The 72,089-nt window shown below is 35.1% G+C and overlaps 1 protein-coding gene across 1 annotated transcript; it reads right to left on the reverse strand.

Moving 5' to 3' along the window:
* Positions 1-14,889: 14,889 nt before the first annotated feature.
* Positions 14,890-49,346, reverse strand: LOC149784100 (uncharacterized). The gene is made up of 15 exons (XM_089932947.1): positions 48,922-49,346; positions 44,920-44,978; positions 42,459-42,569; positions 38,717-38,867; positions 34,662-34,785; positions 34,022-34,178; positions 31,927-32,151; positions 30,714-30,795; positions 30,061-30,188; positions 27,943-28,071; positions 26,043-26,222; positions 17,128-17,307; positions 16,404-16,592; positions 15,881-15,995; positions 14,890-15,178 (listed from the first exon to the last, which is right to left on the reverse strand). Exons 1-15 carry the CDS (start codon positions 49,344-49,346, stop codon positions 14,890-14,892), a joined length of 2,544 nt encoding a protein of 847 aa, XP_089789073.1.
* Between the last annotated feature and the right edge of the window lie 22,743 nt (positions 49,347-72,089).

Below are 72,089 nucleotides of genomic sequence, written 5' to 3' on the forward strand. Positions count from 1 at the left end.
TAACTATTTTCTTCTTCCGATTTTCGTTTTGTATCCTCGGGCAATACATTATTTGTAACATTTTACAAAGTTTGTTGGTTGTCATTCCTTTATGTTACTTATTGTAAGATGATAGACTGTTAATAATATCCCCAAAACATTCCTAAAGGCTAGTAAATTAACAAAAATGTGATCTGCTTGTTATTTTCTAATGCCAAAATGTTTCCAAATGTTGGATTTAGCACGAAATATTATTTTTAATATTTCATTTGCCTACAGCCTAGGCATTCCTTAAACGTATCCAACACGTGGTTAAAGATCATTCTTATAATTATCTTTAAATTATCTGCCATTGCTATGTGACATATGCAAAATATTTCTTTAATAAAGATTACATAGTGAACTTTTTTGTAAAGTAATGAATATACTCTAATTTATGTATTAAAAATCGTGACAAGATTCCTCAGAAAATTTCGTCCATTCCTTATTGACAGAAACTACCAACGTTCTGGTACAGAGGAAATATAATGAAGTACTCCCACCGGAATAATTTCCGCGGTAATGCGGCAAGCCCGTTACTACAAACAGCTCTACTGCACAAAATACAATTCAATGATTTATGCGTGCATACCATCTGCAATGTAGTTTATAAATTTTTAACAGTCATTGCACGTTTATTTTATTATTTGTATAATTTCTATTCCCACCTGTTTTCTAATGAACTGCTAATCCAAAATCCAAGACTGGAAGTAAAAATATCGCAGAATTATGACGAAAAATACGTTTCATTTAGCAAACTCTTTGCGGTTGTTTGGATAGGAAAATATTAGAACATTACTGGAGAAAGTGCGTTATCTGTTAAGGTATTCTTAGGCTTACGGGACAGTCTCGCAAGTCGTTGGCTATAATGTCAAATGATGACAAATCATTTAGATAACGAAACATTTATTACAAAGAAATATACAAGTTTTAGGAAGAATATAGCCATATAAGCGATTATATGATGTCAAACGATTTGACGAAAAAAAACTATGCCTCGGATTTATCTGTTTTACAGTTATTTTAATAACTCAAATATATTAAATAATCATTACCAATGATGACACATTTAAACCTCCTAACCCCATTGCATGACCTATGAGTGTGAGAAACGAACTGAGATTAGGAACATATTTTTTGTTCAGGCTCTTATAACTTATATTATAAGAAACAGAGTTACGTAGCCTAATTTGCCTCTGTGCAAATAACGTAATGATTACATCGTATATTGGACAAATACGGAATTATTTTTAGCACATTAGAGTTTTACGTGACTCTTGTAATTATATTACTCAGGTAGCCAATCACATTAACAAGGAATGCGCTTCATTCTATAGTTGGTTTTTTGCTTGTTTAATGTTTGGTTTTGCTATCTTATCAATTTTGATAGGTACGAACGAGCCTTAACTATTCTGGATAATGTTTCTAACGATAAAAGAATGCGTAAATGGTGACTTTCTCTTAATTTTGTAATCGAACTTTCAGAATATCGGAGATTAGTCTATTTTTAAAAGTTTAATTTACCTGGGGAGAAATTAGTCGCACTTATACCTGCTAAAAATATAATTCGTACTCGTTGGTTGACCATCTGGTTCGATGAAGTCAATCCTGTTCTGCTCTTCGTTGATGGGTCATCATGTGGCTGATGAGTTCTATACGAGATGCGCATATCCTTGAGCAGTGTGTACACTTGAGGCGTGGATTGGTTCTTGACGTTGAGGCCTTTCTACGTTCCCTGGCGTTGGCGTCTTTCGTTCGGAGGGCATCCTTGAAGGTTTTGCACGCATTATTAACAAATGTACGCCAGTCAGGTTTACCCGTAGAATCTCAGGCTGTCCTTGATGGAGACTTTGAATCTTTTCTTCGGACGACCAATGTTTCTTTGTCCACTAGATAGTGCTCCAAACAAAATCTGACGCGGCATTTGAGACTCCTCGATACGGATGACATGACCCGTCTACCGGAGTTGGGCTGTCATGACCATCGCTTCGATACTGGTTAAGCCTACTATATCAAGCACTTATAGGTTCGTCACTCTGTCTTGCCATCTGGCGCCCATAATCCAACGCAGGCCTCTCGTGAAAAAGCGCTTAAGTTGCTTGATGTGCTTCTTGTATGTTATCCAGGTCTCACAGCCATATAGGTGATTTGTTAGCACAACTGCTTTATAGAACTTTAACTTGGTGGACAGATTGATATTTCTCGGATTCAATACGCAAGACCAGAGAAGTTATAATGCTTGTCTGGCACATCTGATGGATGCCGTTATCTGATTTATGGGAATATATGATGCTTCCAATGTATTTAAAATGGGGCGAGAATGTAACCCTGCTTCACGCCGTGAGAAACGTAAAAAGGCTTGGAGACATCCTCATTATAGAGAACGAAACCCGTCATGCCGTCGTGGAAAAAGTAGAATCAACTTATTAAACTTCCTAGAGCAAACACGTCGTTATATGATGACCCCTAGTGTATCTCTGTTGACCGTATCGCAGGCTTTGTGAGGTCTATGAAGACACGGTAGAAATTCATATTTTGCTCAATGCACTTTTCCTGTATTTGTCTCACTGTGAAGATCATGTCGATCGTTCACCGATCTGGTATGAAGCCACACTGAACCTCCAGCAATATCGCTTCCGACACATTACCGACCAGACGGTAAATGAGGACGCGCGCTATAACTTACCTGCAATCAACAGGATTGATATGCCTCGATAGTTGCCTCAGTCAGCTTTGTTCCCTTTGGTTTTGTATAAGGTGACAATCATTTCGTCTTTGAACTCCTGTGTCATGGACTTCTACTCCTAAAAGCTGATCAGGATGCAATGTAGGCCTCAGGTACCTTAGGGCCAGCTGTTTTGAAGTGTTCAACTGGAATTCCATTGGCTCCTGGTGCCTTGTCAGACATGATCATGTTGATTGCTCTCTCAATTTCTTCCTTGGTAGGGGCTAAACCCACGTTCGAGATATTTGGCTCGGGAAAAGTGCGTCGAACGCTGCAGAGACCACAAGGGAAGGCAGGTTCAACATGTTGGATAAGTGTTACTTCAACGTCTCGATGATACCCTTTTCGTGAGCAGAGTGGTGCATTCAGAAGAGATTAGCGGGGTGCTGAATGCTTTCGACGTTCGGTCCATTTACATCTTTCAGGGACCTGAAAATCTATTTCGAGTTGTTAGTGTCTGCGTAATGTTAGACGTCATCTGCTTTGCGGCCCCGCTAGCTCCTTTGCATTATGCTTAGTTCTAACTGAGCTCTGCTCTACAGGTGCTTGAAGCGATCATGTTTTGAGACTGTGTCAACCTCATTATGCCATCATGTAAAGACCTCTAGCTTTTGTTGAAGGAGTATGCTTATCACTTCGTTATTTTCGTCAAACCAGTCACGATGGACTATTATTTTGGGTCCTATGATGACCTTCGCAGACACACCCAACATGTTCTTGAGCTAGTTCCACTTTGAGGTTGGTTCACCAGCCAGAGGTTCGTGCTCATTCAGTAGGTGTTCAATGCGAGCTTGATATTGCTCACTCACCTGAGGGTGGTTCAGCCTTGCAGTGTTGAACTTGATTCGTGTAAGCTTCGTCTTTTTGCGCTGTCGCGGGACAATGATAGCCCTGACTAATCGGTGAACAGTCAAGCACTCTGTTCCCCCAAGGCTCTTGTTATCCGTACATCGCAGACCTATCTCTATGGACGATGATATAGTCGATCAGATGTCATTGTTTGGATATGAGATGCATCCAAATCGCTTTATATTTGCTCTTCTTACGGAATAGTGTGTTCGAGAGAGTCAGATTATTCTTTGCATACATCTACAGTAAAAGCAATCCATTCGTGTTCATTTTTCCGATTCCATGCTGTTGCAATCCCCTATTTCAGTTTTCGTAGTCGTGGCCCACTCGGGCGTTAAAATCTCCTAGTACAAGTTTGTCGCAAGCTTGGATAACATTTACGAGGGTATCGATACTTTCATAGAGGGCTTCCTTGTCGTCGCTGCTGGTCGACCTGGGGGAATACGAACTGATGATGGTGATTTCCCGTGACTTTCATTAAGCGTTAGTCCACATGCGTAGGAACAACTGGGAATTGACGCAAACGTGCAGTACGAATGGCAAAAACCGACTCCGTGGATTCTTCGTTCATCTTCTGTTTTCCCCTGCCAGAAGATGTATCCATCCTCGGGTTCGCAGACTGATCCTACATCGGCTAGACGTGTCTCGCTAAGAGCGGCAATGTTAATTTTGTATCGGCCCACTTTTCTGGCTATGACGGCTGTTCTTCTCTGAGGCCTGAGTGTATCTTATTTGCCGAAGTGTGTTCGTACATTCCATGTACCGAGAATGAGTCTGGTTTGCTTATGCTTATGGTGTCGACCGCATTAAGGGTTAACTGCCAACCACGGATAGCCGGCCAGTTAGTTTGTAGGAAAAAAAATGTTTAGGACTCTTTTGCTAGTCCCTTACCTTACTAATGTGAGCAGTACTGGCCTAAACATGGCTGCTTAGTCGCCTGGGATGCTGCCGAACTTCATTGCTCTCATGGTTTAAAAAAAAAGACGAGCACTTCTCCACAGGTTTAGAACTACGACTGCAAGTTTAACATTTACCTGTCGCTTCGTCCCTCCCCAATCGCCGTTGGACTTTGAAGATACAAAGAGTATAAAGAAAGAGGACGCATGGGTTTGAGTGAGGAGAGTTACACAAGAAAATACCTAAGCGTGAAGGAGATTATGGTAAAGCAGCTCTTGCGCAGGATCAACCTCACGCTGTTGGGCGCAGAAGTCAGATTCCAGTAACACGATGTCACGTTAAGGCTGGCAACTTGGTATTGTCCATGAATAGTATTGTACAAGGTATATTACTTACAAAGTTGCCGCCTTCATATAATGTTGGACAAGCGGTTTGTTGTTGTTTTGTAGGAAATGTAGTTAATACACTGACCATATGTTCTGCATTTGACAGTAGTTTTTCTTCTCTTAAAGGATATGAATTTGTTTCTAAACAGCCACTAAGATAATAACAAAGAACTTTCAAGGTAGTCCTATCGAATACAAAATATATTTTTTCTAAACTCTAATAGTTATAGAATACTATCTTTGTAAAGACCTGCTATATAATATTGAGTTTAATGCGTCCAGTGAATTATTTGTGAAACCGATGCATATGCATATTATTATAGGTGACTGCCATTTTCCATTGTTATCTATGGTTACCCTCCGTTTTGTATGACAATGTGTGAAACGTGGTATAAATATCTTCCTTACATTTCAGTCTGTTCATAATAGTGCAAATGGATTTCAGCTTGCGGATATTACACTCTTATTTTAAGCATTCAATTTACCGGTATTTGAAGCGTGACTTCTCCATATATTGCATATCTAATGAGCAAAATGATTAGCCTTTACGGATTAGGATTCCTAATACAAAGCGGGGATTGCCTTTGACAGTATCTCTTAGTTCGGGGTGATTTTAAAACAATCAACCACGAATTTTATACACGGTACTAACGCAATGATGCACACAACATGTTTGACCTTTGTTGTTGTCTACACCATACATCTACATTCACATCATGTAATACTGATGTCACATATTCGAAATAGGGTGATTGAAATATTGGTCGAAATGTAGGAATCAGTTTATTCACGGTAATTCCTAAATTACATTTTTTTTCATGGCAAAGGTTTGATTCTGCTGTTACATTATTCACATTTTTCCCCAAAGAAAATTTACTCATTTAGAGGCAACATATTCGACGTTGCTGTCCTGCACCGCCGAACGTTTAATCAGCTACGCTCTTTGTGTTTACAATTATTAACATCGAAATAAAAATTAAAAGCCAATAAGTTGGCAACCTTTCTCACCGTTGTTCTTGCAATTATAAAAGGCTTTCTAATTAATTTGGAAGTCTTAGTAGTTGTAATCGTCCTAGTTAGTGAGTAATCATTATACTTTTTTCGAATGAGGATAGAGGTGATACAGCGTGTATGTTTCAACCTGGAATACATGTATATTGTTATTATATATTGGCCTTTTTTGGCTTCATAGTTCAGCATGTGTTTCCTAAGGGTAATTCTTATAAGAATGACATTTTACAATGGCCTCGAAATGGCGACGATTATACTAATGATAATGAAAATATAGCAGCAACAACAACAACAATTCCACGTCAAACAGTTGACAGTTATACGCTGATGGATGATGCCTTTGTCCGAGCAAACGTACCGTTATAATCTTATTGGCATGAAATACTGAAAGAAGGCGGTTTACTACATAATAAATTCGATCACCGGGGGCATTAATATTTAAGTTATGTTTTCTTTGGATTTTCTAGGGCTATTCCTTCACTAGTTATACTGACCACCATGCGTTGATGAAAAATGGTGTTTAACCCACCACCACCATATTTATATTGCGAATAAACATGTAAAGGCACAATTTGTGTAGTTTTCTCCACTGTTTGCTTATCTGACTTGACATAATTAAAAATTATATTGTGGTCAAAACAATGGTATTGTCCTTCCTTGTTATCGTCACATGATGTGTGGTGAATCAAAGGTACGATCCCTGTTTTGATCTAAAAGTGTTAACATATCAGTTTCATTGTCCTTCATTTTTTCTATGGATTTCACAAACCTAACGTATCTTTTCCACTTCTGGAAAATCATGGAATGATATAATAATTTCAATTTGAAATATATCAGTATCATTACATGTACAAAATCAATGTACCTATAAATCCAAATTGCAATTTGAGCGTTTGTCAGTTTGTAGAAAGTTTTATTTTAACCAATGATGAAAATAGTTTAAATTGGACTGAAAATATGAAATAGAATGTTATCAAATCTAACTTTATTTTCGGTTTGCTGACAACTATTTTCTTTACATGGGATTTCATCTCACCAGACAAGACAACAACATCTTCATCAAACTTACATTTTCATTCACTACATTTGTTTATTATACCTCATTTCAATCATAACATTGTTACCAATATATCTCTTTCCTACATATTTTCCTCTTGCGTGTTCGTGTTCTTGATTGTTGCAATCTGTGTTGTTCCGTAAATTTTTAATTTCACGATTTTTTGTCGTCTATTATTTCCTTAATAACGTTTACTTGGACTCACCTTTGGGATTAAATACGTTCTAATTAAGGGCATTGTTGTATCCTACTGTGAAGAAATCTCGCTGTAGATCACGTTAGCGTATCATCATTGATATAAAACTAACATAGTTTTTTCATTGAGTTGACCAGCACAAGTGATATTCTATCAATAGGCTCATGAACTGTATATATCGATCGTTGTTGAGAATTATTTTTATATCCACATCCGTTCTGTGCTATTTATATCCACCGAAATTATACAAATACCGATGTTTCCTTACCAGCGGAAGATCTTGAGCAAAGCTCACAACTTAGTGTAACATTAATGGCTTTCAATTGCTTATAATATTCAATTCCAGGTAGTCACTGCTTTTACATTTTATAATGATGTTGTAGAATTTATGTTATGACTATTAACTTCGTTCTTTCCTACTTTACGTTTCACTGTTATGTCAAATAACGTGTTTCCATAATACAGATTTTTTGTTTGTGTAATACAGTGTTCGAGTGATTATCAATGACATAACTGAAGAAAAAAACAGTATGCTAAAGTAAAATAATAATTCAGACGTAGGTCCGTAATAGAAAGATGTGAGTAGGAGTTACTTTTTATATAATTCTACTCATTACTGTCAACACGTAAGTAACAAAATTGCTGTATCTGCCCGGTGAAAAGAACTCAATGTTTGAAAACTTAAGGTGCATATTGCGGTCCCCACTAGAAAAGTCTAAACTAATTTAATTATTGATCGAACTCAATATATCATCAAGCAGGCATACACATCGAGTAAAGTGCTTTTAAAATGTAAAATACTTGCTTTTGTAACAATAATAAACAAACCAAGCCGAATAGAAAACGGCATGTAAAAATTAATTAATCTTTAAGAGATAGGTCCAGTCACTAATACAAATGAAATACGTAAATCTGGCCATTTATAAAATTTTACTCCGTACTGTCAACATGTACACAAAAAAAGTTTCGTACTTCCCATTTTATTGAATCGCTGTAGAATAAACGGTTTAACTGATACAATTTTAAATTAGGACATAGTAGGTTACTAAACAGTGCATATCAAAACTATATTTGGGATTTACATTGCGGATCACAGCTGCCAAATACAAATCATTCTGATGCCTCAACTTAGTTGAGACGAAGTGCTCGCTCGTTATCTGTCAAACATCGCTGTTTTGGAAACCAAACTTTCAACAAGACCGTATATTAATGATTCCTTTGCTAGATACATTGTTTGAAAAACTGGATTCGATCGGAATGACGTTGCATCTGAAACGACTAAGCAGTGTTTCGACTGACTTTGTCTTCCAGCTCTAACATTAAACCCTACGAAATGTATGTGTGTGTGTGTGATTTGGATTTTTAACGTAGTTTTAACAATTTTTCATCCATGTCGCTGCGAAGTCTGCAATGTGGCAGTTTATACTGATGCCTAGCTTTGGGGCACCATGTCACAGACATGAAGCATGATGTCCCACCCAGTCACATTATCCAGACACCAGGCCTGCCAGTCCTAACACTAACCTCTTAATGCTGAGCGCAAAGCGAAGAAGCTGTTAGTACCATTGTTGTAAGTCTTTGGCATGATTTGGCCAAGGATCGAACCGACGACCTTCCTTATATCATATTCCTGTGCTTCTCAATTTATTAGTATGCTTCTACCGTATAATTTTCCATAGCTGGTGTCACATTTTGGGAACAATCTGCTGATGCTTCATAGCTCATGTATACACATACTTTCCAATAGTTAATTCGTAGCTATAAACACATAGATAATGTAAATACGTATTATGCATGATTTCGACTACAGGTCCGATTCTTCATAAAGAATCTGCCTGTCTGTTTCGTAACCATAACGCAACGACCAGTTCTCGGTTAAATTCAAAGGGAATTCTACGTCCCAGTAGAAAGGCCTTTGTTTGTTTTACACTCAGTCAGCGATGTCATGACCGGGAAATCGAGAGCGACAGGTAAATGAGAAATTACAATAAGGCAGTTTTCAAAAAGACCTGGTCGCATCTAATCGGAACCGAGATATTCAAATCTAGGGCGGAGTCTGAATAAGCAATGTATTCGGACTATGTCCATTGCTTCGATTAGTTTTCAAGAGTAGATGATAGAGAAGATCGGAGACACTCGACTGCGCTCCGAATGCCGAAATTGTGCGCTCGTTAAAAAGGCGGGAAAATACAAAGGGGAATTCTAGGTTAGGATTGTGAACGAAATCTTCTTGAGGAAGATTTCAGGGTGTGAGTGAAAGGTGACATCCGAAGATCAGAGAGAAGGAAGACACGTTTCGAACACGTAGAAGGTCTATTTTGACGCAAGCAGTTTGTGTGGAGGCGATGTACCGGAAGGAAACGTGTAAGAGAGTTCCGTAAGTGCAAAGAGAGCACGGAGCCGTCGATACCGGAAGTACGAAAGAAGAGAAACTAGAGGCGGACAGATGAGTAACAGAATAAACACCGAAGGGAAACACACTCTCTTTAGACTCTAATTCCATATAAAGATACTAATTACCAAATGTGAGTTGGTCAGTTTTGTATTTGTCACAGAATTACCGACGGCATCGCTGACTAGGGGCTCAGAGCTATTTAAATTTAAATCGTCCGCCCATCTACAGTGTTATATATAATGCCGTAGGAGGCACGTTATGATTATGACAGTATTTTTAGTTTTCACCTCTTAGCATCATATTCTCTGTAATAATTATTAACACTACCCCTTGACCTTTCCTTGTTTATCCGAATATACTATGCTTTTCTTCAAGCCTGTGTGCTTCTTTAAGTTCATTTGGGGAATCTGGTTTTGCGTGATTATTAAATGTAGATCTTTGGGAATTTAGTAAGTCATTTTAAAAGGTGATGATATATTCCTGCAAAACCTTATATTCTCATTATGTGATGGCTCTAGCTCAGACTCTATGCTACTCAATCCCGCCCAGTCTGTATTTTGTCATTACGTCGTGGAGGATTCTTTACGCACTTGTTATCCTACACTTGTATTAAATAGATCATTTTACAAGTTGAAAACTTTCACTTATATCGTTTTAAAATGGAATTTGATAATGAAAACAGACCTGATCAACACATTAATTTTAGTTTTGTGACATATTATAGAGTTTGTTTACAAATTAAATACTTTTAACGTTAGTGGACCTCATGCAAATTGATAAAAACATAATAACTTACGGTTTCAATTGTGAGGGAAAATGGTATTATATATGTAAAGGGATGGGTAGAAGAAGCGGCCATAAATGAAGCGAGAATCGCCTCAATCAAATGGGTACATATATTCTCTTGTTATACTTAAATGAATCACCAATGATCGGAAATCTGTTCTCTCGATTTCTCATAATAAGAAAGAGAGAGAGAGAGAGAGAGAGAGAGAGAATACGATATCATAAGAGCTCGAAATACACACTAAAAAGGCAAGATCATACATTTTTGTGACAATGTCCTGTTTATAGTTACCTCTTTCAATATATTTTGCTTGCAATGTGTTTATGTGCAGAACTGCAAACTCAATAGACCAAGATATGTTGTTACATAATTTTCCGGCAGATCTGGGTCTACAAATTCTGATACGAGCCATTATTTGAAGAAAACACTTATAACTCATCCGACTGCACAAAAGCAACACATAGTTTATATAATCTGCAATTGGACCGTATCCTATACATACATATGTAGATAGATAGATAGATAGATAGCTAGATATATATATATATATATATATATATATATATATATATATATAGAGAGAGAGAGAGAGAGAGAGAGAGAGAGAGAGAGAGAGAGAGAGAGAGAGAGAATGAGATAGATAGATAGACAGATAGACAGACAGATAGGTAGGTATATAGGATGGACGCCGTATTTCCCTCAAATAAGGACGCTTAGAATATTATTACATAGGAATTGTGATCCATTATCACGCCACAGAATGCTGCCCAAATTGTTTGCATTTTGTAAAGGTTATTTGTTTTGAAAATTATTTGTTATTCATTCATGTTACCGTAACTTACACGAATCTGGATAGCCTTTATATTTATGTATGTATTAACGTTATTTCTCAGCTGGCACCTATGACTCAAAGAGGGTATAGCATGCTTATCTTGTTTTGCCACTGAATCCAAATTTTCTTGGACGAGAGAGTAAGGACGACAACGCACAACTCTTCCTTACTTTAACTCAAGACATCATTGAAGCCGCATTTGCATAATGCACATAGGCGGCTCAGGCTATATGGTCGTTCTTCACTGACACAGATCAGCAGTGTAGTTCGGTAGCCACCTGAGAGACTGATCAGTCATTTTTATAATTCGCACTGTCACGTACATTGCACGATGAAAGGGCTAGAACAAGTGCCCTAACAATTGACTAATTGACCTCTCCCATGCCAGCTAACCTCGACTGGCCGAGACCATACTTCAACGGTCGAACCACAACAAAGAAAAGATGAAACTCGTTCCTTTCACCCTTGCGCATTGAACGACTACACACTAAGCCGGAAATGATAATTACATACCTTAGAGGAGAACTGCCCTGATTGGCATAGAGATGGCCAGATACAGCATCGACATTGCAGCTTTGAAGGAAACCGGTCTTGATGGACAAATCGAACTTTGTGCAAGTGGAGCTATCTCTAACTTTTTGTGTGAAAGAAGGTGTGAGGAGCTCCGTGAGTCCAGAGTCGGCTTTGCAGTGAAGTCGATTTTTGTTAGGAAGTTAGCTGGACTCACCAAGGATGTGTATGACAGGCCTATGAACATCAAACTCCACTGCCGAATTGAAGAAAGCATATCGTGATCATCAGTACATACACTCCAACTATGACTAATCCTGCAGAAGTAAGGGACAAAATTAATAAAGAATTCTATCTATCATAATCTCTGTTGTGGAACCTGACAAGCTCTTCATCCTTGGTGACCACACTGGAAGAGTCGGCTCTGACAAGTTCTGTTGGAATCGGGTAATGTAATGAATGGCTTATGCCGCTAAAACAATGGTCTTATCTTGCCTCAGACTTGAGCAGAGCATGAACTGCTCATCACCATCACTGTCTTCCACATCCCAACCACAACAGGTTGAAATGGATGCATCTCCGACCTAGGAACGGGTACCTCATCGACTACGTGATAATCAGGAAGAGAGACAGGCAGTATGCATGGTTTACCATGCCCATGTGTGATGCAGAATGTTGAATACGCTGATCACTGACATAAAGAGGATCCTAGAAAGGTGAACTGAGCACAACAACTGCGTCCTATAACGCCCAACATCCATCAACGATGTAGCATCTGTTCGTCTGCTCGAAGTGTCAATCAACGAATAACCAGATGACCCACCAACCAAGTTGGAAACCCAGAAAAAGGCCGGTCTTTTCCCTAGCTTCAAGGTTTCTGGCTCAGACTCAATCTCATCAGAGCTATACAATGAAAGCAGTCCAGCTCTGATTCAGAAGCTCCATCGGTTGTTTCAGCTCATGTGGAAGAAAGAAATGATCCCAGAGGAAGTTATGAAGTTACTACCACAGAATATACAGAAGGGCACATTGGCCTCTTCGGCCATCTGCACATCCATAGACCTACTGATACCCCTCAAGGATGACTAAAGTGGTCCTCGTCTCCTCGACGGACCAACTCAATCAACATTATCCCCTTAATGGAGATACATATTATGATATATGGGAGTGTGGGTGCGACACATAACAACAATGAATGCGAATAATCATTTATGATAACCACATAAACAAACATACAAAAGTACGCACTTACAGAATTATTTCCAATACGAAAGAACACTTCCAAATTATTTTTTTTTAAAAATTATTAATTAATTCATAAATGTACAAATTCTAAAAATATTCTACAGTAATATAAACAACTTCAGTAATATGAACAGCAATACTTACAGCTATTCTGTTCTACTATTGAACCATTCAGTAGCATTCATAAACTGAATTTCATATTTAAGAAGTGTTCATGAACTCATCAAGCATGAATATCGATTGCACACAGATTCACGTCGGAAGGTAAATAGTGTGCAACCCGTTATCAAGCAGCACGATGTTATAACCCATTAAATTCGCAGTACAATTGGTTTATCTTCAAATAGTTATGATAATCTTAATAAGTCTGAAATAATATATTAACATACTTATATTTCAAGCTTTGTTAACAAAACGGACGATAAGATACACAGGGCGTGGACATAAATGCAAAAGTAGCAAATTTATGATGTAGCGAGATAAACCTTGTAGTTTTCTCTGCCATGTGACGCAATTGTAACCAATATAAATGCTTGTTACAAAGATTATACACAACTTTTAAGCGGAGTTACAATAAAATCCTTACAGGGCATAAAACAGTCTGCTTTATAGAGCTGGCAAGCTCTCAAATTTAAAGAAGATATAAATACGGTGAAAAAGGCAGAAAATATAGAAATGAAAATGAAGACGAAAATGCCGTCTTGAAAAATGTGAAATGTTGTAAATGTACATTTTGTCAACTATTTGCCATCGCCTGAATCCAATCTATATGATCCTTCATTGCGATGCATTCACATCAGAAGATTTAATATTGTACCGATGTAGAAAGTATTACTAGTTACATTAGAAGTATTCCGTATATACTCATTCACAATTCATGTCCAACTGCAACAACATAGAACCTGACCAACGGCCGCAAAATGCTTAGGCAGATCAGGATCTATGTTGCTTGTTTTTTTTTATTGCTACGAACAATCTTTATGCACAATGGCTGTTGGGTATCTCTGTTGTTTTTGCAGGTGAACCGGACTTGTATTCGGCTACGTCCGGTAATTTTATTGCAAATACTACTTTGGCCGACAGTGCCAACTATACAGTTTATATAATGGTGTCATTTTAAAAACAGCATAAAAACTTATAATTTGTAATATACTGATTTATGAAAGATTGTCTCTTTATAACTAATACTATTCATGATATATTAAAAAGCGATAACCATAGGTTTTTGGAATAAATGGTTTTGCATGAAATCGTCAGAATATGCAATATTAGTATAATTTACACATTTTTAAAATAAAACCATTATTTTTACATTAAAATTAATTATATGTAATTACTTTTGGAATGAAAGAGAAGTTACAGCATATCCTAAATTATTTTTTGATATTGTATAGGACTGTCCTCTCTTGACGTACGGTTCCTTCGTTAGGCCGCTTGGGTAAATATGAAAGTATATTATATACACCCATAATGTAATTAGCAACAATATGGCGATGTCTTGCATAGTAAGCCTGCATGCAGAACACAGTATTAGCATGTACATCATTCGCCCGCAATCAAACAGGGGGACTGAGCCTGATGATAAATGAATTGCCTTGGTATTATTATGAGATAGCTCATGTATGAATGAAATCAAGGAGTCAGCATAGGCCTATTAGTAACTGCTAATATAACCTCATGTAAAATATGTTGTTAAATGAGTACACTCCATAATGTTGACTTGTGGATTCTCTATTAGCAATGTCATTCTCCGACCGTGTTATAATTATTAAAGTACAAAGCAGTGCCGCTGCTACGTTCTATGATCACACAAATGCAGGTAGAAATATGCACGAAATTTGTATAAATCGAAAATGTTCACACAAAATTAACAAGTTATTTGCCTCTTCACGGTTGTTGTCCAGTAACATATACAAAATAGCTACGCGAATCGTGTATATTTATTTTATATTTTCGAGATTGTTGCTACATAATAAGAACATTAGGGCATCTTATTCCAGGTATTCGCCTTGGGGCGTGGTTTTGGAATAGCAATGGCGCTGTCATATTTTGTTGATGTTTCCCTGAAAGTTGTTTTCTTGGGTAGCGATAATTCGTTGGGTTCTTCTCTTTTATTAGGACCTGTAATATTAAGATGATAATTGTCGTATTCAACATAATCGTACTCTTTGTCCTCCTCGGAACCAAACCTCGTACTCATTTGCATTTCCGGTCCTGACATCACTTCGTCCTCCATTCTCTTCAGGGCAAATTTCACCCTTAGGCTCTTTCTGAAAAGCATAAACATGAAATTATATCCCCGAAGGATCTAACATTATTAAGAAAATATAATTTAAGGAATATGACTTGTGACAGCCTATGACAGTCGATGACCGCGTAAAATGTTTGACTGACACTCACCATGAGAGGACCAATCCCAACTATTGAGAAGAACCTTTGACTTTAAATGAGAGACATTTGCAAACGTGATTTTCCTACATAAAATCAAAAATATGAGATTAAAGACACATTCTCTAATAAATGCAAGATAATTTGTTTTATATATTATTTGCTGAAGTAGAACTACAAAGCAGTAAAGCAAGAGCAACTGAAGTTTAAGATGCCAGATTGATGTGGATATATTGTTAACATTGCGCATTTACTAGATTTTTATATGAACACATTGAATACTATTGTAAAGATGTGTAAATACTAAGGAATGATCAGTAGACATTGAAGGTAATTAACATTTTAAATATCAATATCGATCACGCACATATACAGAGATGTACTATATATAATAATTTATTTCGTATAATATAAATATATATTTTAGTCCATATTTTATCAGGTGCATTACTAGTGAAAGTAATTTATCCTTTCATATCAAAATCCAACATTCCAGAATAGCTTACAACGTGATTCGCAGTTTCTGGAATAGGAATGATAATTCACATTTTTAAAATTGAAAATGACCAACTCAGTGTGCTTACCTTTTCCATAACAAAAACATGATAACAAATACAACGCTGACACCAACTGCAACGCCAACAGCTATTGCCGCTGGGTGAGATTCGTTGTGATGTTCAGACGACACTGCAGGTGGCACTGAAAGCGATGATATATGCTTGCGTTGAAATGTTTTAAGTAAGGAAACAATTTTTTTCCTGAATTTATCGCAATGCGAAAGTCCACTAAATTTGACAGAAAAATTTATATCCACTTAATTGCTCTTCAGTAAGGACATTTTATCTGTCTGAAGCCATTCGTCAACACACCAAGAAGCTAAGCTATTTAGGAATACAGTATATGCATTATATTGTTTTTCGTTGGTTTAAATGGAACAGCACCTGGGAGAGATTATTAAAAATAGTGGTGCAAAATCTTGGCAATGCACTTCAATTGGTATGTTATTACATGACAGTATATTTTAGCTATATAAAAAGACAATATTTGCTATTTGGAAATGTCACGCATATGACTGAATTAAATAATTGAGCTATTGAGAAATATTACCTATACATATCGTTTGAATATCCTGAGCCCATCCATCTAGAAGACAGTACAGACTTTGTACAGAGGGGTCCTTGATAAATCCACTGCTGCACTCAAACTCACATCGAGTGCCGATTGCTCTGGAACACATCAGTTTGTTAGACCCCTTAACTATAGCTCCGTTTGGAATCTCGTTTGGACAAGTGATTTCTGAAAATCAAAATGAGGGAAAAGGTGCAATCTTGATGTCTTTCTTAAGCTTTTATTGATATATTTTATACTTTATTTATATTGATATATTTGTATACGATATGTATATTGATATATTTGTATAATATATTTATATTGATATATTTGTCTATTGTACTTATATTGATATATTTGTATAATGTATTTATGTAGAATTATGCCATACAAATTAAATATATTTGCTATCAAATGCGTAGGTTCAATTTCGACCCAAATACTACATAGGAATGGGAGGTAAATCCGATGTCGGTCTGGTATGACCATGAATGACACAAAACCACTTTTGTGGTTAGACAACAACACGTTACGAGGATAATCAAGATGCAGACAAACAACTATAAAAATGGGTGTAAATGTGGCATGATGTAACTACATTCCAGTTTTTCACATCAAATAATATATATGATATGATCAAAGTAATGGATGGAAAATCTATTGTTTTATACCACACAAAGTTATTAGTACTACAGAACTAAAATATTTGATATCAACATACGTTGACAAAGACTGTCTGTATCTCTGTTCCACGTGCCTGACTCCATGCACTCAATAAATGGGATACTTTCATTCTTCTTGTAACCATATCCCGTGCATTCGTAATTACATCGCTGGCCGATCATGCCTGTGCACGTGTTTACAATTCTGCCTTGACTGAATTGCATGGGACAAGTAATAGCTGTAATGGACAATACAAAGATGAAATAAAACAAATATGAAAGCTGTAAGAAAATTTCTTCAAGAATGCACTTATGTTGTATAATCTTTTTGAACCATTGTTGAAAAAATGCTCTAATTTAGCCACTTCAGATGGATGAACATTTCTACATTTTGTGAACATTTGAGAAAACGCTGTAATTATTATCACAAGGTTTGTGCCTGGAATTCCCCAAGTGTTGTATGATGTTATTAACTGGATATTCTAATAATATAATATTGGTAAAATGATGCTTTTTGACGTTTATAACAGTTAAGGAATGACACTATTTGCATTGCATTTTTTGACAATGATACAATTTAAATTTAGTACGGTGTTGAAAGCACAATCTTTAGTTTTTGTGCTGTTTCAAAAGAACGCAATTTTTAATAATAATAATAATAATAATAATAATAATAATAATAATAATAATAATAATAATAATGCTTTATTTATAGAGGGTGACTAATTAGTCAAGGACTATTCTCTGAGGCCCGCTTAAGGAGAGTATAACAATGCACATTATATGAAGATAGCAATAATTACTGTTTATTTTAACATGTTTAGTATTAAAATACTAAATTCCATTATCTATTAGAAACACATACATGCTCATGATATCTTTTCTTAAATACTATAATATCTTCAGCAGATTTTACATGTAGTGGAAGCTTATTCCACAGAACTGTACCAGAGTATTGAAAACTTTTTTAAAATTGCTCTGTTCTTGGTTTTGGTACTAGAAGGTTTCCATGCGATATTGATCTCAACTGGTAAAGTGTTGAAAAAGGCCTGAATAAGTCCTGAAGATGCTCTGGTGCAGTTCCATGTAGACATTTATATAAAAGAAATGCCTTGTAAAAATCTGTCCTGTCATATATTGTGAACCATTTGAGTTATGTAAATAATGCTTTTGAGGGATGATCAATAAATGCATACAAATTAATGCGTGCTGCTTGTTTCTGATGTTTATAAATTCTGTCAAGCTCATATTTAGCACATCAGAACAATATTTACACATTTAGTACATTTTAACAATACTCCCTTGTTGGAAGAATATATGACTTGTACTATAGATTGCGCGTTTCCATAGGTAAATATTTCTTGATTCTGCTGAGAATGGCAATTTTGGATGACTGTGTTTTACAAAGCTTATCAATATGGTCATTCCATAATAAATTATTTTCTACGGACACACCTACAAGCTTTTCATGTTTGACATTTTATAATGGATGATTGTTTATTGCAAGAGATAGTTTTGGGTTCCCTGACTTGTGTAGCTTTTATGATGTCCCCAAAATCATACATTTTGTTTTACCTTCATTAATTACCATCCTATTTTGTTGTGCCCAGTTTTGGACTCTAATAAGGTCTGAGTTTAATCTTGTTTGGATAACTTCAGTATCAGAACTAAATGTATACAAGGCTGCATCATCTGCAAACAAATCTGTATTTGTGGATTCGTTATTTAATGGTAGATCATTGATATAGATAAGGAAGAGGAGAGGGCCCAAAACTGAGCCTTGAGGGACTCTTGAATGAATAGTGCGAGTTTGAGAGCTAATATTGCCAACGCTTACTTATTGAGGCCTTTGGTTAGGTATGATCTAAACCAGTTTAAAGAAAGATTGTAAAACCTATAACAGTTCAACTTTTGCAGCAGCATTTCGTGATCAACAAGATCAAAGGCTTTCTTGAAGTCAAGGAAAACAATCCCAGTCATATGTCCATTATCCATTTTCTTCAGCCAAAGATCAATTAATTTGGTAAGTTCTGTTTGGCACGAGTGGTACTTTCTAAATCCTGATTGCGCTTTATGAAATAGAGAGTATGTTTTAAAAATTGTATAGATCTGTATGGCTACATGCTTTTCAAATAGTCTTGGCAATACAGGTAGAATTGATATTGGTCTTTAATTTCCTGGATCCTTCATTTCTCCTTTCTTAAAGATAGGTGTAACCTTTGCACATTTCAGTGTTTCTGGAAAATTACCACTCATTGTACTTAAATTTATGATATGCGTTAGTGACTTTGTTATTACTGGTGCAGCGATTTTAAGAATTCGTGGACCAATACCATGCAATCCAGAGGATTTATTAATTTTCACCTTAATTAGCATATCAAAAGTATCAGCTTCATAACATTAGCAATTGAAAAATAATTATCATCAGGAATTTTAGATCCTATAACTAATAGAAGAGCATCAAGTTCAATTGGGATGTTAGTCTGGTTCTGAGTAATGCTACTGGAGATGCTTATGAAGAAATTATTGAACATTTCCACAATGTCTTGTACAGATGTTGCTGTGTCATCATTTTGCTTACGTCTAGGGGGAAGACAACTGTTTTTGGGTGGGTTCAGCTCTTTTAGATGCTTCCACAATGTTTTGGTACTCTTACTTTCATTAATAGCCTGTTTATAGTAGTTCTCTTTTGCCTTATCTATCAGGTGCTTAGTTTTATTCCTCCACTTTCTATAGCTTTTCATCTCTTTTTTCTTGTGGAAATTGTCTCTTAGGTGCCTAGCCTTACTGATCTCAGGGGTAATCCGCTTGGTTGTAATTTGGTGTTTAACCCTTTCTGTTTTAATTGGGGCATGCTTGTCTAAGGCTGCATTGAACATCTGATACCATATGTCCAAGGCAATGTTGACATCAGCTATATTGCAGACTGATTGGAAGGGTTTGCAAACAAATCATTTAAGAACATTTCCTCATCCAACTGTTTGAAGTCCCTGTATTGTATTTCAATAAGTTGGCCATTTTTTGATGATTTCGGAACATGTCTAGTTGTACAGTCTGGATAGTGGTCACTCAGTGCATACACTGGCACCTTAATTTCACTTATGTTTTCAGGTTTATTAGTATAGACATGATCAATGATACTAGCACTTTTATCCTTTACTCTAGTTGGGTGTTAATTAATTGAGTAAAGTTGTAAGTTTCAAAGCTACTTGTCCATGTTAATGGTGACGTTTTCATGAAGTCAATGTTAAACTCCCCTAATATGATAATTTCTAAATCTTCCTTTAGTAACGCTTTTTGAATTTGAACCTCAAATCTATGAATCGAAACAGCTCTGGAACTAGGTGGCCTGTAAACTGAACGTAAGTGTATTGGCTTTGATTGGGCAAGGGTAACTTGATCCAGATACTCTCTACCCCAAAAATCTCAAGATCAACACGTCTGTTATAATTAATGGAACTGTCTACATAGAGAAGAATATCCCCATCCCCCATGGAGTCTCTATCTTTTCTTTCAAAGTTGAAGCCCTGTATTTGGAGAGCCAAATCATCAGTATCATCAGAAAGAAAGGTTTCACATAGACCTAGAATATTGACTGATTTAGTTTGCTGTAATATTAACTTTATCTCATTCAGTTTAGGGAGGATGTTTTTAATATTTAGGTTGATTGCTTGCAGACCTCTCTTGAGGTACCCAAAGACATGACAATTTTGATCAGAGGATTGACTTTCAGACAAGGTAGTATGCCATGTATTGGTTTTAGACTTGACCGATTTCTTTACATTGCCTTGATTATTTACATAAACACATGAAGAAGATAACATACAAGAACCATCTGTTGTACCATAACCACATGTAGTGGGTATATGAAAATGTTCAATATGAGACTGATTTGCATACATGCAAGAAGACATTGACATATTAGACACTTGGGGAGCCTCAGAGGGAGAAGTAACTTGAACAGTATCACATTGTTGTTTACAAATTAACAAGCTGCACTTTGTACACGAATCAGATAGTGTCTGAAACCTGTTTTTAGAATTATAATTATTACATTGAAAGGTATACACATATTATAATGCATTTTGTTGCTGGATGTGTTGCATAGGTCTGTACATCATAGCCTTCTACCTATTGGTATGTGCACAACGTTTGCTTATGTCCTAGTTCGTTACAAAGATGGCAACGAATCTGTTTTCCATGTAGACACCGCTGTTTTACATGACCGTGTTTAAGTTTAATGCAGATTAAAAAGTACTCTGTTAAATTAAGTGAATTTTTGACTATGATCAATCATACTCCATGACTAGTGGACATCTTTTGTTTATGTACCACATCAAGGCTGGTAAACTATGTTGATACAACTTTCATTTTCAATGAAAGAGATTTTTGAATGAATGCCCCTTATAAACTTACCCAGTATAAATAAAGTATTAACATCCAGTTACCCGCCATTTTTGCATTTTCTTATTCTCCTTGTAATTTTTTTTAAAATCGTTTCCTTCACGCTCGTTTGTATTCTTTCTAATTAATACAGTTTAGGGACAGCAACCATTTTAAAAATATGTTTACTATATACATCGATGTCTTATCTATTAAAGTTAATAAAAATTGTAAGAAATCTTTGAAATTATGGTGAATTCGATTACGTAGTCGCTTACCCATGAGCAGAAGGGTACAAATTGCATTTTGTTCCTTTTAACTACATTTGCAGATTGGACCCATTACCTCTGTAAAAGGTACGTTTCTTAAAAGAATTGTATTATTATTATTATTATTGTTGTTATTGTTGTTGTTGTTGTTATCGTCGGTGTTGGTATTTTCGTATGATATCGATGTAGAAACACATATACATATATACCTTTTTCCATCCTTCCATCTATCCAAGGAGTCAGGCAAGTATGCAGACAGGCATGCATTCATATATACTCACATACATAAACTCACATACACACATACACACATACATACATACATAGCTCGGAAGACGGTTATTTGATCCATTATAACTGTGAAACAAATCGTATACCTGACTATATACAACGATAAATTCTATACAACCATTGAAGATATAAATCGTTTGACAAAAAACTCGAAATGGGTATTTTCGTACGCATATGCAAAGTGAACCAAATCTAAAATGAATTTAAACAATGCATATTATATTTTTTCTGTTCGTACGCATTAAACTATAAAAATGCTTCAAAACAGTGTATTAAATGTGATATTAATATATAAATTTAAAAGAAAGTCTCAGTTCGACAAACATCGCAATTTAGATAAATACGCGAAATAAGTAGTTCCGTAAATTCTGGACATACGGATGGAAAGAAGGACGACAGTCCTTAAAACAAATCCCGTATAACCGATGTCAAAGAGGTCGAATGCCTCTCTGGTAGGGCCTGGACTTGCAAATCTGTCAACAATTCTATTAATGTACCATGGTAAATTTTACTTGGCATATTAAGTGGATAACTTTATACCAGTATAACTATATGATCGTTTTAGTTACATTGTACGTGGCTTCAGTTGAAAATATATAGTATGTATGACAAATAATATAAATAGGTCTTTCACAGAAATCTTAAACCTTTACCACTTTTTGCAAATAAAGGTTTGGGGAAAACTGTATATGCATCCTTTATTACTTTTGTATTTCGTATGAATCTGACCTTTCATAATAACTCTATTCGTAAGGCTTAACCTAATGTAGATGCTCTAACCTGTATGATAGGATTAAAACTAATTCTGCCTACTATTATCAAGCATTCTACTATATGAATCAAGGGATAGTACTTTCCGTTCTGTCAGGTGTATATTTATAATTCTCTATAATTAATTCTAAATACCTTGAGTTTTTACATATGCATCCGGAATCACAGTGTAGATACATAGTAATTAATTGCTAGGTCGTCATGCGAGTGTGTCTGCTACATACGCGTGCATATACCACCGATTGCGTACCATCATTTTTGGTGATGTGTGCTTAGTTTTGTTGTTGTTGTTGTTGTTGTTGTTCTAGGGTTTAACGCCATTTTTCAGCACAAGATAGGCTATACATGGCGGCCAGTATAACTGGTGGAGGAAGAACCATGGAAAACCCAGGGAAGAACCACCGACCCGCGAGAAGCTACTGGCAGGCTTTCACACGTACCCACGCTAGCCGAGCCTTAGACTTGAACCCACGCAGACATAGGTGAGGCTTAGTTGTGAGGGAATATGGGCTCGTGTGTGCAGGCAAGGCGATGGGTACCTTTTACCCGCGGACCTGAGTTCGAATCTCCGTAGAGTACGGATTCAAAAATCTCTAATCTGTATGATAGTATTTGTATTAAAATATTAATTCTGCCCACTATTATCAAGCCTTCTTCTATATGAATCCAGAGATAGCACTTTCCGTTCTGTCTGGTGTATATTTATAATTCTGGTGTATATTGATAATTCTCTCTCTCCCTCTGTGTATCTACTGTATATAATTGTTTGATATCTTTGCAAAGGTTGGATGGATTATATTTTATTAGGCACTCCACTCCGATCTCACTTCATACAATTCTTTTATACATCAATAAATCGCAGGGACCCCGAGTGGCCTAGTGGTCTAAAGCGCTCAAGGAAGGATCACTATGTTTGCGTTGGTTCGACTCTCAGGCTCGGCTAGCTTGGGTACGTGACAAAGCTTGCCAGTAGCTTCTCGAGGGTCGGTGGTTCGTTCTGGGTTTTCCAGGTTTATTCCTCCACCAGTTATACTGGCCGTCATGTATCGCATATACTGTGCTGAAAAATGGCGTTAAACCCTACAACAACAACAGTAACAATAATAAATCGCAGAAATGTTAAACCTTGCGCGTTTTCTACGAATAAGATATCTGTTTTGTCATATTTCTAAAGAGATTGGCTGCATTAAGATTTCGAAAGTGTAGAAAATAATACAAAATATTATTTTCTACTCAGTAGCGATTATAATATCATACGGATTTACGGCATAATTTCCACCTGTGTAAGTACTATACAGCACGGCGTTGGTTATACAGTATATTAGCCGTCGGCTGCCATCGAGTCAATTTTACCTTAATATATGTTATAGATTAGTTTGTCAAGAAACTTAGCTTACTGGTCTGTATATACAATATATATGCTCAATTGAAAACATACTGAATACAGCTAAAATATGTTTACAAAAGGAAAATAATATTTATGTGTATTTACGCTATCTGCAGTGTGGCAGGTTGTAGTGATATGTATCACTAGGGCATCATACCGCAGTCATGAAAGACGATGTCCCGCCCAGTCATATTGTCCTGATACTAGGTCCGGCCAGTCCTAACACTAACTTCATAATGCTTTGTGCCTAGCCGCAAAGCTGTCAATGACATTTTGATAATTATTTGATATATGTCGTCCGGGATTCGAATCGACGCTGTTACCACTTAGGTGTCCAAAGCGGGCCTATATTTTATGCAAAGACGGATAAGTGTGTACATATACACAAACACACATAAGCCCTATCTATCAAATAGAAGTACGTTTTGCTTCTTTCTTACCTACCAAAATCGGTAAAAACGTACGTTTTTCAAAACATGCATATTGTTCTTCCCATACTTTCTATGACAGATGGCTCAAGTTACACGTGCGACTAATAATAGCATTACAAAGCTCTATGTTTTTGAGTGATATAATATTGGCAACTATAACAATGTCCACTATGATGTCGGATTTTATTGCTATAAAGTAAGCTATTATAATGGAACTAGATACTCTTTAAGAAGAACATTGCCATGATTTATGCAGATAGGCATATGTTGCACACTATGTATTCACCATGTTTGAAGTATTAGAATCATTCAGTCCAAATGGCTTCTGGACTACTTTTTTACCTGTATAACACCAGGACGGCTAATCTTTGTCTGAGTACATTACGATGCATTTCTGTAAAACAAAATGAACCGATTTCCTTGACTATTTTGGAAACAGTCATGAAAGGTGTAATCAAGTATTTTCATTCGTGTATTATAACATACGATTTTGACAGCGATGCTGACGAATATGAGCAGCACATGAGAAATATTCATTCATTCTCTCTTCTCACACGACAAACACAAATGCAACATCCGTTACCTATAAATGATACAAATATTAATTAATGCAGGGTTAAGTGATCAAACAAAACTACCTGTACATATTGTTTGAAGATCCTCAGCCCAGCCTTCGAGCATGCAGTGTATACTTTGTACCGTACGCACTAATCCACTGTTACACTCAAAGCCACACTGCGTCCCAACTGCCCTGGAACATATTTGTCCATTTGGCCCCTTAAGGAGAGCTACGTTTGGTATCTCATTTGGACAGGTGATTTCTGACAATAAAGAGGTCAGCCTACGTAATATCACAATGTGTTTGCTTATCTGCAATTTGTATTGATATATTCCTTACTCCAGCATACTTATTGCATTTAGAATTTAATACAAAGATTAATGTGGCACAAGAAATTATAACGCATTGTGCTTGAATACTACCCTAGCATTATACAAAATGGTAGGGATATTAGCTAAAACTGACTCGGTCAAATTAAGAACAATCAGACTTAAGGAGGAATTATTATAATTTTTATCAGAGGTCAGACATTTATTCAAGCTTTGATTCTAACTGTTATTGAAACGGACTTAATGAAATAAAGTTACAAGAAACAAAGTCAATACGCTGTGCGATTGCAAAATGAACCACGCAGTTAGAAAGGTCTATATATTTAAATCATTTTTTAAATATGAACGAGTGAAAAAGTTCCATAATGTGAAGCGCGCTTCAGGTCTTGAAAGAACTCTAGATGCAAACAAATTTCAAGAATTAAAGTAAACATTGCATATTATAAATACATATATTTTTTGTATGTTGAAACGAACGGACGAAAAGATCTCGCTATTTCGTACTGTACGAAACCCGCATTATAACTAACGTGAAATATTTAATATAACCATACGTTGACAAAGACTATCAGCATCTCTGCTCCACGTGCCTGACTCCATGCACTCGATTCTTGTTATATTTTCGTTCTTCTTGTAACCATGTATTGTGCATTCATATTCACACCTCCGGCCAACCATGCCTGCACACGTGCTGACAATTCTGCTCTTACTGAATTCCATAGGACAAGTGATAGCTGTAATGAGCAATGCAACGATGAAATCAAACACATACGAATTCAAAGCTTTTAGGAGATTACTTCTTGAATTGTAAGTTTTGTAGCACAATTTAGTAATAACTGATATGCAAATATTAGAGTTAGCAATATTCGATGCCCAAATAATATAATTAGCCAAATTTGGTTTAACCTTTCGAATGTTTACATGCAATACATGTCTTTATTTCTTTGAATACTTGAGGAATATGTTCGATTAATTAACAAGTCTTGTGCATGGATTGTCAAAATGTAGCTTTCTTTTTATTAATTGCATACAATATGATAAGGTGGTGGACATAATTCACTTATTTGTTTGAAGTGACACCTTTTAAGAATATTGATATATATTTTGATAGTTCACAGTTAAGCTCTTAATAGATGGATAAATATAACTCTACTTACGTTCGCATAGATTATCTGTGTTTGCCATTTTCCAGTGTCCGTTCATTTGACATTCTGCTTCGATCACTACTTCGTTCCTTTTATAACCATAGTTACATGTATAATTGCAGAACGTCCCAATTGTAAAATTACAATTCACCCATTTCCCATTATCAAGTGTAGCAGGGCATTTAATCTCTGCAAATGGAAAGCATGTTCCGTTTCAAGTTTAGTACAGTTTTAAAAGGACATACCCTTTCGGGTTGTGCAATTTCAGAGGATATTAGTACATGCAGTACACTTTTAAACATACACTGCTTAGGAATACTATCGTTTTCTTAGACACTAACTTTTAACTTTATGCAGAGCTACACTATACAGTCATGATATAGAAAGACAAGGGAGGATGAAAACAATTTTGATATGCGTTGCTTCTGTACTGTCTTACAGACGTAAGGACAAACTACGTATGGAAGACATAGTACTTTGGGCGTGTCACATACAGCTCTCTTTCTATCAGGAAAAATGGTTAGATAGCAAGTTGGTAAACATATAATCCAAAATCGTTTGATGATATAAACAGTGGATCAAAATTGCTAAAAGTACAATCACACGCCAAAATAAAGAAATAGAAATGGATATACGAACCTTCACATGAATCTTCCGGAGTGTATATGTCACCATTACAGAGAACGTTATCTACACCTGTCTTCGCTTTATAGCCTTGCTTGCAAGTAAAGGTACATTTGCTCCCATTCACACGTTGGCAATCGGAGGACACAATCATTTGATCGCGTATCTCAGGACAATAAGGAACTAGAATAAGACAGATGCAAAATCGATACCAAGAAATAATTGATGTTAGTTTAAGTCATGATTTTACAGTGGCCATCATGCAATATCATCATACTTTATGTCCATTTGAACGCACTAATATGCGTTTGAATTAATGTACCCATACTGAGTGATGTATTAGCGAGCCATCAAACACTTTGAAACTATAAACTTGACTTTGAAAACAAACAAAAAAGAAAAAAAGATCAACAATAGTCAAACCATATCTTTGCAAAGGCGAAGTAAATTAACTTCAGATGCATGGCTCATAAACCGCAGATGAGTGCTACAGTATGATTTGATGGATTCCTATTCCAGATGGGACAATGTTGTTTTCTTACTGATTCACATTTATTTTTGCGTAATGTTTGCCGTTTGTTCTACGTCACACACCTTTTATAAATGACTTATGGTTCAATTTCGTAAATCCTTTTTATTGTACACATTGCGTATGATACTTTTATAAAGGTAAAATATTGCTTACTATTAGAACAGACAGTGATGCTTCCTTCCTTAAGCTCTACACCATCCTCACAACCACATGTACGACCGCCCGGAATTGGAAAACAAAAGGTGGAACAACCCCCGTTACCAGCAGAACAGAATGCATTTTCTGAAACACAAAACCGATCACATTGATTATTCATGATCAACGAAATCTGTTACTAACGGAACATTAATTTATATAGGTTATATAGTTTGTTAGGATAATTAATTATTTTTGATATTTTCCATAGCAAAACACAACTACATAAATTGGCAGTGACATTATTATGCATTATTGATATTTCTGCAAGGCTAGCTGGGTAAGTGTCTTTATTGTGTTACAATAAATAAATGCATAGTACACTGGTAGAATCATGCCACTTAAATACAGGAATCATACAATATGGGGAAATCAATTTAGAAATATATCCTTAATTATATTTGAAGTATCTCAGGTACAATTCCTACACATTTGTAAAGGACTTGATCAATGTATAGGAAGACACATAATGAAATTGCACTTTACGTGTCTGTTTACTCACTGTTCTCGACCATTGATGAATAAATACTGATGACCGCAATTGTCCCCAGTTCTCCGTGAACAGCAAAATCTGTCGTTTCATTCGGGTTGGAAATCTTCAGCTTTATCATATGACTGATCGTTACAAACAAAATAAAGTGCATTCATTATCAGACCTGTTTTGACACGAGGCACGAACAACTCGGTTCGTCAAGGATAAGGCGTTGAGAATGATGCATTTGCTAAACCGAGAGAAATACTTTAGTAATGGCAATCACAGATATTAGTCAAGGGAGGCTGTAAAGAAATACGGACTACATCATCGGCAACTTTCATCAAAGCGGTGAAAATAAATTTATAACACTGTAAATGTAGCATTTCATAAGGTGATCTGCATAAATATCAAGATGAATTTCATGAATTGCGGTAAAATGAAACTACAGCATTGTATTTACTTTTATAACGGGATGTATACTGTAAGTAATGGCGATGATATTTGTATCATGGAACTATTGGAAGAATATCTTTTTTGTAGAAGCATATACTTTGACAGGCAACAAATTAAAAACATAATGTGTGTATTCTGAAATTGGTACGTTTGATATATTTACTTATCATTAATTTTAAGGATTAAGTGGGATAAATCCACAATGTCGCAACAACATAAGAACTAAATAGAGACAAATACATAGCTTACTCTTGACACTAGCTGTTTCAAAGAACGCGACTATTCAAGTTTAAGAGAATAAAACCTGCCTATATGCACAGCGGATAAAATGATTCGATCACCATTCTAAGTATGGGTTGGTTGGGAACGAATTACACTTCTTTTTCTTAACACTTACGAATACATCCTGGTAGAAATGAACATGTACTCTTGGTAGATAGCTATTCCGCGAAGACCAATGTTAGGATACCGAATCAATGTGCTGTGATTAGTTCCGTCCAGCTTGCAGTATTCGATGCTCTCTTTCCAGTAGTTTATCCAGTACAGGTAGTCACCTGACATCGTGTAGTAAGGAATTTTGGAAAGTACACAACACAAGTTATTGACTCAGAGATACAAGTATACCGAGAATATAGCGTAAATAACGCATTTTATTGTAGCCTAATTTTAAAGGTAGATATCTTTTCTTAACCACAGCTGAAAGCACGCCTTGTTACAGTACAATAGCATCAACTTGTTTTTCAAAATAACTCCTTTTATTCGTTCCTTACCATATCCCTCACTTTCTGGAGGAAGAAAGAAATACATTTCCAACAGAAATGAATCAGTTGATCTGCAGTTTGGTTAAGGTTAGCTTCCGGTTCATGTTATAAAAAGTTTAAACAATCAAAATGTATTGCCATGTTTACACATCGAATCTTGTTTCCATATACAAGAACCTGCTAAATTGCTTCGATGATTAAAACATTAATAGAGACCTAATCGCTATGTTTATAGATAAGAGATATGTAGGAAAATGAAGTACAGTTTCTAATGTAAGACGTTCTGTCCCACGGGTGTTCAAGAAAACATTATTATTAGTCATAAGTGTGACATACATAATGGATATCGTTTCTTAAACATTTCGGAAACAATGAAAATGTATTTACTTTTGAAATCGACGGTGAGCTCTGTGGGCCAGTCATTATTAAGGTTTAGGAGAACTGACGACTGACTGCCATCCATATTAGCCTGACCGAGATGCGAGTTGTAACCGCTATCAATGTAAAACATCTGTCTGAAATGGAAATGTTAATGCTTCATTGATATTATACAGGCTGGTGTATTATCAGATTAATATAGAAAATAATGTATCCACGGGGAATACAAAAGGGCTTTTCCTGAATTAGAATTCTATATAATTGGAACTTCTTTGTCATCATAATCAAGCCTTCTTTTATACTGCAACATTTATTTTTGAAGGTTAATATGTCACCTAGGGATTAAAAATGAAATGCATACAAATTTCAACCAGGAAGATCTGACAGTTGTTTGACAAATATAACAAAAGCCTTCTTTTGCGGACTACCGTTTCAGCTACTTACGGTTTAAACACTAGCTCTGCCTTAAAAGTCTTTGTATAATATAACCTGACAGTTTTCTTTTTAACAGCTTAAAAGACTATAAAACGTCTACATACCCCTTTGATGGATAGACAACCAACCCGTTGGGATGATTCAGCCCAGTAACAAGGACTCGATATTTTCCGTTTGGCGACAGAATACCGACGTGACTCTTGTTTTTCGTCAAATAATTATTATACCTGACTGCAGTATTGTAAATGTTCCCAGTTGAATAGTCCACAGCTAATCGTGTGAGATAATGAAACTGGCCGTTCGAGAGAGCTGAAAATAAATTATCTGGAATGAACTGGAAATGCATGTGCTTTGCTATATGATTTCCAGTAATATGTGTTTGTATCAAGTGTTTCTTTCTCTGTTTGATTTTTAAAAATTTATAATCCAGATTCTGCCTGTTCCATGTATGTACATCACATTTATTACACATTGGATCATAACATAAATCCAGTCCAAATGTTTCCTTCACTTTTATGATAGAACTATTTCATGACAATAACCAAAGTTCTGATATGAAGCATGACATTTGTCAGTCGATCTGAGAATTTGAAGAAAATTATATAATGGAGCATCTGTATGAAAACACAAGTGCTTTTGTTTAATGAATACCAGTAAAAGCCTTTTAAGGACATTCGTGTTTAAGCATCCATGAAGATTGTAGCGGATAATTCATTAAACTATCCAATTGATGATCTGGTTTTTATCGCGTTTGAGTACACTAGTTATATTAATTTGAAACCATTAAAGCTGGACTATCGTATTGTTTAAAGTATAACTGTGAATTGCGATAATGAATATAAAGTTTATGTGGATACAGTGGATATGCTCAACATTATTTGTTCGTGGCATGACTTATTTAGCACGGTATGAAATATAAGCTTCGATATTTATACCCATATGTTTCAATATGATACATATATAATGACAATATTTTCTTCCCCATGCCTTTTCGTAGAATTGACAAATATGCTAACTTCCATTCACTCCAGATCAAATGGAAAACTTGTTGCAATGGGCATTCACTCACAATATTACTCCAAATTTCAATTTTAAGTAGACAAAAACGCCATTTTCTTACGAAACTTATGTCTAGCGAGTGACAAGTTCAGATTTATCTCGGCGGAATTATGTGCACATTAATAATGTAGTTGTTGTGTAGTGATGAATCTGCGCTTGTGCATTTAGTTTGGAATACGGCATACATTCATTTACTTTGTTTCTTGTAGTGTATTGTGTTTATATAAGTAAGCTTTAGGTAGAATAAGAAAATGAGCATATAATATAAAGGTTACTGCTTTTGTATGGGAAAATATGATCTCGTTTTGTCTGATGGATGCATGCAATCACTAGGTCATATATTCCCATACAAATGCAGTAACCTATAAGTATGATACCCACATATTGGCAATAATTTCTTCCCTGTGCCGTTAAGGTGCATGATGGCTAGTTCGGACTCATATGTGCCCCATATGACCAGATCGTTAACAGGGCTGTATGTAAGACCCGTCACAGAATTTGTCTCGTGGGCGTCGATCCCCTGTACACTCTGATCTGTCAGGCTGATTTGGTAGATGTCGTTATGCGTAGAGTCTTTAACCAGAATGAAGTTGTCCTTAATAGGGTCTTACAAATAAATGATAAAATTCAGTGAAATTAGTCACTATCCAAAGCAAATAAGATTAATATTATTATTTGATTTCAATCTAACCTAAGTCGAAACGTAACAGTTAAGTCTAAGTTCCAGTACTTTGATTGTCCGGCATTTTAGCCTGGTTCAAAACTGACGATTTACATTTCCTAAGATCACACTTACCTCTAAGAATTAGTTGGTAAATTGTGTGACCAAAGCGTATTTCCAAAGCTATGTGATACCTTTCCAAAGGATATTTGTACGCAATTACAGCACGCGAGCTTAACTTAAATACTCACTTTTTAAAGTATCTTTGTCAAATTTCATGTTAGCTTGTAGGTATACTCGAAATGTTTCTTTACTACAGGTATATAAAACATGCTATATAGGTTCGGTAATGTTGGCATATATTAGGACTAACTTTCTAAGAATGTATGGTAGAAATACTTATTGAACTGACAACACCTTCAGGTTTCTATATAAAATAGCTGGTTTGGTCATTAGAAACAGACATCATATTTTTATTCTGTTTCGAGTCACTTACTCGGCAGATACATGTTTAAGAAGGCAATTATTATGTAATCTTTTTCATGCTATCTTTTACCTTTGCACAAAGACGTCTTTAAACACATCTTTTTAATTTTACCCTGTTTCTCAGAAAGATGTATAATGATCACATATACCATGTGTATGCCTCTCTCTACGTCTGCTTACATGACTAAACAGCGTAACTTTTCGTGCTGTTAAATCCACCTACCTGACGTACAGGTCTTTCCATTTCTTTCAAGCCTAAAGCCAAAAGTGCACGCACATACCCTCGACTTTCCGTTGGATATACAAATCTGCTCACAGTCTCCATTCAACGTAAAACACGGCCCTTGAGAAAATTAAACAAAACAATAAAAGAGGAGTTAACATTGAACAAATTGTTCCGACTCGTGTCTGAGTTAGCTAGTGTCACAACATTGCGTTAAGGTGATATATCGTACCATCCGATGTATATAGCTGGAAACAGCCTTTTACATAACCGTGTCACAGTGGAAATGCCACTGCAACTGGCTAAAAAACGATACATATGTTATAACACGATCATGCAGGTGGGAGAAATGAAGTTTTTCACTGAGAATGGCTCGTACAAATACATTTATTTCATTGCTAAACCTTAATAAAACTTTGCAACTTTGCTGACCACAGTGATGTATTGAAAGTTACAGCAGAGATACATTTAGAATGCGAATGAACGCCCATTAGACTGTGAACGCCATGCTGAAATCCGCACTACACTGACTAAGATATTTTTGTAATTGCTGGTTTGACAAAAAACGACAGAACATTTCCATACGGATTACAGTTTCACAGAAGATCGAATTCATTGACAAGGGAACACAATATCCACAAATGTTACCAAATTTCACCTTCCAAACTTGCAAAAGTAATCGTGCCAGTATCATTCCTAGCTGAATTAGATGGTCGCTACTGGCTAAAGGTAAATTAATACAATCGGAATGAATAATTTTCGCGAGCTAAACGTGTAATAAACTTAGACAGTACTAATAATATCATGGTAAATTAATGACCATTATAAATTTGTTTAATCACCAGGAACAACACATTTTTTAACATTATACATTTTAGTCAATATCGTCTTGAGAAGAAGAAACCGAAGATAGTCTTCAGGTACTACAAAACAAAGGCGAAGAAAGAAAGATAACGTGTGCTGTTTGCTACGCTATTTACTGCATCCAATTTTATCGTCGTTAACGGCAATGTAATCTTCCTAAATTGACATCTGAACCTAAATAAATGTTAAATGATTCATCGAGTACTATAACATAGAATCATACAAAACATTAAAATATTTACCTGTTTCATTTTGACGCAAAGTTTCATCAAACACCTTAATAGCTGAAATACTTCCCGTGTCAGGAAACCTGCCAGATGTTGCTATGTTCCCACGGTTAATGGAATAAGATGTTATTAAAGTCCCGTTGGCGTCTTTGGCAGTAACCAACAAGTGACCCTGAAAAAAAAAACCAGATTGGGCTTCGAACAGACCTTTGTTTTACAAAAACAACTAACACAGATAACCCAACTCAATAAAGGTCTAAAAACATATTTGAGATTTATCGAAATAAGCCTTGTAGGCCATATAGACCACTTATTCAGGTGAAAAAAATCTGAATTATATGTCCGGAAATATACTTCAGAATTTTCCTTGTAAAGAATGGATGCTTGTGTAGGCTAATTCAAAGTGGGTTGAATTATCTCACATTATATTTAAGCGAACTGTGAATTTATTGTTTTCCAAGATATTTTTAATTAAATTAAATTCAGACTGTTTACTTTATACTCCAGAGGAAGGAATTTAATAATAATAATAATAATAATAATAATAATAATAATGATAATAATAATAATAATAATAATAATAATAATGATAATAATAATAAAATAGCAATAGCAATACTACCAACATACACACTTCTTAAGACTGGACATTTACCTTGTATATTTCAAGCTTTTCAAGAGTTTTATCGCTCGAATGAAAATGGTAAAGGCTGGATCCATTAAGGAAGCAAGAGATAATAAAATTGCCGCCGCCAGCTGAGGCATCCAAAAAGTAGATTCTAAAATTAAAATCAAAATGCAAGCATTAAGCTAGAAAGTTAAATTGACATTTACAAACGGTCTCCAGTGTGTCTAATGTTTTGATTAATGCACATATGAATGAAGAAACGAGTGAAAGACTAAGCATTGATGCTTTCATTACATATTAAATATAATTTTGGCTTAATTTGACCACGTAATTTCTCAGAGTTGCCGTGGTTAAGTCTGGTTACAAGTACACATGTCATTCGATGCGATGAAAATTGTTTAATTTATAAACAATATAGAGCTTAATCCAAAGGAATTATCTATCACTAACAATATAACTGATCGTCGTTATATTATAACGGTAATTATACAGTGTGATAAGTGATAGATAATACTTTTGCAGATAAATAAATCAATATAGATTGAGAGCACATACATTTACCCATTATTGTTGGAATGTTTAATTGTTGTTGAGAGATTTTGATTCTGCAATATAGCTCTTCAGGCGTTAGATCTTTCAAATTATATAATTTTCAACTAGAATTTTGTGTCATAGTTTCTTTTGAGGCGTACTGAAACATAACGTTCAATCACGTTCCACAGGGGCAATATGTTATTGTTGGTTTAACTACGATGACACCATTAAAATGTTTATTCCAAATTAATGCTGCCTAACATCTATGCAGTCGTACTAAGCATTACTACGAATCTGTGATATTAAGCAAGGTCACAACAGAGCAAAACCAAAGCGATTATTGAAAATAAGAAATACATATATTTCTCTAAGCTACAAAATAAACATGTGAGAGGAAGGTAAAGTACGGTGAAATATATTATAATAAAAGCTCTGTCACAATTCCAAATGTATAGAGTGTCCGAATAAATTCCAGTTTCGAATGTGTTGATATGCCAATACTTTTGAACGAGATGATGTGCCAACAGTTTTGATGTATTACAATTATATATTCCAGAATGTCTTTGGATGAGCTCACAGGCATTACAAGGTATAGCGTTAGTCTAACATATTAATGATTACACTGTAATTTCAATGGATAACGTTTAAATAAATGATTCCTCGCAAATTATAACTGAACACAACATAAAAAGATTCAAGAGGTTTCACGTGAAGGGGGAATGGATAATTATAAAGACAGCAATCCTACATTGAAACCGAACACACAAGCAAATGACATGGCTGTCAGTCAGACGTTAGATTCCGGAAGATATAATTTATGTAAACAAGGTCTTGAACTCAGATATCAGTAAACAACTTTTATACAAATGATAAGAGTCATGTGATCAATTTCTTTCTGATATGTAATCACTGACAAATGTCGAGCACACTAAATGAATTAAATATAGATGGCAATGCCAATATGTCCAATTACCTCCGTTTAATTTGTTCTTCCCAATTTAAAATATCACATCTTATTTTCCTCTGGAACAGATTACTGTGTGTCGCTATATTATCTCTTTAGGTCTATAATGCCATTATATACAATATTATATTATTTGGTCTGTTTGAAGAGTTTAACTGCATGTAAACGTCTCTTGACAAAATTTGGAACAAATCATGGTAACTTAGCTGTAAAAGCACTAAACCCACAGGACTGGTTGCTATTAGTGCAATCGACAGTCCAGCTGATAGTATACTCATGTGATCTAACACTGTTTCATACCGTCTTCAATGCATTTCTGTCTAATACTATTCAATTATTCGATTTCGTCTAATCATCTCTTTTTAATCTTATCTTTCCTTTAACCATAAATTGATATCATCTATGATGTTGTTGTTATCGCAGACTGATATGTTTCTTCACATACATACATGTATACAAAGGAATGGGCTTGACCTTACATGATAATAGGCTATATTATCTGTGCGAAAGTTGTGCCTAATTTGCACGTACGAAGACTTTCAGTTGTATTACTGTAGTGTGACTCTTATACGCTTTGCTTCTGTTTTCGTTGTATGTAGAAACGCATGTTCTTGAACCAGAGCAGAGTACTCTGAAGGTGCAGTGTCATGCTTTATGTTTCTAGCTGGTCAGATAATGTGCTTTTTAAAGCACAAATCTATCTTTCCTTATGATACGTGTGGTCAATTGTTGGTTATTGGTTGCTTTAATTTCAACAAAATTCAATATGTAAAATTGTATTTCTTATTGCGTATTGATTGATTATACTTGTAGTAGCTTAAGTTCTCGACTGATACGTAGTTTCTATGCTAAAATATGAACCAAGCATTAACTGACCTTTCATACATACTTTTGAAAAAATTCAAACACGTTCATCTTTTTGCTTGCATAAATAACATACTTTACGTGTCATTTAAAGGTTCAATTAACGCAAAACGGATTATAAATCTCACCTTGGTACAAAAGGAGACACAGAAGCAACACATGTGACAGCTGATATTAAGGTGAATAACTAAGGTTGTTAGTGCACGTTTAGAGACAAAATCAATGAAACCAAGACAAATGTTCGAATAGTGCAATGCAAGTTGAAACGAGACTGTAACAGAATGCAGCTAATCAAACAGTTATTCGGAGCATCTTTTTCAGACATTGTATCAAACAGAATATCAAAGTTTCTTGTTTTTTTTCCCAGTATAAGAAGAAAAGTTCGTCTTCTTGTCATAAAAGCGAATATTGTGGTAGATATTTCAAATAAAACAAATCATGTAAACTTCATCGAAATTAATTATTTAATACTGAGATGAACTAGATATATCCCACTATAAAAAAATATACCTATATCTTCAATCGCATGATGCTCTGGAAAATAAGGGTCTACATTGTTTTATCACATATAACTCACATATAAATCCTAGTATAGACCCTGATATGCCAGCTCATTATGCAGCAGTTACCTGACAGAAATATGATTGAAGTAACAAGGTCTCTAAAATCAGCTTTGCATAAATAAAATTCGGTTGATAGATAACGGGCAAAATCTAGTTATCAAACTCTGTTTGATTCAAACAAAACTTACTTCTATTAAGGTCACATAAAATGCAAGGTTTACAAAGGACTCATGCAAATATTTTTCAAAGAGTATTTCATAAGATGGCTCAACTATTATTCTAGCAAACCCGCGTAACTCATATAATGGCCAAACAATACGCCTTGGGTTTATATGGATACAGCGTGGCATTGAATACGTAAACTAAAATTATATAGTGAAGAATTCAACAATGGAGATGAAAATTGCGGTTGTAGTATATTTGCATCCTCACATAATTATACAAAAACTGACAACACCAATCCCTTGAAAACTTTGCTTAGAGAACTGAGTTATATGTATCAGATTTTAACAATGAAATGAATAATGATGAGTGAGAAAATGCAGGAAAAAACAAAAGGGTTTGGGAGAGACAGTATCTTCCTGACACACCTTTTTTTATACGGGTCATAGCTGAGTGATTTTGGATCGAATAGGTACGTAGAGTCCAGTACGAACTGATGATTGCTGCCGTCCAGGTAAGATGATTCTAGTGTGCTCCCGTTCCTGTCTGATATCCAATACACCATACTGTGATGTTAAACAAATACGTATAATTACGTGTTCTTGTAAAATGTAGTCAAAAGAATAAAATTCATACAAACGAACAAATTCAAGATTTTAAAATACTTTACAAGATAATAAAATGAGAAATTATGTATGTACCTACATTCGTGACTTTGTGTGTATTTAGATGACAGAAAGAAAGACATACGCATACAGGAGTTTTGTTTCCCATGCCGTTAATAAATCTCAAATGGCAGACAGTTTGTAATAGTCAACCAACAGATGTGCAAAGCAATTCACATCGGACATTTCCCAATTAAACTTATCCTGACATTTGATTTGAATAGGCATTACGTGATATTAATTTCCAGGTCAAAACCGTTTCAGCGATATAAACACCTACGGTAAAAATACAATACATATAATAAATATGGAAACGTCTAAATGCCATACCGTTCATGGGGCAGAATTAGGATATCACGTGGTTTGTTAAGACCATCTAGAAAAACTTGTGCTATGTTAGACGCTCTAGAGAGTCGCCATATCATACCACTGTTCTCCTCCGTCCAGTACAAGTTCCTGTCGTATCCATCCCATGCCAGCCCTTAAAATACAGAACCAAAGCTTATGTTATTGAAATATTATTAAAGCTATTATGAGGCTGAAGAAAGCTATTATTATTATTGTTCTTTTAACTCCATGTACGCGTTTTCTCCCGCAAACATGTGAAAGTTTTAAAACTGAGATTTCATGTCTGTCAAATAGAGGTATGAAAATATTTCTTAACTCTCTCTGTCGGACCAAAACTTGGAATGTCCGTTACTGATGATTGCAAAATTCAAATTCCTCATTTGAAAACTAAATATCACTAAATTCGTAACCGCTGTTTCTAATTTGGTCCATAATTGTAACCTAAACCAAAATCATGCTATTGGTTCATCATATATTTGCTGATTTCATAGTTTAGGATCTGTAAGCTATGCTTCCTTAAATCGTCCTGTGTATTTGTCTTGTTTGAAATGTGCTGATGGAGATTATTTTAAAAGAACTCTAGATGTCATTAAAACCATATTACTTTGTCATATATCAGTGGACGTGACCATAGTTAAACTGTAACCAATAGCAAGTGTTGAAACTCCGAATGCCTAGGGTCCCGAGGTAACCATAAAAGTAATCCTGGGCAACCATTTCTCCCAAAGTGAAAGCCCGGCTGATAATTGTTTTTGAAAAATATTGTTAGAATTATCATTTCATTATATATATATATATATATATATATATATATATATATATATATATATATATTCCAGAGTCAAACATATGACCAATGAATTGTTCCTCTGTGCCCTTAGGGTGACCGTACTCTCTGCATACACGTGCACATTTAAGTGTCGGGTTGCTGTAAACATTAACATACGTCTGTTATTCATTGTATGATTAAGTCAATATGGTCTCTGACGTGGGCACACAAGGTAGACATTTAATGGAGCACGATTGTTTCTCTTTTGTCAAAACACTAACATATGCTAGCATGTGTCAATTCTTTCATCTTTTAAATAACAGTGAAAACGTGTAATATTTGCTTTTGTTGACACGTTTTCAAAGGTAATATGATAGGCTTATATAATGAAATCATTCGCATTTGTTATTGCGTTGAACTTTAATTGTCGTGAATTGTATAATCAAAACTACCAGTAGCAAGCTAAATGTTGCCTGACAGGTTTAACCACTCAAGTGGCCTAGTGATTAGAGTGTCCTGTACGGATGCGGAAGGTTGTGTGCTTGACCATCGGCCGAGTCATACCAAAGACTTACAAAAATGGTACTAACAGCTGCCTCGCTTGGCCCTCAACATTAAGAGGTTAGTGCTAGGACTGGTCGGCCTGGTGTCAGGATAATACGACTGGGTAGGATATCATGTTACATGTCTGAGGCATGATGTCCCAGTGCTAGACATCACTACAAATGGCTACGCTGCAGATATAGTAGCAATATCACTGAAACATTGTTAAAGGTACGTTAAATCTCCAGATCACACAAACAGACACACACACACACACACACACCTGAGAGGTTTAGCATGTGTATACAGTACCTGACTAACCATAACTTGAGTTAAGATGTAAACGGGGATAAATATAAAATATAGATACGATTACGGTAAATGGGGATGAGTTTTAAAAACATGATGGACAAGAAGACATCGGCTAAGGAACGGGAATGTTCGTCTTTCTTTTACCCTCGATCTCGAGTAGATAAACATGTGGTAAATCTGCATGAAACGTTCTATCACAGGAATGACGATTGCTTGCAGGTATTTTAAAGCTTCTAAAGTAATGTCTATAAACACACCCATATATGTCTGTCTGTTTGTATATATGTATCTAGATACATCTCTTGTTTTGTTGGCATAAGTTCCTTTAAAGGGTCTTTTTGTAGCACTGATGACTGATAATTTCACTAATTTCCAGATGCTCCCGGGAAGCAAGGGTTTAAAATCACAGTGATAACCATTGGTTTTTTAACCACTGCATAAACATCCTGGCATCGACAAAGACATACATATAAATGGGGTTTGATGAATGAGGGAAATCATGCCAAAATTTGTATAGGCTAAGCCATTTCATTTGTGTAACGGTTTGTCAACCAAGCAAGTTAATACTTGAAGCTTATTTCTTATGTTCGGTCAGATTTATCGTAACTTACGACCTTTGAGTAATAAATTAATGGAATCAATTTTCGCTCTGAATCCCCAAATCAACCAAGAACGGTAATCAACTCGCTTCATGCCCTTTTGTCTTGAGTGAAATGATCTAACTTACTTCGATGTTATCATTCGTTTGTCTTTAAAGCAACGAACAAAATGGTTATTGAATTTCAAAAAGCACTCTTTGATATTATTAGTAACTGACATTAGCTATCTCTTTACATTAAATACAAAGACCCTAAAATGAGTATGGCAACGTTAGATGAGCAAGTTATAAAATAGCAATAGTAGTGTTTAATTGGTCAGATGACAGTTATGTTGAAGAAAGTGAAGTTATAAATATTATTTTGCGCCACATGTAGCGAAGTAAAGCATGAGGAAAGTCTTTTACTTATCGCATATCAGCTAAATTGATTAAGAATGGACAGGCATGACCATAGCATTGTACACTTCGGAGCTACAATTCGTATTCCTTTTTTAACTTTTGTACCTCTGTCCATCTTGAGATATAATAATTAAACTATCTCTACGATAGAAAGTAGGGAAAATATAATAATCAGTCGAATTTCATTAATATAAATAGTTTAACTGTTAAGGTAATTAGTTAAATCACATTTAAACTTGCCACTGATTATTCCTGATGGTGTAGTCAGTAATTGCAGTTCTGGATTATCTAACCTTGCCCAGTAAATAGCCGAGTCGTTGGCGATGATAATATGTCTGTTGTCTGTATCCAGCATCATGTATTTAGTGCCATTTGTTTTCAGAACACAGATGGGAGCGAAGGAAAAATGCGTCAAAACTCTAATATCCACTATACAGACACTGGTCACATTACTGAACATCAATCCACGATGAAAGAACCAATTATTCACTGTAAATTAACGGAAGGAAAATATGTAATGTTGTATGTTAACTTGTTGTTAACAGATCAAATTTTTTTTGCTTATTATATATGCAGTAAAACAAACCGTCAGGAAAAGTACCAAAAATCTCTTCATAATTCAAGTATATTTTGTTCAACGTTTTGCATGGAAAAGGATGTAAGATTAAGCAGTATTCAGGATGCAACAACGTTACACTTCATACTGTTTTTGTTGTTTATATGTTGCCATTATTACCTAAAAGATTCTATTATGTTAACGAGAAGCATATTTCAATTTAATGTCAGCGTACTTATGTAGCATATGCAAAAAATGTATTCGTTTGACACTGAAAGCAACTAACATAAACTAAGGAAACGAGAATATATTCTAGATATAAGAAAACTATATGGCACGAAAACATTTTGAAATCAATACTAGCTCTGATAGATGAATCATGTATGAGTTACACAGTTTAACTGAGTAATGTACCATTAACGTTCAGAAAGAAAAGCAGAAGGTTCATTCAAATATGAGGCAAATGACACTTCCAACATTAAAAGTATATGCAGAGACACATTTTAACTCATTGTGACAGTTCCTCAACTATCTTTAGTATATTTACATGAACATGTTTTCATGTCTTTGTTGAGAGTGTATCCATCTTTACAAAGGCATGTGGCGCCGTCTTTCTCCGTCACACAGATCTGTTCACAACCATGGTTCACACAGTGGGCTAGAAGTAGACATAAAAAGGTATGTTTAAAGGTCATATCGTATAAGAAACAGCGGTATAATCCAATATTAATGGATGCAAAATGAATTACTGGAGAGAGATATATATTTTCCCACCTAGAGTATTAAAAATGAATGTCTGGAAGAGAGAGAGAGAGAGAGAGAGAGAGAGAGAGAGATAACGGGAGGGACAGGGGGAAAAGAGACAGCGTTGTTCTTGTTTTTGGTTCGGGTTTAATGCCATCTCACAGGCAGGATGGGCTAAAAACCACTGATCCATGGGAAGCTTTCTTAAATTTCCGCAATAGCCAAATACTAGACTCGAACCACTCCACCTCTACCGACGGTGAAATAGATTGCTGTTGTAGCGAGGATAAATGCCATTTTGCTACACACGATAGGCTACATGGAGGCCAGGATGACGTTTGAAAGGAGTACACGGGAGAAACCCGAGAAGAAACCCGACACATGGGAACTTCTGGAAACCTTCTCACGTACGTAAATTGACAGAATCCGAGACTTTTACCCACTCTGTTAGAGGTGAATCAGACGGCAGTGATCTGTAATGGTGAGCGCTTTATAAGATTACGTCCTGACAAAATGTTCCTAGTAGAAGCTGTTATGTATATTTAACTTTGTAATATGTTAATACTGTGTACCTGACTTTTGTCATGATTGAAGATTTTGCCTTTCTGTTTATTATCATCATTTTAAGTAAAGGAAATGTTCATTTAGAGAGAGTTCAAGATCATACTACATCGCAATAAAACTAAACCCGATAATTTGCTATTAAGATGATTTTTCCAGATCAGGTTCAGATTGCATATATGTCCTGCTGTGCTTGTTTAGGATGCATCACTTAGCTTTAACAGTTTTCCAGTCATATGGCTATGCTGTCTGCAGATTGACAGTTTAAGGTGATGTCTAGCACTGGGGCATCATGCCACAAAAATGCAGCATCATGTCCCACACAGTCACGTTGTCTTGATACCAGGCCGACCAGTTATAACATTGACCTCTGAAATCTGAGCTCCAAGGGAACGTATGCTAATAGCATTTTTATATTCTTTAGTTTGTCTCGGCCAGGGTTAGAAACCTCCATCTACCGCATCCGACGCGGACGCTCTAACCACTAGGTAATCGGATCAGTTAAATATATCCAATGACCTATATAAATGGAGGTGCTGATAAAAATATAAATTCTTGTTTCATTATCAGTCTATGGAATCATTTATGTTTAAAACTAATTTGAGAGGAAATATTCATTGAAATTACCAAGTGCTCATTGACAATATGGAATAAGACATTACCTTATGATTATCGAGAACTCATACAAATGTATAGTTGGTTGTATTATTATGATATATCTTGACTTTCACGATTATTGAAATTCGTTTGAAAGTTTCGAAAACTTTCGGCTTGTTAAGTGACATTAAAAATGTTTAATAATTTATTCCACATACCATATATTTCTCCGAAGGTTAAACTTTGTCGCGTTGAGATTAATACCTGTTGTTAAATGTTACTCGAATTATTATCTTCACTTTGTTTTTTTATATATTTGAATACCTAGATTCGTAACAAGACAAACATACAAACCCGTGGTACGTGGGGGTTGTGCATCAGGATGGAAAACAGTAACTCCGTAATAAGTTACGCCAATTTTTGACAAACCCTTGCTTAACTCCTTTCCATTCGTTTTATCGAAGAAATAAAGACCAGGATATCCCCAATCAGTCACATACAAATAATCCTGAAAAATAACACAAGCCTGACTTGAAGAACACACTGGATCTTATCATTTTCACATTTCAGAGATAAAAGCAAATAAAAAAGTCTTAATAACGGCTTTACCCTGGAATGGATAATCTTTAAAAATTGAGACTTTTTGACTGAAGTAACAGATATTGCATAGGCCATACTAATGTTGACAAAGCGATCTGATGCGTGGATTACATTGTACCATTGATGGTTATCACTTAAGGCATTCCATAAACGTTTCGTTATGCTAACTTTATTATTATATTTGTTGTTATTATTGAACAAGCGAAAAGAAATATCACTGAATCTTTTGATAGGTTTTCTCACATATGTATCGATTTGTGCTACCACCTAATATTGTTCAACAGTATTCTGAAACTATAAGGTTTTAGTTACCTTAAAAACAGCAATATCAAAGAAGTTGCTGTATGATTTTTTGACCAAGATTTTTCTGTCCCTGCCCTCGTAGGTGACTGTTTCCACGGTGTCCCGACCAGCATCAACGAAGTATATACGTCGTGCTGCGTAATCAGAAGCCAGACTGTACGGATGCAAAAGGTTTGATGATATCAGAGACTTCCGATTCTTACCCGTTAGACTGGAAACCTCGATCTTAGTGAAAGTTCCAATATCACTCCAGAAGAGTAGGCTGTTGCATAAGAGATAAGATTAAACGTTAGACTTTGTTAAAGTGAATGAGACCCTATTTCCGTTTTCTTCAAGAAACTACCAATAATAGCATATGTCATGCAATCGGACGATATACACAGACCCAGAGATGATGAATATTACACCATTTGTTTAAACATGTTTCACCTCTGTTTTCTTTCAGAAGCTTGACCGTTTCCATCTTTGTTATACAAAGTAATTTTCGTTCACGTATAACATGAGCAAATGGTTTCTTCGTAATAAACAGGTATAAGCTTTATGTTATAGTCAGTCTCCAATGCAAATCATTAACGCTTGCGAATATTGCCACATAAATCTGTAGCCACTCGTTTACAATAACCAGTCACAATACTATCATAATGGTAAGCTAGTTCTAAGGGCTTGCTGTATACATCATCAATACTGATCGTCCTAAGTATCTGTGCAACTGTAAGCATTGTCATATATATATATATATATATATATATATATATATATATATATATATATATATATATATATATATATATATATATATATATATTGGCTTAGAACATGTCAGGACATTTACTCCGTTGCAGTGAATAACTTTACACGTTGAATGTAGCTGTTTTATGTTGAAAAGGAAAAAGGTTACATGGACAAAAAAATCAGTTTTTTTCTTGGTCTACCCTCGTCTTTCTTATCAATTCTCTGATTACTAATATAATTTTCTTCTTGGTATAATTACTCCGTAAACCATTATTATTCCCTCAGCGAATCCAGCCCAAATAGAAGATTGCTCGCTCTGTCTTAAGATGTTTCAATTAGCTGCGTCACAATGAATACGTCGGAACTTGAGGTACCAAACGTAAAACTTACATAAATTATCTATCCCGGTTTAATAGTTGTTCGTCTAGCGAAGTTCTAAACGTGAACAAGATATATCATGTAAATAGAGTCATGAATAACGATTTAGATATTGACTGAAAATAAATGCAATTGAGCTCAGATATTAATTTGGTAATAATAATGACTTGCATTATTATATAATGGCATTCAACGATATTGAAAATCAACATTTAAAGCATTATGTTACTTGATTTAGCTAATACTTCTCAACGACACTTAAATATTATTGCATTTGATATATCGGTATATTGAACCGTGAGAACTTCATATGCTAAGTGGTTAGAATAACCGATAAAAGAGATAAACGTGTTGACATTTTCATATTGCTTCACTATTGCGATTCCACTGATAATAAAGGCGGAGGGTACAACCACTTTATGGCAAATGAGATTTCAAGAAAGGGCCATCACGTACGAATATAAGTCAAAGGAAAGTTTATTACCTTAACATTGACGTTTGCTAAACATGAGAGTAAATATTGTGACGCAAACAAATATCTAACAACGCAGGGCAATAATAAATTGTATTCTTGAATATTTGTCAGGAAATGTGCAAAACTGTACATCATGAATGTCAAAGTACAAAACATAAGGTACCAACTGATAAAGGCTGGTATTGTTCCTTCTCACCGATGAGAGAGAAAAGTCTAGCTCATTTGCTAACCTTACTTTAGTTGTCTCAGTCTGGTAGTCTCAAACCTGATGTCTCAGTTATGACGTCCACGCACTAAGAAATAGTGTCATTGGTTACGGAAGAAAAAAATAAACATCATGCTCAATATATATGTAAAAATAACACGTAAGTTCATAAAGAAAAGTAGTGTCTTTCTAGGTTTTACAATACCATACAAAATATATTCAGAGATGCAGACAAATATAGTGATATATTGTTTACGGGTCATACATTAAAGCAAAGGATACGACTCAAAACTGCATTGGCCTTCAGTGCTGATTACATTCATATTTGGTCCATGCTGTTGTACAATTGTTTTTATATATACGTTATTAAACGTTTTATGGTTTCAAATATATTTCACTTTCTGCTACGGGGAAAACACAAAACTGTTAGGCGAGGTGATATCTAAAGTAAGATTGTTAACAAAAGTTAGAGTTTTACGAGTTTAGAGGTATGGAGAAAGAAAGGAACACAAGAAGACGTACCAAAAACAATTAATGAAAAACTAAGAGTGTACGATGACACCAAATAGGAGTTCTGTATGAATAAATGTTACAAGAACAATAATCATATTGATTGTGTTACCTGACCATACACTCTATTTGCGAGTGTAACCCACGTGGATATATCTGTGAAAGGAAGGAACTAATAATTACGAACAAGGACCAAAACGTTCAATAACTTTATAGAGAAGCAAAGAGCATGAAAACGCATCCCATAAATGCAAGCTTACACATTATTTGTAATAAAAACTAAACACTGTTTCGGATGCATTCCGAACATATCAATGGTTACATAATTCCAAACGCTCTCATTAACTGCCGCAAATTGGTAGAAATCACAAATGTGTTATGTCAGAAATACTTTCTCTAAAATTTGTCAAACAAGCCCGAGCGGCCTAAGGTGAATCAAGCATAATAATGCGATTGCAAATGAAATCTCCTGCACTTAACAATCAGAATGGTTTTTATCGTCAGTTCAAATGCTATTCCACAGAATGGTTTCAATGTAGCATATGACTGCATCATTAAAAGCAAAACGTGTTCTTTTTCCAGGACATGACAGATAATAATCTATATCTAACGTTATTCAGCTAGTGTAAAAATACATATCTCTAAGTATATGTGAATAGCCCAACACATAATCGTTTAACAGTTAGTAAACATTTCCTGTACAAAGTATCTCATCGTATCATTGGCTACAAAATAACTTTTCTAAATTAGAACGGATGTGAGTTAGTAGTTATAATTACAGAAGATGTTAACTACTGTTATTTTCATTTGATAGGCATCGAATAGATCTGATAATGCATTAATACTATCTAATGCATTTTATGTTTGTATTCTCTCAAGCTCATAACAAAGACACCTGGGACAACTGCCATCTTCGCTGCACAACATATGAATATGATGAGTTCACAAACAAGATGCACATAGGCTCTGGGCATTATATTTACTACTTTATCGCCAGAAAGGATATATGCAGAATGTTCGAGTTACCAAGACGATGTGAAGAGCAAATTCTAACCTGACCACGTGCTCATAGTCTCAAAACTCTCGTTCTAGCTAAGCAACCAGAAGGTAAGAAAGTTCTCAAAACGCTAAATGTAACCTAATTGAAACATGACAAACGTGAAACATGATCTTTTGAAGAACTGTGTGGACAACTTGGTCTTTGACACGGTCGGCCGTGGACGTCTTTGAAAGATTAGGGCGTAATGTAGCTGCACAGATGAATTCATTGCAATGATTAGAAAAGAGCACAATGATATGCTATCTCGTGTTGTGGATCAAGAAAGACTTTATGTTATCACAAACCCCTTTCAGAATGATGTTCTGCATCATGTTTTCCGATGCCTTCTGTGACTATGACACTGCGATCCATATCTGAAACCAGACTGACTAAATATTGTTGAATCTGAGAAGACAACATGCAAAGACAAAGTCACAGGAAGTGAATGCTCATGAACGCCTATTTGCTGACCATGTTATCCGGAATGACAAATTTGAATCTGATATGAAAACCTACACGGACTATTTCTATTCAGCTTGTGACAATACGTTCCTCATAATCAATGCATGGAATTAATGGATAATGCACCAACCGACACCATGAGTGCCTTGTGTACATTCTATTATCACAGTAAATGGTCAATGAAGTGGAATAGTTCAATTTCCTCAGTAGCAGTCACATGCAGTCCACATCGATGGTGAAATAAATGCCAAAGTTGCAAAAGCATGTGCATTGTTTGACTATTTGGCTATATCTCTCTTTCCCTTTGTCTCTCCGTATATATATATATATATATATATATATATATATATATATATATATATATATATATATATATATATATATATATATATATATGTACTTACGCTTCCATCGGATCCAGAGCCAAGGCATGAGGTCCTTCAAGATGTTCATGGATGAGAACACGGTACATGGATGTATCATTGCCTAAAAGTGACTGAACCATGATCCACATGTACTGTGGGTCGGTCCAGTAAATGTTATGGCTGATCCAATCCACCGCCAATTTGACATAATCACTTGAAATTCCTTTGTGTAGAATCGTCCATTCATTCTGTCCAGAGAGACCAATAGAGAAATTGGAGTCCTTGCATATTGTCTTTGTGTAGCGGTCGTACACGAACGCCTGCTGTAATGTATAATCTCCGTCTGCGCTGAGAAACTCAACATTGATGGAAAGGCGAAGTGAACGGATGTAATCCAGGTTCGGCTTTCCGTCCATAGCAATTGCCACTGTCGACAACCGTTCGTCCATGGATCCCGGGATCATCGTAACAATCAATCCACGGTCATTCTCTAGAACATTATATATATATATATATATATATATATATATATATATATATATATATATATATATATATATATATATATATATATATATATATATATATATATATATATATATATATATATCCATTTAAAATTTACTCTGCATATACACTACCTTATATTATAAGTTATCTATAATTTATGAACAAAATATGTTTCCAATGACTCGCAATATTATTAAGGATACAAAACAGTGCATAAATTGACATAATTCGCTGATATTAACTCCGGGCGTAAGATATAATCAAATATTGATATTAGTTTCCCAGGTTTTGGAACAAAAGTAACTTGTATCAGAATCGGAGTCATTTTGTAGCAGCATTTCAATTGTCGGGATGTATTTGAATCTTGCAAATTCATTGCTCTCTGCACATTAGCGATATTGTGTCGTTCACGATCAATAACTTGAACTCAAAGGAGTGATTACATGAATGACTGACATGGTTGATTTTTTTTAAAATGTTCTTTATACAACGTATGAATAAATTCATGTGAAAGATATGAGCCAAGATAAAAAACAAAGATGTAGAAAGACAGTCGAACCTACCTTTGCAAAGTAAACTGAGGTCAATATTCCACTCTCCGTGTGACGTGCATGTGATATTTCTTGTGATGGTTGGGTTTTTATCAAAGCCATCATTACAGTCAAATGCACACTCCTCATCTGCATTAAACTGACAATCATCTGCCCATTTACCATGACCAAAAAAGTTTACGCATAGTCCTTTCCTCTCTGAAACGATCAACATCAAACGTTGTTTACAATTTTGGGAGCAGAACATCTGATTCACATTTCCAAGGTAACGATTTTCCTTTAGATCAAGTACGTATATTTACTTACTGCGAATTTCCTGTAGGCATTATAACACTAGTCTAGCTAAAAGGATAGGTCAACACGATTGCAAATACATACAAGTTTATTTAGCATAATTTCACGGAAGTCATTTTATGTCATTACTGATGGAACATTTAATGTATTAATATAAACATGTTGAAGTCTTTGAAGCTACCTAAACAATATGGTTTATGAAGGCCGTCCCATTTTCCTTCCTTGCCACACAAAACCTTATTGATTTTGGGATTGGGGTAGAATCCTTGATTGCAGATAAATGGACACTCGGTATAGATATGTCTGTCACACACAGCCAAATTAACTGTCCCGTTTGGAATTGTTGATGGACAGAGTACATCTGTAGTAAAAAGAAAACGAAAATAAAACATTTTAAAAGATTGTTTCAGAGGAAAACTCCTTTATGGGCAGCTGACAAAATGACATGCAAATTATGCACAACTAGGTTTGACTTGTTATGATTCGATTAAGAGTCCATACTAGATTTAAAAAGACCTCAAATAAGAATTGACGAAACATTAGAAAAAGAACTGAAATACCGTTATGACTTTGAAGGCTGAGTGCAACCTTTTACCAAAAACGAATTTGGTCATAACGTTGTGAATACTAAATATTGAGGAAGCCTGTGTATTGTTTAGTTTGTAGTCTGAATTGTAATGAAAGGAGTAATACATTTTGCAGATGAAGAATGTATAGCCCAAATTCCGCTGTCTTTTTCTGCTTGATATATGATCGGTATAGAAAATGTGTTTATTTGTATATTATGTGAACCATTCACAGACATGATATTTATAAATATTGTTACGTTCTCATTCAAGCGGAGTAAATTAATTGTCTTTTGTCAATAGCATAGTCATTTAAATTAGAAAGTGTTATTTCAAAATGTTGGAAATATTAAGCTCAGATAATATATATTTGTATCATATTAAACACTGACTATGTAGCCCTCAAGAATGTTTCAATCGACCTGTATTTCACGTAGACTTGTACTTTTTACTCTATTTGTACCTTTACACGGCTGATCGGGAGCCCAGACGCTATTTTCCTGACATACGACTGTGTGGGTTCCAGAGGCTACGCTATATCCCAGCTCACACTCAAAGGTGCACTCGTCACCAATTTCTAGCGAACAAGATGCGTTTAATAGCCCATGTGTGATTCCCGGATCACATTTACCTGCAACGATACGATTGATACCTAGGGAAATACTAGTATAGAAAACCAATAGAAAAGCAGCAAAATATAATTCATTCATTTTAAGACTCTATATTGGATTACACGTCTTTTAGAAGTAAAGATGCTGATCATTCAGTTAAAGGACTTAATATATTGTTAACATTAATAAATTTGTCTTGTGTATCAGGGAGTTTAGTAAGTAGTTGACAGTTCAATCCAACGTTTCGTATTATATAATTGCAATGGCAGTAGCTGGTACAGGAAAGTAACATTTCCTTTGGTCAGAATGTTACCACGTGATCAAAATGAATTGCGTTCATTTCTGTATGAACTGTAAGGAGAACTACTTTTCCACTTCTATAAATACAGTCACATGTACAGCCTAAGATAAACACTGCCAGTGAAGGCAGACATGAAGTAAGCATTAAAGGAAAACAACATTCTTACATTTTTTCTATATAACATTTTTGAATAAATTTGGCTTCCATTGGTTGAAGGACTGGTATTACGATGACCTTATTAGGATCAAGCAGGACAATCCCAAGTGTTATATATAGCTACGTAACAGAAAAACCCCAAACATGTATTACTACGCTCAATTCAGATTTCTATTTTTTAATGATGCAAACAAAATAACATAACGAATAATTGAAATTTCGATTATTTGCCGTGTGAATCGGCAACTGACAGTTTATACCACGATAAACTCAGAAAAAACAACGTCAAACTCTTACTTGATTACATAGTCTATTCACGGTATCTAAAGAACAATAGACTTTGTTCATCATTTCCCTGGCATCTTTCAATAATCGTCATTGCCTATTTGACTTACGTCTGCATAATATCTCTGTGTTTCGGTTCCAGGCGCCTTCCGGTCCACAGGTGGCGTTCTGTATTTTGGGGTTTTTGTGAAACCCGTTAAAGCAACTGTATGCGCATGTCTCGTTCTCTCTTTCTTGACAGTTGTCCCATGCGCCTCCTGGAAATTTGCTTGGGCAGAGGACATTGGTTTCTGAAACATCATGAAGACACACTGTGGTGACAGTATTCCATCTTAAGATTATACGGATATTTGAATTGTAGTGATTAACATAGTACTTATTATGGACTACATTAACTGCCAATATGACGGTAGGGTATTATAAGATAAGAAGAAACAGCAGGTAAATAAATCCTTCACATTGTGTTGCTTCTTTAAACGAGTTATGTTATGATTTATTAACAGATGTTTTAAACTAGTACCTAGTAGTGTGTCCACCATGGATTTTGTTTTACTATTGTTTATTTATTCTAATAAAACTTAAATCCAAAAGAAAATAGCTGGCATATCAAGTGAGTAGTTATCCTTGCAGGTGCAATATGAAATCAAATTAAGGTTAGCAGGATGAAAAAATCCTGTAAAAACTTGATGTAATCTTACTTGTACACAGGAGCGTAAGGTCAGCATTCCATTGACCATTCTCATCACACTGGATACTGGATATGTTGGGGTTCTTGCTGAAGTGATCATCACAGTAGTAAGAGCAGATTGAACCACTATCAAGATTACAGTTGATTAGCAGGGAACCATTGGGAATGGTGGCATTACACTTAGCCTCTGAAAAATATATAAATTGAAAAAGATATGTACTCCTCACTGATAGATGATCAATGATCACGATCCGTGGCAATTTAGACGAAACGTTACAAATATAATGCTGAAAGTTGAAGCAGGAAAAAAAATAGGTCAAGAACATGGGACACAAAGCAAAAACGAAACCAAACAATAACAAAGAAAACTATATCATATCATTTTGTTTCCTATTGGAACATAATGACTATTCATGGAAACACTTTGTGATAACTGACCTGGTTAGGCAAAAGATATAATGCAACCGTCGTAAATGAAAACTCATCCGCTGGTCTAATGTATGCATATTACATACCCCCTTGTCCTATGCATCAGTAACACTTCACCTCCCTCTGAAAACATTAGTATGTTTTGTTGCTTATCATGCGTTGATGTGACCTTGAAATCTATGTGAATTGTCCATGCGAGACTAGCAAAATCTATGTAATTTATATTGAAATATTCTAAACTGATATTGCAACATTCTTCTTCTGACACGCCTAACCTTAATTGTATGTAGTTTATCTGCTGCATGTCTAGTTGCTTGGATGCTTTATTGCTTATGTACCTTTATCTTGATATAACAACAGGATCTGGAGTATCTATAGCAACGGACTCCACATATAATATTAAATGTTACTACTGGAGTGTTTCAATAATATTTGTTTCTTGTTGGAGCCTATACTTTCCAGAGACATAAACACGCGAACAATTAAAGCCACGTGAATTAATTCAAAATGTGAGTAACTATGACCTTGACACAGAATGAAACAGGTTATAATTACTTTCGGTACTGTAGCTGGATCATATATGTATGTTGCATATGGAAAGTAACGACTATGAGTCAGAAGGAGGACAAATATTCGGTATGTCATTGCTTTCAGAATATTTTCTTTTGGTGCAGTACAAAACGCCAGGTAATACTCTGCTTGATCAAATGTTGTGCCTGTGTTCAATAAAATATGCAAGACCGACCCTTTTCTCCTGTATTGCAAATCGCTTGATGACTGGCTAGTTCCATATATCTAATACAAACGTAGTTCAGAGACTATGTAAAATGATGCTTGCTAATGGTTAAAACAAGGAGATAGCTTGCGAGTTTTACTTTAATGATCATGACTCATGAGCCAGAAACGTCCTATTCGGAACTGAAAGAAATTTAAATGTAGGTATCATATTTATTTAAAATGTGGCACACATTCAGAGAGGGACACACACACACACACACACATGTATGTATACACACACACACATGTATGTATGTGTGTGTATATATATATATATATATATATATATATATATATATATATATATATATATATATATATATATATATATATGCAAAGGAAATATAACTGTGATTTGTTAGGTAGCCTTAAATATTTTTCAGCCATATCACTACAATGTCTGCAGTGTGGCAGTTTATGGTGATGTCTAGAAATGGGGAATCATGCCGTAGACATGTTGCATTATGTCACATCCGGTCACATTATCCTTTCACTAGAACGAACAGTCTCATCGCTAACCTGCTAACACTGACCGCCTAGCAAGGCAGCTGTTAGTACCATTGTTATGTCTGAAGAATAATGTTTGGCATATATCTACTCTAAATAGTTACCGATGGAGTAAGCGTATAAAGGAAGTTACGTGATAGCGATGTTACTATTATATGCGCTCTTCGTGCTGACATGATAAAACGTTATTCATTTTAGTATGATGAAACACTTGTCGATTATCTTATTTCGGGCAGAGAAAGGTCATTTGAGTGGCTGCTCGTGGAACGTATAAAAAGTATTTCTTTCAAAATATTACACAGAGTTTTTGCAAATATGTCATCCAAAGAGAAAAGCTGTTTGATACAGAAACAAATTTATAGCCAGTACAATTGGATTATCCACTGATTTCTGTAAATTAAGTTATGTGCCTTGTAAGGCTGATAAATGTTTTTCCCTTCTGGCTAATGTTTTACATTTTTTAAATAATATGCTGATCATACATGCATTTTGAGATTAGTACAACATATACTAAATAATCTTGGTTCGCAAATGATGCAGTGATTAGTTTAGCATTTGTGCACGTTTTGTAAAACTTGGAAACGTTAGGTCTTCCTCACGATACTTATGGACACCCTCATAAGGTTAATTTAATATTAGGAATATAATGACCATCTATTTATGCTCATATCTTGAGGTCTTGCGGGATGTTGTTGCAGATAAACAATTACACACCCAAACATACAGTCGAAACGGCAAGATCAGAAGTAGACAATCCTTTTTAGAACAGAACATGATGGTGGGGTGGGGGGGGGTAAATAAGACTGATGATAAATGTCAGTATATGCGTTACAGGATTGGTTTTTTCATACAAGAGGTATATCTTATTGATCAAATATGAAAACCATATTATTTTCAATGAACATCCAAACCCTATCCGTTCGAGCCTTCATATTGTATGACCTTCTCATTTGATTTGAGGTTAAAACAAGCAATATCTTTATTAAATAGAGCCTCAGTCATACCCTTCGTTTTCTTTTCGAAAATAATTAAAGAAACTTACAGGCGACTTGGTCCAAAATAAATAAAAGCGATTCGGTATAAAAGCAAATTGTAAATGGTGCCGGTTAAAGAAATGTAGAAAATAGAATGATGGAAAAATAAATATTTAATAGATTGGATATGCACCACAAAATCAAATGAAGAGAGATACATAACTCCCCAGAGTTTATGTGAGACAGAAACAGTTACATATTTTGTCAAGTATTTTGGACTTTAAAATCTGTTTGGATTAATATTGGAAAAATCTCTTACTTCTATATTACATATTATTCCTTTAAAATATTGACACTGGAAAATATACTAACAATTAAAGATCAAATCTCGTGAGACACACTATTTCAACTTCCTTTCAGACGTGTCCAGATTTAGCCACGCTCCAACCTTAGTGATAATCCAAACCTTCCTATTAATGGCGGTTATTACAAGTACAATGAATGTGTTTGGCAAGCATATGAGAGAGGGTTCCAAATAAGATATATTTTGTAGTATTCATAAATGTTGATTTTAAGAGGTATCAAAATTGCTTGAATGCAAAATTTGTATATTTTCATAGTACAATATTATTTTGAACCTATAATGTCGACAACCAACAAAGGGAAATAACCATGCGTTCCTTTTTCCAGCGCTAAACCTGTCCTCATCCAATGGTCATATCCTTTTATTTCATCTGATTTGTCATGTAGTTTCAAACAACAGTATTATTTATGAAAAACACATTACATACCTGTTTATTCTCATCAGCCCTTTCTTAAATGGCGAAGTAGTTTTGTGTAGCATCGTGTGGTCTCAACTTGCCTGGTCAACGACATGTACACTTTCTTCACGGTAATTGTTTCGCCGGGTCAGTAAAACTTTATCCCATTATATGATCATATTTTACGACTTTGCTGTATTAATATCTAGACGACTGATGCATGCAACAGAAATGTGATGAGTACACACAGACAGATATATATATATATATATATATATATATATATATATATATATATATATATATATATATATATATATATATATACTATTATTTAAGGTGGGTCGTGGGCAGTTTTGTCGTCCTCGGACTGGTATCGTGGGCAGATGAAAGCTTCGTGGGCAGATGGAAATCTGCCCATGAAGCACGTCGTCCTTTTCTGCACTCTTGCCACAAATATAAATAAAATAAATGCATATTTACGCTGCTGAATGTTAAATATTCGATAAATATTCATCTGCAAAATAAATAATTGCCTTTTTACCTATTTATTTCCATTTTTTCATTAATGAATTGAATTGAATAGCACAACTTGAGTTACCTCCCATTATGTACAAGCATTTCTTACATGGTAAAAATAGATTGACCCGGAAGTAGTATGTTTCAAATTTACTGCCCATGATGACAGGGGGTCGTTACAAAGAAAATCAAGGGATGGGGTTCTAACCTGTAACAATATAATATGTTAATATTGTTACAGGTTAGAACCCACATCTGTTGATTTTCTTTGTAACGAGCCGCTGTGCCCGTGATTATTATTGTGAGAGATCACAACTGCCCGGGAACCAGGATGTGGAGTGAATAATCTGCCAATGTCGCCAAAAAGCACCATGCATAATTACATATATACTATTTATTATGATATCTAAGAAGTTTTCAATAATGCTAATTAGTAATGTACATGTACTGTTTAAGGTACAAAACTGTTTTGCATACTTCATAACTTATTTATCTAATAGTGCAAATAATAGGAGACAGAAGACAGTTAGAAAGAATTAATTTGTCAAAATAAGTTAAATATCAAGATTAGTTTAATGGACGTTTGAAAATTTAGTATTAAAGTAAAATTGCCTATTTTTGAGAGAAAAATCCTAATAGTAATACATGTACTTTATTTAAATTAACAGTAATGTAGAGGATGCTGATTTATTTATGAAATATACCATAAACGTGTGTTTCATGTTCATTACTCCAAAGTAAAATATCCAAGAACCACCTCAGAAAATCAGTAATGACATATTCATGTAAAACACAAAACACAATTCTAAAAAAGTGTTGGAGATGCAGTTATCAGCTGTGAGTCACATAGCTAACACATGTTGAGTAGCAGACTGGATGCTTGGTATGGTAGGAATTGTATTTGCCTTGTCAGAATAGTTGGTAAAGATTGTAAGAGGACTTCCTGGTTGGAAAAAAGTGAATTTGAGAAATGTATTATTTTTTTCATCGTATGTGTCCTTGTTTCACTTCATTAATAATAATGATATGACTTTTGACAAATCTTTTAGTCTGCGTGACTCAATGCTGATGTGTGTAAAACAAATGTCGAGGCTGCGACAGATGTGTCCTCTGTAGAAATGGGTGTTTATTAAACTAGGTCAAAATTAGGTAGTGTAAAAATAGGAAGTGGAACAATACACAATATGGAAAACGCTCGCTTTGGAAGACATTGGGCGGACATACAGACACATCAAGATGTACTTAATAAGATTCATACACATATTATATACTGTTGTATAGCTGTCCTTGTATGCTTCAGATTTATACTATTAACATTGAAGTTTGTGGTACCGAGGCAAACGGCAATGGTAGATGCACGTATCAAGGATATAAAGATCGTTAAATTCACAACCGATACAGAGTCAAAAATACCAAAAATTTCATATTGCATTTTCTTACATTTCTACTATGACAGATCGATTTAGACTGATGCGAAACCTATCAATTTATATCAAATTTGTCAAAATCGGGGTTTATTTACTATTGTTATGAGTTATTCACCTGTATGGAAAACGATCGTATAGGAAGACATTAGGCGAAATGACAGACAAAGGAAGACATACTTAATAAGATACATACACATACTATTTACAGTTGTACGGCTTTAATTATATGCTTTAGCTATATAGCAATAGCATCGAAATATGTAGTACGATCGCAAAACGGCAATGGTAGATTCACGTAGCAAGGATATGAAGATCGGTAAAGTCGCACCCGATATTCAGTAAAAAGAGCAAAACCTTCTATTTTGCATTTTCACACATGTCTATTGGCACCGATCGATTTAGTATGATTAGAAACATATCAATTAAAATCAAATTTTTTATCTGATATCAAATGTGTCAAAACCTTGTTTTTGCGATTGTTATGACTTATTCGCCCATATGAAAAACTTTCGTATAGATCGGATCTAGGCGCACGGACAGACAAATAAAGACGTGCTTATTAAAATATATACACACATTTTATAATATTGTATAGTTTTAATTCTATACTTCAGATCTCTAATATTAGCATCGAAGTATGTGCTACAATCACAAAACGGGAAGGGTGTATTAAAGTAGCAAGGATATGAAGACCGGTAAAGTCGCACCCGATATTCCGTAAAAAGTGGAACTTTTTTATTTTGTATTTTCACACACGTCTATTGGCACAAATCGATGTAGGTAGATGAGAACCTATATATTAATATGAAATTTGTCAAAAGCTGTGTTTGTTTACTATTGGTATAAATTATTCACCTATATGGAAACCGTTCGGATAGGAAGGCATCGGGTGCACAAACAGACATATGAAACCGTACTTAATAATATACATACACATATTATTTAATGTTGTACATCTTTAGTTATATCATTCAAATCTATAGTATTAGTATCCAAGTATGTGATACTATGGCTAAACGGGAAGGGTAGATGCACATATCAAGGATATGAAGATCGGTAAAGTCGCAAGCCATAATGAGTCATAAATACCAACTTTTTTATTATTAATTTTCTCGACTTTTTTGGGGGACAGATCGATTTAAACTGATGAGAAACCTATACATTGATATTATATATGTCGGAATATATGGTTGTTTAAGATTGGTACAACTAATTTACCTATATGGAAAATGGTTGTGTTGGAAGGCATTTGGCGCACGGAAAGCCAAATGAAGACGTACTTAATAATATATGTAAACATGTTATATGCTGTTGTTTAGCTTAAATTTTATGCTTGAAATCAGTAGTATTAGCATCGAAGTATGTTGTAACCCCCCTCCCCTTAGTACGCTACTGCAAGCAGACTTTGTCAAATGCTAAGAGACACTAACTTGCTGGAAAATTATAATTTTAATAATTTTGTGGACTCGTATATTATAACCTTATAATGCGCCTTCATTTTCCATCAGGTAGGTCTCCAGGTCGAGTTGTCATGAAAAACAGGAAGCAGTATCGTACATTCTTTTCTAAGCGAATTCTCCGATGGTGCAATGTGTCTATAGAGCGTCCGCCTCGGATGCGAGTGGTCGCGTATTCAAACCCCGGCCGAATCATACTAAAGACATAAAAAATGGTACTAGCAGCTGCCACTTTTGGTGCCGATCATTAAGAGGTTAGTGTTCGGATTAGCCGGCCTGTTGTCAGGATAGTGTGACTGGGTGGGACAAGTTTGTCTTGTGTCCGCTAAAATGCAAAAGCCTACTGAACCAAGTCGAACAGGATACGTATTATACAACTTATTTTCGACGTTTCAGCGCCCCCCCCCCCTTAAATGCGTACATTTATTATCAGCATACCTCCATACGCAAGCCTATGCATTTGGGTTACCCCCCTCCCCCCTCTATGCGTACATACTAAATGGACGGCCCCTAACCATTCATGAGATGGTATTGATTCAAATTTATGAGTGCGATTGTGATGTACGCATTGTCCTACACAAACACGGGATGGTATTATTCAACCGTACATGTCCACAAAACTATATATATTTATAGATATATGTATACAACCATGGTACAACAATTAGGTATCTAATTACATAATGACAGTGTAGTGGTTAGCAAATTTGAGAAATATACTTTTTTATTCAGACACCATGCCAAAAGGAAAGAACTAACTTACAGTTTACTCTAAACTAAATTAAATTTACTATTTTTGTTTCCAGCATGGTCGGAATATGTTTAAATGTTTCATATTATGAAACAATTTGCATTATGGCTAAGTATATCTTAGAAGGAAATAAGATGTTCTTACGAACTCTTATTTTGTTGGTGTATTGGTTACCTCTCAACATATGAACCATTCTTTGCCATCTCACGATTATAATCCGTATGTACTTATGTGTTGTCTCATTTGTAGTATTAATTTTTAAATGTATACTTTGCTTGTAAAATGATCCCACTTTATATAAATGTACAAACACCGCAATCGTGATGTGCTTACAGGAATACATTCTTCTGAGTTCTACTGAAGTCAATTATTCAGTATAATTTGTAAAACGATATGGACTGATTGATAAAAGTGACTGTTTTCTTTACTTTGGTTTGTCGCAATATTTTTCTAACACAATACTAATATACACTGGTCACACATGACGCCCCAAAGAAGCAGTTGTAGTTAATTCTTTTTTCCCTGTAGTAATGGGATTTTTACAATATATGGCAGTGGCAGATGTACGTCGATTATCAGACAATGGTCGGCTTTTGCATTATTCACTTATTTCCCTACTGCGAGTGCGGACTGATTGACCGTTAAGCAAAATCTCAGTTAATCTCTGCGATTTATGTGTTATCATTTTGATGCAACGTACGATATTGTCCCCAGTGTTTATTTAATTCCATCATCGTTTAACAAGACTTCTTTTCTTATCCACTCTAAATCAACTTTTGTTGACCAAAGACAATACATTTTATAAGCAAGGCAGAACGCAAAATCACATTGCCCATTCACGAGTACAATGAAAATATATAAACAAAAATAGTTAATAAAATTCCAAAGTATGTATAATATTGTAATATATTTTGGAGTATGCGCATTTGTTTACAGCTCTCCATTTTAAGGATTCATTATATACTTGCTTGAATATGGGAAGTCGGTGCTGGGATTATAGTCTTTAGACCGAAATAATTAGCCAGTTACTAGGGGCAAACGTTACGGAGTGAAGTGTAAGTGAGTTTCAAGATGACATGGTTTACTTTTGGTGAATTCAGGTCAGAGCCGCATGAGTGTCCCTGTCACTCAGTAGTCCCTATTCAAATCTAGTTGCGTGAATTGATCGTGTGACTCCAGGTGCAGTATTTATGACTGGAGATTGGTAAATTATACAATGGAATCAACAGGAAAGGACTGTTCCGCCGTCGGCAGGCGCCATTTATTGTTGCTATGGTGGTAAATATATTACAAAGTTACAGGCGTAATTAAGCAAAAAAATCATGATTTAAATGGCCTAAGGTGGCGTAGTAAAAACGGTTCCCTGTATTAGGTTGTTGAGTTGTATAGTTTCACGGCGTGAAATACTGGTGGTAAGTTACGGAAAGTTAACGAAGAGAAGCTTTGCAGTTGTGACCTTGACATTCAATTGGGAAATTGGGATTTGTGGTCATGTATTAATTAGAGTAACATTATTGATAGAATGGACGCGTTGGACTTTCCAGTTTGCAGAAGTAGTTGTACAGGATTCCTTTGAATCAGGGGAAACTTATGACTCGTAGCGGGATTCGCGCAAGGGCTTGACATCGCTCGGTCAAGAAACCCCTTTGGTTGATACAATATTTCTTGCGTGAGCATAATGCAAATATGTATACTGGCTTGCACTGTTTTCAGCTATGATGTACGATGTTGAGATCTCAGTCGGTCAGAATATTCTTTAACAATGGTATCTTTTATCCTAACACGTCTTTCAATACGGTTCCATTTCAATAGGGTACCATTTACCCCTTGCAATAAAGTATATCAGTTGGAGGTTGAGGATGAACTAATCGATATTGAATTTCTCTAAGTACTGTTTGGTCAATGTTCGGATCTCATTATCTTGTTATTGCAAAAAATATATATTGGTTATAATCAATTACACCTTTAGTTTTATGATTATTTAGACATTTATTTTAAATCCAGCATGGTATTAGTTAATATTTCGACGATATTATTATATGTGACCAGTACATTTGAACAGGTATGATTATAAACAGTAAATATAGGCATTTAAACTGTAGGATAAAAAATTCTACTGAAAAATGTTTCATCAGCATAAAAAAATAAGGATTGTCAAATCCGAGACTAGACAACATTTTATAGTACCTATATTTGCTCTTTTCAGGCCAAGTTCTCACATAATGGCTTGTTTTAGTAGATGTTTGCATTCACTTGCTTGTTTTTGTGTGGGGTTTTTTGTGCTCCCACACAAAATGCGCATGCGCGGAATTTAATTTCCGTTGCCATGACGAATAAAAGTTACCGGCCATGCACCAACATTTTTCTTTTTGCATCAGATTTGCATAACATGATTAAAAGTAGTTATACTTGAACAAAAAGAACCAAAAAAAAAAAACTATCAAGTGTACAGAAAAAATAATTTAATTTCTCGAAATAAAAGTATACATCACTGTTACTTAGCTACGATTTTCCACCTATAGAGGACGCCAGCAGGAAATGACGTACATTTATCCCCACAAGACGAAGTACTGGGGTGGGTGGGGGGGTGAGGGGCACCAGACAGATCCCCCCCCACTTTTCCAAAAAATTATGGTGTTTTATGTGTATTTATTCCCCCCCCATGTGTTGTATGTTTTATATTATGCAAAAGAATTTAGGTAAAAAACATTTAATTCTAATTTTTAACGGGGTATTTTTTTTTAAACTTAGTTTTATCTATAGGGTTGTTTTTCCGAGTAGGTTTCCATCTTTCCATCACCTGACTTGAAATCCCTTCCCTATACTCTTGGTTGACCTTGGCTAGAGGTCGCCTATATCCCGTGTGTGCTATATGTATATATGCTATAGTTTGTGTATGCTATATTTTGCTTCCATGTTGGGATATCCTATATTTTTTTTTTCCCAAATCTCCCCAGTAATCTTAGGACCTTATAATCGGATCAAGAAAAGGTTTATTTTTATTTATTTAATATATTTCGGAATTTTGGCGAAGTAACGGTGTATTATAATTTAATTAAGAAAAAAAAACCTTAATGTGTTCTGTGTGCAAATATATTGTGTCATTATTCACATATTGAATTTGTAAATTGAAATCCGCTGTACTCGAGTTGGAGTCCATACACTTTTTTATTTGCTTGTATTTCTCCCACCTAGAGTTAGGCCGTCTCAAATTATTCATTGGATTTCTGCCAAAATCTCTAAAAATGGTTGTTCTTCCCCCCCCCCCCCCACACACACACAGTGGGGATTTACCGTGCAGTGCGAGAGCTGCACATTTAGAGCGAATAGAATTAGAAGAGAGACTTATTAGATCCTTTGTTTTCGTGTTTGTATGCAAAGTTTCCTATATGGGGTGTTTTCCCCGACTCTTTCATAGCCCATGACGTCATTATCTCGTACTTTTCCCATATAGTTTCTCTGTCCCGATAATTAAGATTTGTGATAGGTTGCGTAATATAATTAAAGTCTATTTAATTATTTAATTTTAATTTTAATGGATAATAAAAAGAAACTGAAGCTTTCTAGGAAAATTTATAAGAAATTAAAAGGGTGGCGGCTACAGCAGATTCCAATCCGGGGTGGGGGTATGGGGGCAAGGGTTCACTTTGTGGTGGTCCCCTTTAAGGGGAGACTATCCATTGCCCCATCTCCCTCCCCTTCTTTTCACCCTTTGCAGCCCCGTCCCTCCCATTCACAAATCTTCCTAGAAGGTCTTTTTTCTAATTAATTTGAAAGGATTACAAAAAAATTGGCCTATTCATTTTTTTATGTTTATGACTTGGTCACATGCCATCATGGTTTTAGTTATGTAATCTGTTATTTTTCCTATTAAATTTTTGTTAAAGTTGCCGTCTTGATATAAAATTTGGTTTCTTCTGTATTCTTATTTCTTGGATATCTCCATAATAATTGTATCCTGTCTTGTTTCCTAAACTCGCACTGTGCTATCGCATGATATTTTGTGGAGTTCGCACATTTGCACATGAGATATTTTACATGTATGCGTATCATTCTCCTTCGGAGTGCCACTTTACCAGTCAGCCATATGTCGTGTAGATATTTGAATATCAAGCTTTGTATTTTTGGAGAGCCGATGTTGGTCCAGTACCTCCAAGGTCTGTCCCAATTAACCGAGATATTTCCTCCTCTACTTTATTTTTAATTTTAGAGGTTAAGTTTTCCCTTATCCAATTATATGTTTCCTTAGTTTCAATTCCCCAAAGTTCCTCATTTTCCCTATATTTACATAAAAGTTCCTTTATACTTCTAAAGGTCCTTGGTTTTTCTAGTCTTTTTACCAGTTTATTATTTTTGTAGATGTCACTTACGTTTTTCATGCTAAAACCAAACCCGTAAATGTATAAAGCTTCCTAAGGGGTTTTGGGTTGGATATTTACTTCTTTTACATTATAAATGAAATACTAGAGAGGAGGCCTAACTCGAATTGGGAGAAACACAAATAATTAAAGAAAGTGCGGACCCTGACTCGAATACAACCTGCCTCATTTTGAAAATAGACTTTAATGTGAGAAACGCCACACCATAGTCACTCACATAAAACAATAGGTTTTATTTTAATTTCAACTGGTAGTATACCGTTCATCTCGCCGGAATTCTAAATTGAAATTAATTCAAAAGCAACTAAATTTATACCAGGACAAACAAATAAATTTGAAAAGTCCATAGAAAAATATATATTAAGACAACAGGGACAAATTTGACATAGTATTGCTGTCCCTATACACAGACTATGTAGCATACACACACCATAGCATTGATACACATAGCATACACGGAACATAGGAAATCCTTGGCAAAGATCACTAAAAATCAAGGATATGAAATCTGAAAATGGGAATAAGACCCATGTTTCAGACTACTACCCTTTAGAAAACACTGGGACTAATTATAAACTAAACGTTTGATCAAAATTCATTTTTTAAAACTTTAAACAAGCACACACATCTTGGGGTATACAAGAGTACATGAAAACACTTTATTTTTTGTGGTGGGGGGTGCATCTGTCTGGTGCGTCCCCCCCAAAAAAAAAATAAATAAATAATAATACTTTCGTAACCCATACTAGCGAAAGATTATCATTTGCAGTCACATTGTATGTTCTTTAAAATAATGATTTTTTTTTTATTTGCGAGATATCGTCGTATAGTTAACCTGGATACAATACAATCTTGGTCCGTTTGCACCTTGTAACTTATCATGCGTGAATGGCAGGCGCCTTCAAGCAATCTGGTGATATTTTCGTTTCTTTTGCGATATTTTTTTTTATTTGACATTAGCGATACACACACAGTAAGGATGCATACGCATGCCGGCATCCGCTACATTTACGGAGTTCGTTGATATATTTTGTTCTCTAAATTTCGCATGATGAAAAAAGAAGGAATACATTATAACAATGCAAGGTTAGTTTCTTTTATTTTATTTTCAATCAAGTGTTTGTTTATTGTACCGTGCCGGGGTGGGGTGGGGGGTGGGGGCACAAATTCAACACAAAATTAGTTCCTTTCTTATCTGCATGGAATAATGGAGCAAATATGATTGACGATATTGACTAGTAATAACAAGCTTTCAATTTACACACACGAAGACAACTTGAAAAATAGAAGCAAACAATAAAATTAACTGGTAACTTCGCACTTGTTCAAGGTTTTGTAGTTACAATGGGGGGGGGGATTTTCTTTGCTATTCTTTGGTTAGGCATGACTATTTCGCAGAAATACAAACAAATCTTTTGAGATGAGCATAAAAGACAATTTCTTTTCCTCCATACATTTACGATGCTCTCAAAGGACCCACATATTTAGGTAAAATTATGACCGTTACCAGGCGTTACTGAGTTGAAAAGATGCCGAGTAAACTTACGAATTACGCCACGTACAATGTATAAACAACACTTGGCAACTTTTAATGATAAAAGTTGGTGTTTTTATTTATTTACTTTTTTATTTAGTTATCAGAACTCTTTCAGAATAACAATGTAATTGCCGATTATACAGCTCGCCTCTAAGAAGATTTTCGTAGTTTCCAACTGCCATGCATAAAATAAGTTTATGCCAAAGTGATCGTGACCTGCATAATGTTGGCCATTGTCACAGGGCATAACATTCATAAAACAATAAAGAGCATTCCTTTTTGTTCTATCAAAGCAGCGGAACCATAATGAGTTGATAAAACACAAGGATATTTGTTGTTGTTTTGAAAACCATTGCTAATAAAATCAGCTTCAGAAACTATTATTATTGTCCGCCCTAGAGGAAAGATTTTACAAGGTGGAAATCACTGACTGTCAGTATCCCTGGAATGACAACCAGTATGACAACTCTAACTAGTTTGTGCATCAGTAAATAATCTTGAGTAGCCACTGCACCTGAAATGCATGCAGTCCATTCATCGAATACCTCCTATTCATTTATTGTATAATACACATTTTACTTACTAAGAATACCCTATCACAGTATAAATGTTTAGTCATAAATCGGGAAAGTTTACAACTGGATATGCATATTTATTTCTATTTTAACCGTACTGTCATAAAAGTACTTCTGTGGAGGCTAGTGTGTATATGTCATGATGAAAGGTTATGTCATCAATAGTTTTCTTTCTTTGCTCTTTACAAAAAATCAAAATAATAAGACTTTCGTTCATCTTTTGTTAGATTTCATATTTTCTTGAGAAATTTTTTTAAAATGTATCTGGAAAGTAAACATAAAAAAATACGATAATTTAAAAAATGAAATTTGGGTCTCCATCTAAAGAATTTATATATTCTTAGTTACTACTCAGTAATTTTTAATTATTCATAAATGATTGTAAGAGAAATTAGTTTTACAATGTAAAAGTGCGAGTTTGCTCCGTTTACAGAAGGGTTTACTTGCTTTTCTCTTTGTATAATTCTCCCAGCTTTAAACTGCAGAGACAGAACATTACATAAGACAACGAATTTCAGTCTTAACCTAAAGCTCGATGCTGGAGAAGAGGTCACTAAATTACCGTTTCCATAGTTACACACTGATCAGATAGAGCAGTCTCCCGCAGGTATCATTCCCTATAGATGAATTAGAGGCCAAGTAAACTGCCTTCATTTCATGAGCTATACTAGTGTAGTATAGATGAAATAAGTTTTAAATTGCAAAAGTTGTCTCTTTTGTAACAAAGTTGTCTCTTTTGTAACAAAGTTGTCTCTTTTGTAACAAAGTTGTCTCTTTTGTATAACCAAAGTGCAAATCAATAAAGGAATATAATGACATGTACAATTACATGAACAACAATGAAGGATCTTTTACGAGAGTCGCAAAAGATTGAAACTATTTAATGAATTTCATAAATTTCATTTTAAATAATCTTAAATGTAAGATTATGTTATGTGTATCACATGACAGAAATGATATTCAATAAAAAGCATAAAAATAGGTTACATAATTGACTTTAAATTACATTCGTCATTACACCTTCAATTCATATGTCGTCATGACGGCATTTGCTGAGTTATTGGGTGTTATTAAACGTATCATATAGTTACGTATGATACTGGAAAATATCATATGGGTATATTAATCTTAAGAGGAGCCACATTGGCTCAGTGGTTAGCGTCTCAGACCTGCGACCGAAAGGATGCAGGTTCAACCCCTGCCATCGGATCAAATCCTCGACCTTATTGGAAAATAATGAGATAACAAGTACATTCTACAAAGACATGGAACCTATTACTTCCACTGAAACGTACGAAATGATCATCTAAATTTGCAAAAAGTGATCAGGAGAAGTGCGATCTGTTGAACTCGCAAGTTTGATATGTTGCACGTTTAAAAAATTATGATAAACAGTTACCGCATTTTGAAGTTAGAAATCAAACTTTTATTTCTGCCATCATTATATATAAACAAGAAATTATTGATGTAATAACTAGTCTTGACCTAAACAAAACCGCTGGAACCAATCCAATAAGTAATAAACTTGTACAAGTATAGTTGAAGAAATGTATGTTCCATTGCAAATACTTTTAAATAAATCACTCCCAGCCAGCGTGTTCCTAAAATAGTGCAAGCTAGCGTATGACATACCGATGTATAAGAAAGGAGATAAAACACTACCGTCTAAATACAGACTAATTGTTGACTTCGGCTAAATTATATACACTATTCATAAGTCCAACCTTAGAATATACTTCTGGAGTCTGGGATAATTGCTCTATTGAAGATTCGGAAAGATCAGAATAAAGGGGGGAAAATCAGATGGAAGATGCACGGATCGTTCCAGATCTATACCCATTAATTCTTCTAGATAGTCTCTTTATGCGGAAACTCTTTGGTTTGCACAACGAAGGAAAAGGAAGAGATTATGCATTATGTATTCGATTATAAATACTCAAGTACCTAACTATTTAAGCGAACTTCTTCCACAAAGGAGATATAAGGCATCTAATTATCGTCTACGTTACTCTCAAAGTATCACACCAATCTCTACCAAACTTTATATTTTCACACGACCTTTTACCATATACGATTCGTCTTTAGAACTCTCTCCCTGATGCTATCCGAAATCCTCCAAATCTTTCTATTTTTAAGAAACGTTTCTCTAATTTAACTAACGGATCATCACACAAGCAGAAAGACATCTTATTGTAGCTGGGTAGTCACGTCACTTTTCAATGATAAATCTAGACTTAACCAAGAAGTGTGTTGAAAGGTAGAGCGAAAGAGCTGGGATCTTTGGCATTAGGTAAGGGGCAATAGACAAAGTGCTCAACTTCTTCATTATCATAAGCACATGCACACGTGAAAGAGTTAACTAAATTCACCATGTAAAGGTCGGAATTCAGGAGACTACCTGCTTATCTAAGTTTAGTATGTAGGATATTAAGATGACATTTGTCAGTAGCATAATTTTAGCGTGATGACCCGTTAGTTGAATTAGAAAAACGTTTCTTAAAAACAGAAAGATTTAGAGGATGAGAAACCTATAAATTGATATCAAATGTGTTAACATCGGTGGTTCTTTACAATTGGCATGACTTATTTGATTATATACAAACCATCAAAAAACGGCAAGGGTAGAAGCGGGTGGCAAAGATATGAAGATCGGTAAGTCTCAAGCAATACCGAGACAAAAAAGGCAACTTTCAAGGTAGCATTTTCACACATTTATATTGACACGGGTCGTTTTAGACTAATGAGAAACCAATAAATGGATATCAAATATGTCCAAATCTTTGGGGTTTTTTTACGATTAACATGACATATTTAGCCTTATAGAAAACGATCATGTTGCAAGGATATAGGCGCACGGACAGAGAAATGAAGATGTACTTAAGATACATACACATAACTTTTACTGTTGTATTGCTTAAGTATATGCTTCATATCATTAGTATCAGCATCGAGATATGTGATACCATCGCAAAACATCAATGGTAGAGGCACGTAACAAGAATATAAGATTGGTAATAGTAAAGTCGCAAAGGATAATGGGTAAAATATATTAACTTGTCTAGGTTGCATTTTCACACATTTCTGTAGGCATATATCAATTTAGACTGATGAGAAACCTATCAAATAATACCAGATTTGTCAAAATCTTTGTGTGCTTACGATTGGTATGACTTATTCGACTCTAAGATAAACGTTCGTGTTGTAAAGATCTAGGAGCACTAACATTCAAATGATTATCATCGAACTATATGGTACCATCTCAAAGCGGCAAGGGTAGAGGCACGTAGGTAGAATATGATGATCCGTTGATGATCCGTAATATCGCAAGCGACACCGAGTAAAAAATATCAACTTTTTTACTTGCATTTTCACACATTTATATATTTCACAGATCAATTTAGATTGATGAGAAACTTATCAATTGATATCAAATTCGTCTAAATCGCGTTTTTAAAAAAATTACTAATGTTGTAACTTATTTGCTTATATGGACAACGCACATTGAGAAAGACATTGAGCTGACATACAGACACATAAAGATGTACTTTATAAGATGCATACACATATTATATACTGTTGTATAGCTTTCCCTATATGCTTCAAATCTATACTATTAACATTGAAGTAGGTGGTACCGTGGCAAACGGCAATGGTTGATGGACGTATCAAGGATATGAAGATGGTTAAAGTCGCAACCGATACCGAGCCAAAAATATAAACTTTTTTATTTTGCATTTTCGCACATTTATGTTGGCACAAATCGATTTAGACTGATGAGAAAATATCAACTGATATCAGATTTGTCTAAATCCGGGTTTATTTACTATTGTTATGACTTATTCACCTATATGGAAAACGATCGTATAGGAAGAGAGGGCGAAAGGACAGACAAATGAAGACGTACTTAATAAGATACATGCACATATTATTTACTGTTGTACAGCTGTAATTACATGCTTCAGATATATAGTATTAGCAACGAAATATGTGGTACGATCGCAAAACGGCAATGGTAGATTCACGTACCAAGGATATGAAGATCGATAATGTCGCATCCAATATTCAGTAAAAAGAACAAAACGATTGATTTTGCATTTTCACACATGTCTATTGGCAGATCGACTTAGTCTCATGAGAAACCTATCAATTGATATCAAACTTGTCAACATCGCTGGTTGTTTGCGATTGGTATGACTTATTCACCTATATGGAAAATATTTGGTTAGGAAGGCACTAAACGCAAGGACGTACAAATCAAGACGTACTTCATAAGATGCATACACACATATTATTTACCGTTGTGCAGCTTTTATTATATGTTTCAGATTTATAGAATTAGCATCGTAAAAATGTGATACGATCGCAAAACGGGAATGGCAGATGGACGTAGCAAGGAATCGATGATCGGTAACGTTGCAAGCGATACTGAGTGAAAAATATGAACTTTTCTATTTTGCATTTTCACCCATTTATATTGGCACAGATCTATTTAGACTCATGAAAAACTTGTCAACTGATATCAAACGTATTAAAATCGTTCTTTGTTTGCGATTGGTATGACTTATTCGCCCATATGGAAAACGTTCGTATAGGTCAGATGTAGGCACACGGAAAGGCAGATAAAGACGTGCTTAATAAGATACATACACATATTTTATAATTATGTACAGCTTTAATTCTATGCTTCAGATCTATAGTATTAGCATGGAAGTATGTGCGACCATCGCAGAACGGGAACGCTGTATGAACGTAGCAAGGATATGAAGATCAGTAAAGTCGAACCCAATATTCAGTAAAAAGTACACTTTTTTGTATTTTGCATGTTAACACATGTCTATTGGCACAGATAGAGTTAGACTGATGAGAAACCTATATAATAATATGAAATTTGTCAAAATTGGTGTTTGTTTACTATTGGTATAACTTATTCGTTTATATCGAAACCGTTCGTATAGGAAGGCATTGGGCGCACGAACATATATATGAAGACTTACTTAATAAGATACATACACATATTATTTACTGTTATACAGCTTTAATTATATGCTTCAAATCTATAGTATTAGCATCCAATTATGTGCTACCATCCTAAACGGCAAGGATGGAAGCATCAGGGATACGAAGATCGGTAAAGTCGCAAGCGACAATGAGT

The sequence above is a fragment of the Sinohyriopsis cumingii genome, chromosome 14, assembly GCF_028554795.1.
Source record: "Sinohyriopsis cumingii isolate HCF-2022 chromosome 14, ASM2855479v2, whole genome shotgun sequence".
Lineage (NCBI taxonomy): Eukaryota > Metazoa > Mollusca > Bivalvia > Unionida > Unionidae > Sinohyriopsis > Sinohyriopsis cumingii.

What these genes read in the sequence shown, in the direction of transcription:
- LOC149784100 (XM_089932947.1), bottom strand. Translation starts at nt 49,346, where the DNA reads ATGATCCCGGGATCCATGGACGAACGGTTGTCGACAGTGGCAATTGCT. An exon ending in AGACATGAAAACATGTTCAT is followed by an intron (nt 38,868 to 42,458) that starts GTAAATATACTA and finishes CTGTATTTTAAG; the next exon opens with GGCTGGCATGGGATGGATAC. An exon ending in TATTCAAACGATATGTATAG is followed by an intron (nt 15,996 to 16,403) that starts GTAATATTTCTC and finishes CATCGCTTTCAG; the next exon opens with TGCCACCTGCAGTGTCGTCT.